General features: G+C 39.4%; 2 protein-coding genes across 3 annotated transcripts; both read left to right on the forward strand.

Moving 5' to 3' along the window:
* Positions 1-4,241: 4,241 nt before the first annotated feature.
* On the forward strand, positions 4,242-30,708 carry macf1b (microtubule actin crosslinking factor 1b). Its single transcript, XM_041793278.1, has 38 exons — positions 4,242-4,910; positions 5,072-5,128; positions 5,238-5,408; positions 7,455-7,621; positions 7,698-7,857; positions 7,952-8,036; positions 8,335-8,579; positions 10,730-10,849; positions 10,968-11,075; positions 11,166-11,384; positions 11,716-11,919; positions 13,805-14,036; positions 14,123-14,349; positions 14,435-14,557; positions 14,638-14,739; positions 16,543-16,644; positions 16,806-16,970; positions 17,158-17,313; positions 17,704-17,901; positions 19,170-19,298; positions 19,402-19,572; positions 19,660-19,815; positions 19,893-20,099; positions 20,183-20,302; positions 20,387-20,556; positions 20,652-20,811; positions 23,929-24,123; positions 24,427-24,552; positions 25,020-25,163; positions 25,305-25,493; positions 27,226-27,340; positions 27,467-27,633; positions 27,742-27,904; positions 28,009-28,163; positions 28,264-28,338; positions 28,468-28,585; positions 29,849-29,989; positions 30,695-30,708. The coding sequence occupies exons 1-38, from the start codon at positions 4,242-4,244 to the stop codon at positions 30,706-30,708; spliced, it is 6,225 nt and encodes a 2,074-aa protein (XP_041649212.1).
* A 9,329-nt stretch (positions 30,709-40,037) lies between these two features.
* zgc:91890 (solute carrier family 52, riboflavin transporter, member 3-B) lies at positions 40,038-52,995 on the forward strand. 2 transcript variants are annotated; one of them, XM_041792791.1, is made up of 4 exons: positions 40,038-40,144; positions 48,615-49,693; positions 49,835-49,958; positions 52,242-52,995. In XM_041792791.1, the coding sequence occupies exons 2-4, from the start codon at positions 48,669-48,671 to the stop codon at positions 52,452-52,454; spliced, it is 1,362 nt and encodes a 453-aa protein (XP_041648725.1). In that variant the 5' UTR covers positions 40,038-40,144; positions 48,615-48,668; the 3' UTR covers positions 52,455-52,995. The 2 variants fall into 2 exon arrangements, with proteins under 2 accessions (XP_041648725.1, XP_041648724.1); XM_041792790.1 differs by lacking the exon at positions 40,038-40,144 and adding an exon at positions 44,497-44,640.
* Positions 52,996-72,089: the final 19,094 nt, after the last annotated feature.

Here is a 72,089-nt window from a genome sequence, read left to right on the forward strand (position 1 = left end):
GAGGCTGAGGCTTTGTCTGGGCACTGCTCTCTGATCAGTCCGTGTGCTCCCCTGTGGATCTCTTGACTGCATCATCTGCTCAGCAGAGACATCCATGATGTTGGTAATTACTCGCCAAGTGCACATGGAGGCATCAAACTAGGTCATTACTAGAAACTTGTTTAGTTAAGGGCTATGATGACTACTTTTGAACTTTGGAGCCATGATGATTAATTTTGATTTACTTCAAATATGGTGAAAACATTGACAGTAGCACAGCTTGAGCTCTCTTGGCTGCAGACTTTCTTTGTGTCTAACCTCAGGCTTGATAAAAGAGCTGCATATTCAGCATAAATCTCTCTGCCAGCAGCATGACTGTAACATGTGACTGAAGCCCAACATCCATCTCTTCTGTCCACTCCAGCCAAAAAATGATTCCTTAGTTTATCCAAGAGACAACATCCCAATTGCCCCCTTGTCGACCCATATTGCCCCCCAACAGCTCTTTAGTCACCAAGCATGACCTGAGCTGACCTGTATAAATCTGAATGGAGCGGCCCAGCTCCGCCTCAGAGGGAGGACCCTGCCTCAACTGGGACCCTCTGTGTGATCTCCTGATGGGCTCACCTCAGCTCCTCTAGACCAAGATAATTACATTCACCTTTAACCCTTCTGTCAAAGCAATGAGGGCACTGAGCTGTGGGGAAGCGGGCTGGCTGACACAGTTTGAAATTGTCACTGCCAATCAGAGTCTTTCAGTAATGTCCTAAGGTCTATGCCAACAAGATGTTTGGGAGAACCCCACCAGCTCCACAGGGTGAGCATTTAAGTCTGCTATAGCCATAAACACCACTTAAGTCTGCACCCTAAGGTGCTTTGTAGATTCCTTTATGTTTACTTCACCCTCCCCCCGACTTCCGCCATGCCACCCTGCTTTCCAACCCCCTCCTCTTATTGTCACCCAAGAGAAACGAGGCGATGTCTGCATTTTTATGGCTGTCATATTTGATCAGATCCTTAGCGGGTTTCCCAGGACTGGTCCAGGCTCAGTCAGAGGAAAAGTTGGCCTTTTGCCACCGCTGCTCCATGCCAGGCTCAACAGTGGGATCCTCGACAAGCCTGTCACATTGATTTCTTAGCCCGGAATATTTCAGTTGTTGATGTGAGATAGATGGGGAGCATGTGTGTATGTGGTAACAAGGAAGACAAAGGGACAGGCACTATCCAGGCCAAGCATCTCTGTTGTAGTTCTCAGTGGTTGATCAGTGCCAGGAAAAGGGTGATGTTGGCATCAATTTAGCAAGTGAAGAATGTGAGAAACTGGTTGCATTTTGGCAGTGGAAAGCAAGGCTTGATAACCTTCAAGCAAAGAAGTTGAGATTTAACACTAGAACCGCCATTGGGGAAAATTTGGCTGTTTTTTATTGTGTCTTACTTGGTATTAATAAACACCTGGAACCACAATGTGGGTAAAATTCACCCCATCAGAAAGCATTGATGTTTTCCTCAGTTTTATTTCACCCCAGTAGATAAACAAGAGACATTACCATAGAAGCAACAGTGCTACATCACTTCCTGTTCCCCAGAGTGACCATGACCCCATTTGGGTGAAAACAAGCCCATGTTTGAATGTTGGCAGATAGCAAGACAATGCTAGCAATGTGATTTAATGCTACTGAATAATTCAGTCATACTTAACTACACATTTCCTTATCCTCAATTGACAAACAAGTATAAAAGAAGAGCTCTGTGACTTTGGGATGAAACTATAGAGGATTATTGTAGTCAAATATGGGACTGTTTTTCTACTGGCTTTAGGCCCAGCAGGACTGTAGTCTGCCTGCCTGTTATTGTTCACACATTCACTAACATATTAATGGCATTTAAAAAGTTAAGAATAATGCCATTTAGCAAGGCTGAAATACATACATAAGATGTGTGATGTTGCTTTAGGACATCTACGGTCATAAGAAGAGGTCAAATATGTACATACATATGTTTACACCTAAAACTTTTGTTTTATGATTTAAAGATGCTAATCTTGATGCTGAGAGTTCATATTTTGTGCATATCTCACTTTCTATTGGATTTGCACTCTCAATCCATCAAATCTTAAGGTTTCATTTTTTAAGCTTTTAAATCACAAATGACACAATCTGTCCCATTTACTACCGATCCTTCTGAGGGAATATTTTTACCTGGCGAGGGACAAGGCTGGCATCATCTGGGCAAAATACCCAGATGGATTGGATCTATTGTTATACCATATAAATAGAAATCAACAGTGTGGTTCTGGAAGAAAAAGTCCTATTGATTATCTCCATAGCAGATTCTTTGGAGAAGTATCCAAGCTAGACATACCTCGAGCTACCAGAGTGTAAAATGATGATAAAAGCTCCCGTAGAACACAAAAGCTCTTTCAACATCAACCTATTTCAAAAGAAAACAATCTGCCCAATACTAATACATACCTACAATTCTAAACTGTAGTGACATCTCTAATAGATAGGCTCACCAGTAACCACTGAAACATAGTTCAAGAGTGTGGTTCCAGAAGTACAAATCCCATTCATTATCCCCATCAATCATAAACAAATTTATCTGTATCTGAGTTAGACTTATTTGTGATCTAAGCCAAAAATACTACAAAATCTACAGTCCTCAAGTGTTACAGTGTCATCTCTGACTGGTGGGGTCATGGAAATGTCTGCTGAGCCTTTGAACTAAGGGCACATTCACACCAGAGCTGTTTAGTCCACTTTAAACGAACTCTGGTCCATTTTCCCGGTTAGTCCAGTTCATCTGGAGTGCTGTGAAAGCTCACAAGAATTCTGTTGCAGACCAAACAAGGGGACTCTGGTCCGCCTGAAAACAGAGGGTCTCGGGCCACTTCCAAACGAACCCTGGTGCGGTTCATTGGAGGTGTGAAAGCAAAGCGGACCAACTTGTGAACCAAAGACAGGAAGTCGCATAAAGCATAATGATAAAAGGATTAATATGTGATTTAATACACTCAAATACATGTTGGTACCTCGCTTGGCGTCTGTGTATCCATGGCAACACGTCGTAGTCCGTGCTTATTTATTCGTCTCGTGTAAAGAACAACATGTTGGATAGCTCACCGTCTCACTGACTGCTCCTTATGCCCCAGTGCAAGAGCAGAAATCCCAAGACAGTGTAAATTCTGTGTTTTTTTCATTGTTTATGTGAAATAAAAGACAGGCAGAAGGAGTTTTGTCTTCTTCTAAGCCTTCTGTTCTTCTTAGTCACTGTTTGTTCGTGGCGACAGCACCCCTAGCGGCCAGAGGTTGTAGGTGTTCAGACGGTTTGGTCCGCTTGACCAAGAGAGCAGTGTGAATGCGAACCAAATCAAAGGAAAGTGCAACAGTGTTGCCATTTCTGTTCCAAAACGGACCGAGTCCCCCAGACTATCAGGTGTGAAAATGACCTAAGACTGTTGACTGTTAATGACGACAATGAATGCCACCAACATACGAAGCAATAAATGTTCAAATTACGATATATTACAACACTGTCATTTCGAATGTAAACATTACAATAAACACAAGGGCAGGGAAGAGGTACATCTATGGTTTGAAAGCTGGTAAAACTAGAATTAACAACAAATTACATGAATCACAATGGATTGTGGGATATGCAGTTCCTTTATCTTAAAAAATATGCACACAGTCTTGTACTGTTGCCTTTTTCTTGGTTTTGTAACATGGATTTCAAATCAAATGTTCTGTAGTATTCAGGTAGCTGGTTATCTTGGTCAATGCTTTACAGTGGGTTTTGCTAAATGTCTATGGGAGATTTGAATTTTGGGGGGAATTTTACTTCCAGAACCAGTTGCTGAAAAAGATGGGGGCCTCATTGCCTGCTCAATTGAGCTCTATTGCTGCACTATGTAATCAGGAGTCAAAGATCATCCTTCAACATGGATACCACAGGCAGAAAAGACCTTTGTTATTGTGAATTGTTGATAGATTTGCTAAAGGATTTGAATGAAGAAGAGCTCAAATTGTACGTAAACTTTACCTGCAGGCCTTTTTAGGAAGAGATTTCTGGTGGTTCTAGCGCTATATAAAAGAAGAGCAATGCATTATAATAAACTGATGTACAGAATGAATGAATGAATGTTCAGAGCATGTTTACTCAGAGCCCCTTGTCTTATTTTAGGTAGCTGAAGGATCGTCTGCATGCATGGCCGAGGGGCCTCCCCTCACCTGTTACCTCACTAGCCTCTGGGCTGAAGGATTATGGGTAACCTCATCAGCCGGCCCAGCTGCCTGGGCCAGAAGTCCAAACATGTGAGGTCGGACGAGGCCTTCCTGAAGGAGTGCTACCAGCGAAGAAGAGAGTGGCAGCCCCAGGAACAAAATGGAGAGACCAAACCTGAAGTTGTTGTTAAAGACGATGCGAAGGAGGATGCAGTCAAGGATGCGATCAAAGACGCAGATCTGGAGTGCGACAAGGAGATGGAGGAAATTGATCTTAAACGAGAGCAGGGGACTTACACTCCCATTTCGGACAAACCCCTCCGGAGTTCTCCTGCCTCTACCATCAGGAGTACAAGCACTCTGGAAAATGCATGGCACAGCAGCCCTTCTCCAATAAAAACATCCAGAAATGGGACCCTTACCAGGAGAACAGTTCCTCCAGAGTTTGCCAGATCCCCCCTGGCTCATCTGGACAAGAGTGCAGCAGAGAGGAGGGCCAGCTTCCAGAGACGGGACTCCAGAGAAGGAAGCCCCTGGTCCTGGAAGACCCTGTCATCACGGGAGGTTACAGAGGTGACGGAGGTGACGGAGACCATCGTAACCGAGATTGTGGAAGTAACCGAATATCCATCTGGAGATAAAGGAGGGGACCCCATAGTCACCAGGACTGTTAGAGTCCTGAATGGTGTCGCTGAGGAACTCGCTGAGGTTTATAAAATCACCAAATTTCAGACACATCTAATCTCATCACTTCATTCTTTTCCTTTCTTTTCTGATCCTGAACTTCTTACATTTCTTTTGTTTCATACCTATGGAAATGTTGTGGGTCTTTAAAGACAAAGATTAACTGATCCGTCTTTCTTTTGCAGCTCCAAAGTGATGGACACTCAAGCTCAGACCAAGAGTCCAGCCTTGATAGATGGAAGGTATGTTTTTTAACCCCTTTTCTCCTTGCAGTCAGCCCAGTTTCACCTGCAGCACAGCCTTTCCATTCATCCATGCTTCAGCTAACTCTTTGCAATGGTCTCTCTCAAGGGACCGAGATCTGCCTTGGCACTAAAAGATGCATCGACAGATTCAGAGACATTCCTCCAGAACCTGGAAGCTTTGCTTACATGGGTCAGCGAGATCGAAGAGCTCACAGCGAACCAGAAACCTCCATCTTCAGAGGTCAAAGTGGTGAAAGCTCAGCTGCAAGAACAAAAGGTTTGTTATCTCTGGCATCACATCACCTCATTCCTTGATCCAAAAGAGTGCTAACCTAGGGGGATACACTTGAATGGTTCACCTATAGAAAAGCGCGCTGCAGGTCCTGGAAAATATTCAATTGCTTCTTTTATGCTTTAAATTCAGCTCTATTCTGTTGTAGATGGGTGGCGTTCAAAGCTACAATGAGCTTCAGTGAGTCTTTGTGAATGTTTCCTGGGGGTACGGAAAAAGGGAACCATCTCACCTTTCAGCTGTAATCACACCCATTGTGAGTTCTTCTGAATGAGGCGAAACTGGCCTAACTCTCGACAATGTGAGCTTGTTACACGAGACAGTGCTCATCCTCAGTGACAGAATTGAGGAAAAACAAGCATAGGGCTTTGATAAATGTTGTTCTAACTTCAAGACATTAATCTTAAACACAAGGTAAACTATTGCAGTAGGAGTTAGGATGATTTTTTCCAACAGTGTAATTTGCCTGTTGCCTTCATTAATAGTTCAGACAATGACAGATGGGAAATGTAGGGAGGAAAGAGGGAGCAGACATGCATAAATGGGCTGGGTAAGGAAGTAGAGCTTTTGGCAAATGCACTGGGGAATTTGTCATTGCACACAGACACCTGCTCAACCAACTGAGTTACTGGAACTTTAATGGACATGTCTTTGATATATATAATGGAGGTGACTGTGGATCAGTGGGTAGAGTTGGTTGTCTTTCAGTCCGAAGGTTTGATCTGCAGCTCCTGCAGCCACACATATAGGGTATGTGTATCCTTGGAAAAGACACGTTACCCCAAATTGCTCCTGCTGCTTCATCATGTGACATGTGTATGAATAGCATTAACTCATACTAATGGCAATACAGAAACCTTTGCTAGCAGTTGTCAAATAACTCAAAATGCACTATACAAGTCTTTTTTCCACTGTTTAAGTCCATGGAGCAAAATGTGCTTGTTGTTAGCAGTGGTAAGCATAGTTATATAGTCTCATTGCAAGAAAGTTCAAGGTTCAAATCCTTGTCGGACCATGTCTTACTAAGTTGAGTATGCATGCTCTCCTAGTGCAAGGGTTTGTTCTTTGCAGATCTTCTGGCTTCCCTCCACAGACCAGAGACTTTTTCTTAACTGCCTGCAGGTTTCAGTGTGAGAATCAGGGTTTTTTTTTCTTTTTTTTGGTTTAGTTCCAAATAGCACACTTCTGTTAGTATACTTTCCCACAGTAAACTTCAGTGTGACAGGGTAGAGTTGTTCTAAATTGTGCACTGATGTTGTGCACTTAAAGGAGGAGGAAAACACTGTTAAACTGCCTTTTTTTCATCTTCTACTTCTCTTCTAAAGGTTCAGCTATCCAGTTTTCCACAGCTAACACTGGCTGCAAATTTTTGGAAATATGTTCAATTTGTCAAGAATTTGACCAGACTTCTCATACTTGAGAATGGTCTACAGTTAAAACAGTAATACACTGCATCACACAGATGCACACCACAAAGTTAATACTAGATTAAAAAAAAAAATGAGCCACCATTGCTAGTAGCACATTAGCTTGTGGTTGCTGATGTTAGTTAGAATGCTAGCAGTACCAAATCATCACAGATCCACCACAACCAATATGTTTTCTGCTGAAGCGTCCATCATTTCACATTCATTGTTGAGTGTGCCGTGAACGGTTATGAGTGCACCAGAAGTACACAGCATTTATGCATTCTTCTCAATGTGACTCACTTTGCACACTTGCACTCAAAATATTAAGTATTTTGTATGGAATATGCAGTTTTGATCAGACCTTATCTGAGTGTGACTGACTGGCGATCAGTCCAAGGTGTACCACACCTTCAGTCTAACAACACCAGGGGTCAGATCCAGCCCCCATGCCACCCAGAAGCAGTAAGCAGTATAGATAGTGGATGGACTATAGGGTATCTAAAAGTGTAACAAAACTTGTCATCAGCACCGTTTCCCAAAGATTAAGTGTTAAATATGGACTCTTCTACACATAACAAACCTTTTGAACTTTTCAAAATATGACAAATCTGTTCTTTTCCAGCTGCTGCAGCGCCTCCTCACAGACCGAAGGCGCAGTATGGACTGTATGATGTTGGAAGGCCCTCGTCTGGTGGAGGCCCACCCAGGAGAGGAGGGGGAGCAGGCTGAGGTCAAGCTCTCTGCTCTCAAACAGAAGTGGGAGGCCTTACAACTGCAGGCAGAGCAAAGGTCAGATACTCTAACTGGCAATGCAACACCTTCATTAGAAATCTTACTGAACAATTTCTGTGTGTCTTGTTTGTAGGAGAGCCCGTCTGGAGCTCATTCTGCCCAGGGCCCAGCTCTTCCAGGAAGGAGTCGACAGCTTGCAACAGTGGCTCATATCTGTGGAGCAGACTCTGGCTGAATTAAGAAACGCAGAGAGAGTGATGCTGCATCTCTCAGAAGCAACAGATAGGGCCAAGGTTAAAATATACCATGCATGGTTGCATGAATGAGCGTGCCCATCGCTGTTTTAAGAGGGAAATAACATTTTGAATTATTTTTGTCTTCTTTCAGGCTGTTGTTGAAGAGATTCAAGTGAAAACAGCTGAGCTAGGGAAAATACAGAAGGCAGCCAATGATCTCATTGAAGCCATTTCAGGTAAGATAGACACTAATGGTTGTTGTGTGGTCATTGAAGATTAGAAAAATATATTGTAACTATCAACCAGTATATCAGTAGAAAATAAATCTCCAACATTGCCTTTGACCCCTCTCTAAAATGATACATTTAGAATAGCATGCAGGAGTCAACAAGAACTGTTCCAATAACAAAAAATGGTAATCATAATGTTTGCATAACATAGCCTCATTCACTCTTACTACTGCCATGATTTGCAAAATTTAAAACTTCACCCTTTTACTGACATGGCCAGTGTTTATGATGTGTTTTAATTCAGAGGAGGAAGCCCAACAAGTTCAGGAGAAGATGGATGCTCTGCGTATTCGTTGCTCTGTGCTTAGTCTTAGCAGTCTGGACATCCTGCAGAGGCTGGAGCAGGCTCTGGAGGCCTCCAGCCGCTGCACCTCCAGCCAGGAGGACCTCCACCTGTGGCTGGGCCGCATTGAGAGGGAGCTTCTGGGGGCAGCAGGAGCACAGACACATGCTGGAGATTCAGTGCTTTGTGCAGCTGAGAGGCAGAGGGTAGGTGCTAAAATACAATGAACATATCACACGCTTTAGCAGGGTTACCAACAGTTGGCAGGAAAAATTGACAACTACTGGCAGTACATCTAGATAGAAAACAAAACAGAGAAAAGACTTCCCAAAGAACTATACAGACTAACTGAAGAAATAGCTGAACTGTTTTTTGTATCTCATCATCATGTATCTAAATATACCATAGTTCAACACTGCGACTGAGTAGGTAGCAGAGACAAAGCAAAACCTTGTAAGAGGTTGTTGATATCAGCTGAACAACAAAACAATAACTTAAAACTGCCTCTATTATTGATATTATCAGATAAAAAAAAAAAAAACTAAGGCAAATTTTTGTGTTAGGGTTGTTTGTGAGCTTTAGCCTCAGCTTTATTTTCAGTTAATACTATTTATTTGCTTTGACAGCAAAATATGTAGCTCTTAGCTTGCGGCTAAATCTATTAAGGAAATTTACAGTCTGATAAAGCTGCGATTCTTATTACAATCACAATTAGTCTTATACAGCCGTTTAACTTTTAGACCTCTGCTTAACAAGTGCCTGTGAACATAAAACCACATAATGCATACCCATCATACAAAAATAATTATTGAAAGCTTTAATCTGTTTATAACTGAGTTATAGGGTTGGCAAGCAAAATTTGGTTCCATGGGCTGGTTTTCACTGTTTATCAAAGCCTTGAAATCAGTAATATTTAAGCTTGCTTATATTTCTATGCCTTACTACGTTGGACTTTTGTGCACCGAGGTACAAGCTAGGTTTCATTACAGTTTTTTGCATTTAAAAGCATTATTTCTTAAATTTCGACTAAGTACAATTGCACTTTGAATGTTTTTCCATTGTAGGAAGTTTTGGGTATGAGCCTCGTGATTCTCATAAAATCTCATCTTGTGTGACTCTGTTGCAAGGAAGCTAGACGTTTAAAACCTGTTGCATGTTGGTACTGTTTTGATTGCATCTACAGTGGTTGTTTTGATAATTTTGAGCAAAAGATGAAGGCAACAGATGATAGTTCAGAGACAAAGTCCGTATGTATGACAAAAGCCACATTAAAGAGTATAAGTATGATGTTAAGAAAAGCCTCGTCTCCTCTTCTGTCAACATGTGTGATACCGTACGTTATGTCCTGTGACTTGTAAATGTGGAACAAATGTTTCCATTGCACTCTTGCAATATATTTCTATACCGAAATGTCTGAAAAACCACCTCATGAGAGCGTAAAAACTTTTAAGCGATATCTGGTATTGGGTTTTTCAAAATTCTGGTGTTTCCATTACCAGTCTTTTATTGGGCTATTTAGATTTTGAGCATTTCTAAGGGTAATGGAAGCACAGCTAGTGTCATGTAATAGAAAAGGCCTTCCCTAAACTGTTGTCACAAAGTTGGAAGCATAGCATTGTCCAAAATGTCTTGGTCTGCCAAAGAATTGAGATTGCCTATCACTGGAGAAAAGGCACCCAAAACAAATCCTGAAAAGCGCACATACCATTATCCCTCCTCCACCAAACCTCACAGTTGGAACAACGCAGTCAGGCAGGTGAGATTCTCACGGCATCCGCCAAACCCAGACTCACCCATCGGTCTGCCAAATGGAGAAGCGTGATTTGTCACTCCATAGAACACATTTTCACTTCTCCCCAGTCCAGAGTCAGTGCTTTACACCACTCCATCTGACGTTTGGCATTGGACTTGGTGATGTGATGCTTGCATGTAGCTGTCCACCCATAGAAACCCATGCCATGACGCTCCTGCCGCATAGTTTTTGTGCTTACATTAATGCCAGTGGGAGTTCAGAACTGCTCAGCTATTGAATCAGCAGAGCGACTTTTACCTTAGCAGTTGTTGACCCTGCTCTGTGATTTTGCACGGTCTTTTACTGGTTGAGTTGATGTTATTCCTAAACACTTCCACTTTCTAATTGGTGGCATCCATCACAGTACTATGCTTGAAGTCACTGAGCTCTTCAGAATGACCGTTTTTGGGAACAGGTCTGATTGAAACACCTGAATTCAATAATTAACAGGTGTGGCCAAGTGCTTTTGTCAATAGAGTGTATGTGACTGTGCTTTCACAGCAGTGTTATGCTTTCTGCTATGCTTCTATGATGCTATGATGACATATGGTATTCTCTCATCAGTTGGAGCAGGCTGTGGTGAAGGAGATGGCTTGGTTCAGAGATACAGCGCTGAGTCTTGAGAAGCTGAAAACCATCAACCTGAATCCAGAGTTCATTGCAGAACAGCTCTATGAGCAGAAGGTCAGGAATGTTACAAGACTAAAAAAAATACACATTCTCTTTTTATATCAAAAATGCCTTTTGTAAAAGAGAAAGAAAACTTCATATAAGGAATTAAAATGATGTGTCATCTCCTTAGATTTTGGCTGTGGAGATTCTCCAACATAGGTTCAACATCGAGAAGATGGCAAAGATTAGTGAAATCTTACTGACGTACAGCGATGAAGGAGAAACAGGAGATTTACGGGTAATTCACTGTGTGCAACCATTTTCTAAATACTGTAAATAATTCATCTTTGAATTACATCATTATTCTACTGTCATCTTCCTCCTGCAGACACCAATAGAGGCCTTACAAGAACAATGCAACACCACCTCAGCCACCAATTCCCATGTGGTCCTGCAGCTTGAGCACGCTCAGTCGCTGCTTCTCCAGTTCTCAGAGGGCTTTGCTGAAGTTTCACCCTGGCTTGAAGAAACTCAATCCCTAATTGGCCAGCTTTCCCTGAGTACAATTAGCTATGAAGCATTTCGGGAACAACAAGACCTCTTACAGGTAGGAGAAACCTGCTTCTCCACATTAGAGTACAAGCTTTTCTATTTTTTATCACTCTTCTTTTGTCCAGTTCAACAAAGAGGTCCTTTTATAACTCACAGTAAGCCACTATTCCTCAGGGAAAATGAGGTGTTTTGTTCAAGTACAGATCCTAAATTGTTACAGACTTCCTGACAGAGTTACTTTTTCCACCAGTGAACTCAAATGGTACATAAGTTTGTCATTTCATCATAGAGAATAGAATGATCTTTATCCATTCAAGTGATTCAACTGATTGGAATGGGTGTTCTCTAAATGTTTAACATCTTTCTTTTATCTCTCATATGCTCAGGGTTTGAGAGAGTCCATAGCAGAACACAGACCCTTGATTGCACGCTTATGCTCTTTAGCAAAACGTTTGTCGGAACTAAACCCCACTCAGGGAGATGAGTTCTGTCGAAAAGCTTCAGAGGCTGAGGAGCAACACAGAACCATCAGAGACCGGGTCAGGGAGACGGCTAATCTGCTCGAGGAGTCTTTGCCTCGATTCACACAGGTAAGAACGCTTGTAAAGGCAGAAATTGCATTAAAGGCCTACATTTTTCTCTCAACCTAATATCTTTTTAACATCATTTCAAATTTTATATCATTATAAATATTTATCCTTACACAAGACCAAAACCAAGAACAAAGATTTGAAATAAAGAAAGACAGAAAATATAACAAATGTTGGAAGTCAGAAATTGGATGTCAAAGCATCACCATAGTATGATATGCATGATTCCATATATGTGCCAAAACAGACCATTAACAAGATCCAGTCATTTTCTTTCGCCATATACTGGCTGAATTGTCTCTATGCTCCTTCATGAGGTCAGTTACATTTTCCAAGCATCTGTTCACATGCAAATATTGCAATAATTTTTTTCCTTACACATTTTAAGTGTCAAGGTTTTTGGCTCTTTCAGAAATCATAGACTTCAGCCAAGCACATGCTATCAAGCCCATTGTTAATGCTCTAAATCACTGGTTCTCAACTGGTGGTTCAGGACCCAACAGGGGGTCACTGAGCTGTTGAAAAAATGTGACAAAAAGTCTATGAAGCATTCACATTAGGGGCCCCAGGCTGGGTCCAAGTACATACTGACTATAGGTGGTCTTTGGCACTGTTAATGTGGACTCTGGCGATTCTGGAGATGGTAATACAACTGGGCCCATTATCATGTCTGTCATTAAGAAAATCCATCTTGCAGCCCTCCAATCTACAGTGTTTGCACCAGACCCAAAAACACTTTGGACCAATCAGCGCCATTTGAGAATGAAGCAGTAGCTACAGTCAGGGTTAAGTTGTAGTAGAAGCCAATGCTATGTGGTAGTTAGCTCAGATGTAGCTATAGTTTAGCAGCAGTTTTATCAGAACTGAACCACATTTCTTGATATAAAAAAGAACAAAGAGCCAGACTCAGTGCTCCACTGGGAGGAATTTTTGGTCCTGGTATCTTTTGGTGAAAACTGGCCCTCTTTTCTAGTTGAACATGACGTAGACACACTGTTTATTGTTGCCCTTTAATAGGTCAAGCAGATCAACACTCCAAACTACTAGAAAGCTACATAGTCCATAATAAATGTGACCAACAGAAAGTTTAACTGGTCACCTTCTGAGAAAAGCCCTGCCCTTCCCAAACACATTTTATGGGAGCTTTTCCAGATGAATGTGAATAAATCCATGCAATGGATTTATGGAACAGCCTGTCTGGTGTGTCAGGTTAACCGGGCCCCAGTTCAGGAGAGAAGTCGCTGCAGCTATATGACATTATTATAACAACAAAACCAGTTCAACACTTTGTTGACTCAGATACCCTCAGGATGTAGTCAACAATTGATCTGTTTTGACTTACCTTACTTTCTTCTTGGTGGATTTGTGAACCAGTTACATGCATACCATCACCTGCTGTATCAGACTATGCCCCTTTATTAGTATACAAGGCATGGAGCAATGTTACTTACGTGACAGCAGACCAGCAGCCTATTGAGGAGGTTGGAGCAGTTGCACCAGGGTACAGTGTGAAACAATCTAACAGCCTAATGTGGAAGCAGCCAACAGCTGCAGGATTTGAACTCAGTTGTCTCCTTTCTTGGGTTAATATAGCTGATTTTTCCCAGATAATGTGGTAGATCTGAGAGAAATTACCACAATTTCTATGCTATCTTGGGAAAATTGAGTAAAATAAAATGCATGCTTCTGTAACAACATGTTTTTCAAACCAATGCTGTGAATTAATATATTCTTAGTGTAGGCACAACAGTTTTTTTCCCAAGGAGGTTAAGCTGTGGTGATTTGGCCATTCGACATTCAGGCCAATCCACCATAGGTTCTGAAAAATGTTTTCCATAATGGAAGCGTTCAGCATTTCTAACTACGTCTTTTCTTGAACCTGTAGCTGAATGAGAGGATGACCCTAATCAGAGAGAGTCTTGACCGCCTGCGTAGTCGCATACAGACTCCCAGCTCCCTTCAAGGCCTCACCCCAAGGATCCAGGAGCAGCTGCAGGACAACAAGCACACTCTGGCTGAGCTATGCAAGCTGGAGCTTGGCCTTGGCAGTATCAAGACACATGCGGACGAGCTGCTAGCTAACACCCAAGCAGCTGGGGATGGATCTGTCGGCACAGGTATGCTCATTTGTTTGTATAAAGAAAAATTACCTGGAGGGAAATGGACAGTATAAAGAAAAATTCCTTTGTTCCTGGAATTTTAGCAATCCAGGAGCGAGTGTCCAGCCTGTCCCAGCTCTGGGATGAGACCCACACTCAGGCCCAGGAGAGGGAAAGCTGGCTGCTCAAACTTTTGGATCTGGCTGTGAAGTTTTGGAGTGATGTTAGCGATGTCACAGCAGCTCTCAATGACGCTCAGCAGGCAGTTCTGGATCTGAACGCTAGTCGGACTGACTCTGAAACGATCCGGCAGAGCCTCGAAACCATGCAGGTTTGTTTAGAAGTCTTAAAGGAATCACACATAAGGTTTTTACATTACTGAAACCAAACATGTTTGTGTCCTTTCCTACTAACAGACTCTCAGGGAGGATATTGACAGTTTACAAGGAGATCTGGACACTCTTGGTGTTTTGGGAATGGATCTGATGTCAGCCTGTGGGGATACAGATAAACCGGATGTCACAAAAAGCCTAGATGAAGTAAGAAATGAACTTTAATTAGATAAACTGCAAGCCATTTTATTGCTTCCTCTAACATTGAACTTTTTTGTGTTTTACAGCTCTATTGCACGTGGAACAACTTGAGCAAACTGTGGAATGAATGTCACAAAAAGTTGGAGGAGTCCCTGCAGATGGCGCTGCATTATCAGGACACTATGCAGGTATGTGCCTTTATACACGGCTTCAAATACCTTTAATGTGAAACATCAGCACAGCACTAATACAGATTTATGTACAATGAACGTATCGCTGTATTTTAGAAGTCCAACTGTGCCTTTGTACATAGTATACTTGGACTCTGTAGTCGTGTATTTACAGATATTTATTGGTCATTATCATAGCTATTTCAAACATGGCCTGTTGGCTGCTACTGTCTGACTCAAGCAGTGTCGTGGCCTCCTGCCAAAACCTGAGCAAGTCTTTGATTCTGTTTTAGAAGAGTCCAGACTCTTACTCCCTGCAGCTTTATTCATGCATGACTGAAGGACAGTGTGGGCTCCTTCCAAAGGCAAATGAGTTTAATGGATCAAACTGTGTGAGACAGTACTAAAGCAAACTATGTGAAATAAATCCAACTGCATTCATTAACAGTGATACATGCAAGACTGTTTAAAACAAAAAGTTTAAAACTTGAGTGATTGTGGTTCTGGGCCCTCTTTCCTGTTATTTAAAACTATTCTCTCATTATTTTTTTTATTGTATTTAAACTTTATTTAACCAGGTTAGACCCACTGATGTTACCTAGGCCTTCTGACATTTTTTAGAGGACACACCAATCACAGATCTGGAGGTGAAGTGTTGTCCTGCCTAGCAACAGCAAAGATGGAAACCCTGTTAGAGAGAAATGTGGGTCTCCTCCATTTAACCCTTTACACACCAACACAAATTGAAAAGGCATGTTGTAAGGGCTTTTATTTTCTCATTTTGTTTGGTTGTTTGCTGTCACATTATAAAATGACAAAATAAAATTTGAACTTTTTTTCAAATATTAATTTTGAGTTGCTTAGGCCCTCTAAAAGTGCCTTGTGGGAGCTGATGGTTTCTGAATGGAGTATCTATCTATTGAGCTTTATCAGAGTTTCTATGGCTGCTTAAAATCCTTGAAAATGCTGGAATTTTAATGTTGTGTTTTCAAGGTCTAAAAAGTGCTTTTGCTTGGTATAGAGTGCATTAAATTGTAATTATACAACTCTAATGATAAAAAATAGCCACGTGACTTCACAATCTGCTAATAAGAGAGAGAAATGAAATATGTCAGATGGTCTTTTACATAAAATAATGGATAAAATAATGTTGGGGAAAAAACAATTTCTTTTTAAAAGAATATTAGGCACTAATGGTGTAATGTTGGGCCATGAGTACTGGTGAAGTGCAGGGTAGACACAGTGTATAGAGTATTTTATGCTTATTTTATAGTCTCTGTAGGGTATACCTGCTTCTAAATCCACTCTTCAGCGATGCTAAAAGCAACAATAATGATCTGAGTACACTAGTACATCCCTAACACTGCTGAGGAATCTGGAATACTTAACTCAAAATGTGTAGTTGTCTCAACCTTCACTTCTTTAGTCTTCACTTCTCCAGGCACCACTAAATCAATGGGTACTGGTCATCATTTTGGGTCATCATTCACATTTCATGAAAAATGTACAGAAAACGGTGATATATTTTTGAGAATTTTTTTTAATGACTTAGTCACTTTTGTCTTTAAATAGTCGACCTATAGGAACCGATTATGACACAGAAGTTTAGCTGTTCAAAGCCTCACATCATTTCTACATGTTAGGAGGTGAAGTAGTATTTTTACGTTTGTGTGCAGATCTGTTTAAAGAGAATTCACCACTGGTGTGATTAGCTGGAAAAGCTTGAAAATGTACCTTGAAAGTGCTTAAATGTGCTTAAATTTGACCTTGTAAAAGAAGTTAAAACCTGTTTTATGTTAATTTTGTTTTGTATTAATTCAGGGTCTCTTTGAGTGGTTGAAGTCAGCTGAGCTGAGGTCCACCGAGGAGTTCATGGTCGGTCCTGACCTGGTGTCAGTCAAAGAGCAGCTGTGTGATCTCAAGGTGAGTTCACTGAACACTGAAAAATACAGATTATAACAGCAGTGATTTTTACTTAATCTCAGTTACACATGGTCTATATTGATTTTGAAATTACAATAGCTTTTTTTTTTTGAAGAGTATAATCTTCAAAAAATATTATATCGTATTTTGATTCCTTTTAGGAATTTAAGCGTGAACTCTACCAGAAGAAAATAGAGATTGAGAGTCAGAACCATCGCTTTGTGTGCCGTCTGTCTCCGGGCTCAGAGCGTCCAGGCTCAGTCTCTCCTCTGTGTGACTTCAGACAGCGCTGGGACAGTTTGGAGTCAGAGACCGTCAACAGACAGGTAGAAACAGCAGATCAATCATGCCATCATGGCCTAATTTACTATGTGAATGTATTTTCTAAAAATATAATTAAATAAGAACCATGTAGAAATAACACTATAATATTATAAGAGCTATACTAAAAATAATGTAGAAATAGTCTTACTATGAAAATAAAGTCATTTTTTCCTCTCCCTGTCCTATTAGCATCAGCTGGAGTGTGCCCTGCTGGGTCTGGGTCAGTTTCAAAACACACTGGACGAGCTACACACCTGGCTGTCCAGGACCGCAGAACAGCTGCAGGGCAGCCAGCCAATCAGCATCGACCTGCAGGCCTGTGAAATAGAGCTGGCTAAACACAAGGTAAGTGTAGGCCCAAATGTGATGATATATAGCAAATTAAATGTTAATAGTCCCTTCATTAGACTGCTGCACTGTTTCAGGGTCTCAGCCTTATCATGTCTCTCAAAGACCTGTGAATGTTTCTGCCTGATAGCACTGAGCTCTTGGCCTTGAATGAGTTACTTCTGCCATTTAAAGCTTACAACATTGTGTCTAAAGGGCCTGTGCCTTGTGTTTTATTTCTGATAAAACTTTAGCAATGGTATAGATTCATCTGCCAGCAGAAGATAGATCTGTCTCACCTGCCAGATACACCTAAAACATATAAATCATCTTACACCTCCACCAAATTTTGGACAAAAAATTTTAGCTCAGAAAGATCTAACCTTAAATGCCTCTTCCTTCTTTAAGGTGCTTCGTAACGATGTTATGTCCCACGTTCGCACAATGGAGTCACTGAACAAGGCAGGCAGGGGGCTGCTGGAGGTCGGGTCTGGAGACAGCCCACATGGTCTACAATCTCATCTGGAGCAGCTCAACGAGAGCTGGGAGTTTGTCCGCTGTGAGACCGAACGCAGGCAACTGGAGTTGGAGAACAGACTGAGTCAGGTGAAGAGAGAAAAGCAGATTTGTTATTTATCATTTCAAAATTGTCATAAAATTGACAGGAATATAAGTGCACATGTAAAATGTACTATTGCACAACATTAGGATGTTTTTCCAGTCATAATAGATTTTTTTTTTATCTTCTCTGTAATTTGGCGCCCTCTTGTGGTGATTGTGGCAGTAGCTATGAAAGCATGTAAAGAAAAGAAAAATCATTCAGTTATTAATTTACACTTACTACCATTATTTAAATTTGACAGCATGGCTGTGTACATGGACAGCATGCAGGACACATTCCTGCCTTTCTTGTGCCTACAAGGAAAGCCTCAGGCAGAGAGAAAAGCAGCAGTAAACCCAAAGCAAAGCAGGCATCAGTGACTACAGAATGACACTGATTAAGTTAGAAGCAGAATAAAGGAGGGGCTGGGGTGGAGGAGGGTTGCAAAACACGGCTTGCAGAAGAAGCAGCAAAGTGTAGCAGGCTTAAGCAACCTAGACGTGGCAGCATGAGTGCCTTTAACCAATACTGTGCTTGTAGCATATTAGTTGGCTGTCTGCTGATGAAGGTTTGCATGAGATCAGCTGATCTTAGTTGTATGGTAGTGCTTGACCCCTTTGGCCTGACTGAACTAATGTTATATAATCAGTTTTTCCTATTGACAAATTGAGTTTAGTTTAGTTTATTTATCGAGGAAGAGTGGGCAATAACATTGATCACTTGGTGAGCCACTAATTTCCTTCCATAGTCCCTCAGAGAACAGAAAACGTACATAAACTCACATGTGGCAAGGATAAGGCACCTTATAAGACAAATGAGCTACTAATGCCTTTGATTTCTCAAGTATGAGCTTGTGTGTGCCATTTATCTGCTTACAGAATCCCCCAAAAAGCTGCTTGCATTATGACAAACTGACTCATAGGCAACACTATTAACCGCCCTCATTTAAGCAGTGATGGCTTCTTATACAGCTGAAACTGTTCCCTAACCTTGCAATGCAGACTCCATAGGCATCATCAGGCAGTCCTATCTTGCAAAGCTTCAGTCTGAAATATTTGTGCCCACTTTGAGAAAGAATGGACCAACAGGTGTCGTTTGAGGAGAAAGAGGCAGTACATGCTGGGTTTTACTGTTGTACTGTAAGCTACTAGCTCAAATGAAGCAGTTTTGTCACAACTGGACATTTCTTTGGTCTGAACTAGGCTTTTATAATACACTGTTTGTTGGAAATTGTGTGGCTTATATTCATTCTGCATTTCTTTTTTATCTAAAGGTACAAGATGTCACAATGGAGATTCAGGATCTTCTGCAGTGGCTGGAGAACACAGACCTGAGACTGTCGTCCACTAAAACCATATGGAGTATGCCCGACTCTGCTGCTGAAAGGCTCAATGCACATTTGGTAAAAGGACACAAGTTTTGATCCTCATAAGGAGATCAGCTATGCATAAAGAATCTGTTTACTATCCAAACATATTTCACCTTCATTTTTCTTACCCATAAAGGAGTTGTGTACTGAGATGGAGTCTAAGCTGCACGCCTACACGGACGTGAAGAATGCCATCCACAGGATGCTAGAGAGCAGCGATGTTGTGCGGGGATCGAGCACCGAACACAGTCTGTCTATTCTTGAACAGAAATGGGCCTCTGTTTACAGCAAAGTCCAGGAGCGAAAGGTTATTTAACCCTTTATAGTCATGCCTCGTTTTGTTGTTTACCATACTTCTGGGCATGATTAAATCTCTGCTGTGCTGTTCCCTCAGGCGAAACTTTCAGAAGGACTGAGTCTGGCTAAGGAGTTCCACAGTAACGTGCAGGAACTTCTCACTAAAATGAGCAAATGTGAAGAGTCTATTGGCCTTCTTCCTGCTCCCAGCTTTGTCCTGGATAAAGTTTGTGCTCAGCTGCAGGACCACAGAGTACGTCTCTCTTCTTTTAATGATCGATACATTTAGAGTTTAGTCTTTGGTTTTAAGAGACACTTTCTTTTGCACAGACACTGGTGAACGAGGTGAACACCTATGGGGAGAGGAAGAGCACGGTGGAGAACATGGCCTGCAGACTGACAGAGCTGAGCAGGAAGGAGGACTGTGACGTCATCCATAACCTGATCATGACGGTTCAGGATCGATACAAAAAGCTACAGCAGCGTGCTTCAGAAAGAGGCAGGATGCTGGAGGAGGTGAAAAAGAACGCCAAACAGGTATCATTTTTCTTAATTTAGACACTAAGTTGTGATTTACATGAATTTTAGTGTAACATCTGTGTTTATTCCTTCTGTTTCAGTTTAATGAGTCGTGGCGCCTGTTAGTGGACTGGATGACGGAGGTAGAGCAGACATTAGACACACATAAAGAGATTGCTGTGTCCCACGAGGAGATTAAACAACAACTGACAGAGCAAAAGGTGCAGTAGCCACTGAAAGGAGCTCAGCTTGGTTGTATACAGTTTTTGTAATTGCAGTTACTGACTCACTGATTTGGTAATCAGGAGTTCCAGAAGCTGCTGAGGTCCAAGAGGCCGATGTATGAAGCTACATCCAAGAGTGGACGCAGTCTCCACGAGCGAGCTCAAACCAGCCATGACAGACAGCACCTGGAGAATCTGCTGGCTGAGCTCAAAGACACGTGGGACACCATCAGTGGGAAGTCTATGGAGAGGTAAGCTCTAAGTTACAGCTGATGAGGGCTGACGGAAAGTTTTGAGAAATATAGCAATTTCTAAAATGCATTCACTTCTTGTTTCTTTCTCTTAGACAACACAAGCTGGAGGAAGCTCTGCTGTTCTCAGGCCGATTCACCGACGCTCTGCAGGCTCTGAATGATTGGCTGTACAGAGCAGAGCCACAACTGGCTGAGGATGTTCCTGTGGGCGGGGACAAAGACATGGTGCACAATCTCATAGACAAACACAAGGTACAACACCTATCTGTCTTTGTGGCCTCAATTTTTCCACAAACTTATTATAAGAATAATTAAAGAAAACCACAATCAAAAAAGGTCCAGAGGTAACACTTTATGATAACTATTATACACCAGGAAAGTCTTGGTTAATACTTAAATAATTACCTGTAAGGCATTTTTAATCGTTTATATCTGCCTGAGACCTAAGCTTTGGTTTGAAATGCATTTAATAGTTTCTTCTTCTTATATGGGATCAGTAAAACCAGAAACGTTTTGAAGCTTAGCCTTGTCAGGAAGTAGTTTCTACCAAAGGTGATGTCCTCTCCTGGAGGACCTGTTTCTGGAGAAAATACAGCAGTTGATGGTTTCAGACAGATGTTTAACTGTGTGTTGGCCAGTTGGTCAGTTGTTGGTGGTTGTCAGTCAGTAAGAAATGGTGCTGAGAGAGGGATGGAGGAGTTTTGATGATGGATCACAAGGACCTCTAAAGGCCAAGCATCCATAAGGAACATTTACACTAAAATTTCATGAATTTCTTAATAAATGTTCCTTACAAAATACGCACAAATCCCCTAAAACTTCTAAGAAATGGCCAAAAATCTCTGGGAAAATTTTTAAAGATATATTTTAATACATGTCCCATAAAACAGTGGTTCTTAACTGGTGGGTTGGGATCCAAAAGTGGGTCGCGAAATGTGTGCCAGAGAAAAAATGTGGCAAAAAGTCTACAAACAAGCAAACATACCTGAATTCTATAGGTTTACCTATGATGATGAGTAAATTTCAATGTTTGTCTCAATATTTTGACTTATGTATCTCCTCTTTTTTGGATAACAAGCAGGGTTTTCCAAGATAGGGATTAAATGAAATCACCACATTTCCATGCTGTCTCAGGAAAATGGGGTAAAATTAAAAGCATGCATGCATTTCCTTCTGTAATGATGTTCTTTTAAAATGTGTTTATTTTGGCTCTCTGATTAATCATGTTTTGTTCCATTTAGGGTCCAAACTGCCAAATTCTTAATAGATAAATCTGAGAGGTTGTAAATTTTCAAAAATGTGGGTGGCAATTTCTCACAAGATGGTGCTTGTGGTGGGTGCAGATGTCTGACCAGTTCAGAACCATTGCCATAAAAAGTACCTCACAATTTCTTCTAATATTCCCCAAATGTTTCAGTAAAACTTTATTTTAAAGCCTGATCATTCAAATAAAAATGCTCCTGATAATTTGTATGTAATTTCCTGAAAGATTTCAAGCAAATTCCCACTAAAATTTCTATTAAAATTCCCCCAAATTTTGAAATCCATTCCCCAAAACTCAATCAAAATGACAGAAAATACCCCTCAACATAAAAAAAGTCCCTGAAATATCTGTGGAAATTCCTCCATCTGCCTTGTACAAAGAAATTTAAAATAGATTCCCCAAATCTCTCTGAAATTGTCTGAAAATTTTCAGACAAATTCCTTCAAACATCCAAACAATTTTACTGTATTCTCACGAAAATGCCCAGAAAAATCCAATGCACATTCCCTCGAAAGCCTCAAGTAAAACTCTAAAATTAAAAACTTAAAAACTCTAGATAAAAAATCTATGCAATATCACCACTGCAGGATTTTAGAAAAGCATCATCTGCTTAGCTTTGAGAATTTTAAACTGTTTTCTAATTTGTGTCCTGTTTTTAAGATTTTAAATGGCTTGGCTCCTCCCCCATTGCGTCAATTTGTTAATCGTCGTTCTGAGCAGTCCATAAAATCCACCAGAATATCTTCGATTAGAGATTGTTCTGTGCCTTTCCGTCGCACTGCTTTTGGTCAGTCAGCTTTCTCTGTAAAAGCCACGACTCAGTGGAACGCTCTCCCTGACAGCATTAAGAACTGTGATTCTGTCCGAAGCTTCAAGAACAAACTCAAAAATCTACTGAAAGACTCTCAACTCTGTAAACACTGATTCTATAACATAATTTTAAATATGGCTGTGTGAATGTTTTTGTGTGTATGTGAGTGTATGCCTGTGGGGGTGATCTGACTCTGCAGCTTGAGCTAATGTTTTATTGTCATTTCTCTGTGAAGTTTTATAACTGATGTTTTAATTGTGACCTGCCAAGGGACTGCAGATGTAAATTAGCTTTATGCTAACTCTGGTACAATGCATCAAATGGAAACATTTATGTTTTTTATTGTACATGGTCCCTTTACAAATAAACAAACAAATAAATAAATAAAAATATGCAAACATATCCTCCAAATCTCAATGAAAATCTTTAAAATTTAGTAAATACCACAAAATACACACAGAAAGTCCCTAAAATTTACACGAAAATTCCTGAAGATTTCCGATTTAATTCTCCCAACATCCGAAGCAAATCACTTAAACTTTGGACAATTATCTAAAAAATTCTATCGGCAGAAATCACTCCTATGATGTAGGAAAGCAAACATATAATGTGGTCATATGTATTTACAGGTCTCAGGAGGATATTTCTCTGATAAGCACAGTTTTAGTGCTTTATTGAAGCATTGGTAAAGGATTAGTAGATACTTGACTGGTCATCTTTAAAGCATCATTGTTAATGAATTTAACTCTTAAGCACATTTATAAATACTCTACTGCTGTCAAATTTATTGCTCTATGATGTGTTTAGTTATTCAGTTATTTCCATTCAGCAAATGATGACTTCACATTTATAAATCAGCTGTTATATTAGCTGTTGTGTAATTGTGAGTTGTTTTATCTGATTAGGATGAAAGTTTAAACCCTAACCAAAATTAAATTACTAATCCTTCATGGGTGCATCAGTCAAGAATGTTTAACTGGGTTTATAAATACAAATACTGGTACTGATGATCAGTTAAGTCTTTATTAATGCTTGATAAATAATTCATAAATGCTTAATAGTGTACTATAAAAATCAGTTGTTACCTGTTCATGCAGATTTTTGTGTGATTTTGTGTTTTAAACTTTTTAAAAGCCTAGTGGTTATTGTAATGGAATTTTCAGATATTGTTTAACTGATTTAATAATTTAACATTGTTAACTAGTTATTATTCATTGGTATTTGGTTGATTTATGAATCACTGTGTAATCATAAAGTCAAAAAGCTATTTCATTTCTCTTTTTTTTTCTCCCAGGCTTTCCAAAAGGAGCTGGGGAAGCGAGCTGGCTGCATTAGGACCCTGAAGCGCTCCGTTAGAGATCTGACCAGGAGCAGCACAGCTGATGCTCACTGGCTGCAGGAGCAGATGGATGAGCTGGAGGGCCGCTGGGAGGCGGTGTGCAAACTGTCGGTCAGCAAGCAGGACAGACTGGAGGCTGCACTTCAGCAGGTATAATATGGCAATTCTTTAAAAGGGAAGCAGGAGTCATCATGCTATAAACTGTGCTTACAGTGTCTTTAAAATTCACTGTTCTCCAAGAAAAAAAATAAGAATAACTGCAAAATATGATAAACCAAAAGTGTCCCTATAGAAGAAATATAGTGGGGTGTTCATTAGCACACATATTTATGGTTTTATCATGTGTCATTATTTATTAACCGCTGACTGGCAGACACCTAATAACTACAAAGATCTAAATCATCCACCCACCACTTCTGTGGTCTTATGAAAATCTGTCTTTGTTCTGGTCAGGCTGAAAAGTTTGACGGCCTCGTCCACTCTTTCATGGAGCGTCTGACTGAGGCAGAGAGGATACTCAAGTACGGGGTCATACCAGAGGATGAGGACGCCTTACTCACCTTCCGCAAACAACATGAGGTCAGTACTATGTGATTTCTTGTCACACCCAAGGGGGACATACATATATTTACCCAATCTTTGTAGCTTTAAGGGAGGTCAAAGGTCAGGGACAGCAACAAAACAAGTTAGTATTGATAAGGGCCGGCGTTGGCTGAATGATAGAAAACAAGGTAGTAAACTGTTGCAACTGCTTATGCTTGAACCCATCAACCCTTTTGAAGGACAAATGATCTGATATTTATATAGAACCTCTTTAGACTGTTTAGGGGCTTTTTGCTTTTATTGACTGAGCAGCTAAAGAGACACAGGAAGTAATGGGAGAGAGAGTTAGGGAAAACTTGCATCAAAGCATGCTGGGATGGGGAATTGAACAGTATGTTGAGGTCTCTAGCCCCTGTAAGTGGGTATCTGTTCTACAGACTGAGCTAAACCAGCACTCAGAATATCATTTAAAGGCTGAATAAATTTGATTTCTGCTCCTCCAGGACTCGATGAGTGCCCTGCAGGCTCACGCAGTGGACTTACAGAATATCCAGTGTCTCGGTGAGCAGATCCTGTCCTCCTGTCATCCTGACTCCATCATCACATTAAAATCCTGGATCAGTGTCACAAAGACCCGCTATGAGGAGGTGAGTACCCATGTGACCAAGGTATTTTAATAAAAATATGTAATTTAAGTTGTCATCTGATTGGAGGTTGAAATTTTTAGGCCATCTGTGAAAACGCTGTTGTAGAGAACCTTAATGTAACTTCCCTGTTTTCTGAGTCAGGTTCAGACCTGGGCTCAGCAGCAGAGCCAGAAGATTCAGACCAGCTTGGCAGCCCTGGAGGCAGAGAGAGAGGAGATCCAGAGGCTGCTGGACTGGATCTCATCAGCAGAGGAATCCCTCTCCCTCAGAGACCAGGAGCCTCTGCCAGAGACCATGGAGCAGAATCAAGAGCTGATCGAGCAGCATGCAGTAAGATTTTCCTTTGTTCTCTGAGCTGAACACAGCAATAGTGGAGCCAGGGGGGGTGGGGGGGCAGGCCAGCCCACGGATTTGGCTGGGCCTCAGACAAACCTGGTGAATAGGCTCTCCCCAGTTGTGATTTATTGATGATCAGTGCCTGTGTGTTTGATCAGTAGCACTGGTGCTAGCCAGCCCAGCTCACAGTTACTTTGGAGCTGAAAAGTCTGCCAAACTATTATTAAGTCTGATGTTGAAGTTATTTATGTGTGCCACATTTCAAACACTTTTTCAGCCCATTTTTGCTAGTCATAATTTGCCACTTGTCATAAGTTTTGCACAATTTTTACCAATTTAACTTTTCTACCCTTTTTTTGCCACTTGTAACCTCTTTTCACCACTACTTCCTGCCATTTTTGCCAATTTTAACCCAATTTTCCATCTTTGAACCAATTTCAGCCCCTTTAATTCTATTTCTGTTTATTTTTGCCACTTTTTGAACCATTTCCTCCTCTTTTATTCCCATTTTTCCTCTTTTATCCCCTCTTTTATCACTTTCCGCCTTCTGTTGCTGTTATCTACCAATTTTTGCCAATATTAACCCCTTTTCATGACTACTGTTATATTTTGCTGATTTAACACATTTCACTCTTCATCAAACTAATTTTATTGTGACTTGTCACCCCTTTTCACTAATTTTTCTGCTGTTTGCCAAATTTTTACCAAATTTTGCCCCTGTTACCCCATATTTTGCCTCCGTCTACCTTCTGTTGCCTCTCTTAACCCATTTTACTACTTTTTCTGTCTGTTTTTACACTTTTTATTTGAAGAAGGCTTTATAATACTGCATTAATGAACAAATAATTTTTTGTTTTGATAAAAGTGGTTGTTATTTAGGTTAGAAATAAAATATTGTGATCACAGGTTAACTTTAACATGGAACATGGTTTCGCTGACCTCCATGGGCCCCCATGTGGCTGAGCCCCAGAAAGCTCTCCCCCTTTTCACCCCTTATGGGCGAGCTTGCCAGGGTATGGCCTATAGACCTGAATTTTAAATCCTATATCTGTTAGGTTATTTGTAAAACTTAAACACAATACCATCCACGTCCAGTCTAGATTTCTAAGAGCTTGTTAACATACTATGATTTCAAATGTACCTAAAACTGCTCAAACCTCATGGCGTCAGCAGTAGATATGTTGCTGGAACTGGAACTTTGATTGAATAATGCCAGTTGGTGCTATTATACTTCTTCCTTATCCAAGGAATGTTATGTTACTTTAAAGAAAGATACATTAGACAGTGTCTGCTGTTTTTAAGAGGCAAGAACAAAAATGATTAGGCTTCAGCGTACAACATAACAGAAAATTTAAAAAAAAAAAGGAGTAACCCAGGTACTAAAAAATAACAAAAAAAAAAAAAAGTAAAAATGAGGAAGGAAATACTTTAAAAAGTCTTTATTGTAAAGGCCAAGACGTTTTAAAAAAGTCAACATGTTTCGACCAGATCAGTCTTTGACATAACAGGCCTGAATTCTGAATATATTAAAATATTTAATAATCGCAAGTCTGGCGCTCATAATTCAGGAAAATGCTGCATGAATTTCCAGTGCCCCTCTTTGTCATGCAGTAAACATTTGCACGGTCAAGTACAAGAAAAACAGGTCAAAAAACATGGTTGAAAATTGTTTCATAACAAATAATGTTTAAGGATGCAACTGTGCCATCATTCATTATTTCTGCAGGTTTTCATGGAGGAGCTGAATAAGAAGTTTCCAGAGGTTGAACAAGCAACAAAGTCCTGCAAACACAAAAGCATTCCTAAACACCAAGTTTCCCCCAGCAAGCGACCACTCACAAGTAAGCCACAACCCTATCAATGCATGCAGATGAGGGCATTATTCTAATATAATGCTGCTAAAGATGCTGCTCATGATGTGTGAAGTGGAATCTATAAAGTCAGCATGTTGCTGTTTCTTGATCCAGAGAGAAGAAGTGCTTTGAAGATGCAGCCTGTTGTACCCATCCCCCTTGAGCACCTTGACCCCCAGACCCCAGAGCTCAGTCAGCTGGTCAGTCAGTGGCAGAAACTTTGGCTCCTGGCCGGGGCGAGGCAAACACGTCTGGAGCAACACCAGCAAATGCTCAAAGAGGTTATTGTGTTTTCAAAATGTACAAATGTTCAAACAGTGTGGTTGAAAAGTTCTGCATTTCAGTGTTATAACCAATACATTTGTTATGATTTTTGTTTTTTTGGACAGATGGAAGAATTTGCAAACTTTGACTTCAACATTTGGCGGAAGCGGTACATACAGTGGATCAGTCATTTAAAATCGAGGATCCTGGATGTGTTCCGCAGCATCGATCGAGACCAGGACGGACGGATCAGTCAGAAGGAGTTTGTCGATTATGTTCTTGCTTCTAGTGAGTTCAACCAGTCATGTTCCAGTCTAGGGTTTGAAAGGCATTCTATGCACTGCATATGTATTAAAGTTAACACTGTTTTGAATTCCTCTTGTTTTCGCTAGAATTCCCCACCAACTCTTTGGAGATGAACGCAGTAGCAAACATCTTCGACATGAACAGTGACGGTTTCATCGACTACTATGAGTTTGTGAGTGCCCTTCACCCCAGCAGAGATCCGTACAGGAAAACTCTGGATGCAGATCAAATCAACGAGGAGGTAAGAAGAGTACCGGCAGAAGATAGTACATACAAATGCCCCATATTGTTTATTAAGTTTATTTATTGAAAAAATTACTGAAACGTTGTTCCCTCTGCAGGTGAGTCGGCAGGTTTCTCAGTGTAACTGTCCCAAGAGGTTTCAGGTGGAACAGATAAGTGCCAATAGATACAGGGTGAGTCATTCTATAGACTTTGATGCAAATTTATCATTTTCCCCCTGATTTTTAACAGCTTCAGTGCAAGTGAAATGTTTTACACGCCCTTACCTTCAGTCTTACGGTCTGTCTTCTATGCTTTTGTAGTTCGGAGACTCACAGCAGTTGCGGATGGTCCGTATCCTCCGCAGCACATTGATGGTCAGAGTTGGAGGAGGCTGGACGGCTCTTGATGAGTTTTTGGTAAAGAATGATCCCTGCAGAGGTCAGTAATAGTCCCCAAATAATTTTTTTTGCAAGATATTAAGTAATTTGACATTTCCTTATAAAATCACTTCACTTGTAAAGAACAGTCATTGCATTCAGTTTAATTCCCTTTTACATAAGTGTTTATAATGTAGAGTATTGATTTGATATAATATTTTATAACTGAGCATGCATGCATATATGAGGATGATCTAACAAGTAAGTTATTGTGTTTACATGATTACATTAACCCAATAACAGGGAAACATCTGGTAATGAATTCAATCTGATTTGGTGCATTCACATGCACATAAATAATCCTTTTTCTTTCAACACTGTGTTAAATTCAGATTTCTTTCCACAACTACATGTCTCAAACTTCTTGTTGTTTTCAAAACTCTGATGGTGGTAGTATTGCATTGTGGGCCAACTAAAAAAAAAAAAAAAAACATGATGAGGAAGTGGAAGTTTTGATAACATCAAAAAAATGTTTTTAACTTGGCATTGACATTAGCCTTTTTTTTTTTAGAAGGAAAAGTTTTACAAACTTCCTGTTTTTTTTTTTTTTGTTTTTTTTTTTTGCAATATAGTGTTGACATTAGTCAGGACTGTGCATCGGATGTCATTATACTGGAGCTGGATGTGCAAAACATTCCTAATAGTGCTCTCCTTCATCCTATTGCCTCTATGACCCAGAAACTACAACAAGCTTCAAATCAGTGCCAGTTCAGTTCTTCTTTCCTCCTGTGCTTGCTAGTCTCAGTAATTTCCAGCACCAGTGAATCTGTCCCATGCTTTTTGAAACCCCCACTTTGGGTATATACAAAGACCCTTTCTTTAGTGTTCCACTATTTTTATGTCTTCCTACCATCTAGGAGATTGAGGATACTCATATTCTTCATTTCACGGGTACAAAATTTGTTAAACTAACCAAAAAGGTTCTTCCCAACATTGCTGCTTGCCACATTTGCTATTCCTTCCACTTCTAGTTGCTTACTTCAGTCATGCACAGATATGACGGAATGAAAAAACAGGTTTCACTGTCTACATGCACTGAATAAGAATATTGGTCAAAAATCTAGGTGTGTGAATCAGATTTTTTATAATGTGATAATTTGATAAAGGATAGTGAATTATGCTGTTTACATGACTACGTCTGTGATCCTGTGCAACTCCAGATATCAGATAATAATCGGTTTGTTTGTGTGCATGTAAAAACACTCACTGTGGTGCATTTAACCCAATGTACAGTATCCTGTTAAATTTCCCTGTTCTCTGACAGTGAAAGGCAGGACTAACCTGAAGATTAAGGAGAAGTATCTGTCCCCTGTTGGAGGCTCCACTAAAGGTCTGACTGTCAGCAGGTCAAACTCTAGCCTTAGCCTCTACAGCAGTGCCTCGGCCCCCACCAGCCCCATGACACGTAAGGTAAGGTTGATGCTGCAGCTGGTGTTCATTTTATCTTGGCGCTAAATGAAGTACTAAACACTGCATCAACACTGCAATATGATTATTGCATTTGTAGTAACTGCTATGCTCTTGAAACTTTTTGAGAATATATGCAGCTCCAATCAGCATTTGTGCTTTGTTTGCACATTTTTAATTTACAGGTAAGCAAGTCATCCAGTTCCAATCTTCTGACTTTAAGATTTTTTGTTTATTTTTCAAATGCAGAAACTTTTCAAGACTAAAACCAGAGTGCCATTAAAACCCATTAAGTTTTCTTTTATATGTTGTGAAGAGACTTAAAGCAACAACTTATAATGTTTTACCCTCAAAATAGTAGTTACAAATTGGATCTAATGGAACAAAACCTTTTAACAGGGAGAATGACAGTCATGTCATTTCCATAAAACCACAGAGCTACTCTGTTACACAAAGTGCATACACTTTAACACCACTGGTCCACACACCAGCCTGGCTGAGGCTAAGAGACGAAAGAAGATTGTGATAGATGAGGTGAGACAGAAAACACATAAGAGAAAGAGATAGCAGGATGCCATATAGGGAAGTTACACTAATAAACTTTCAGTAGGCACAAAAGTACACCAAAACTAATTTAAACATATGGTAGCTTTTTCAGACTTTTTGTTCTTACTCTTATTCATCTAACATGTTGTTGCTTCAGGCGTTACTCCGTAGAAGTTTCTCAGGTGACCGCTGCATCCGTCCCCGGAGCTCCATCGCTGCTTTGGGCTCTGATCTACAGTTTGTCACAACAGGGGAGGACAATTCTCCTTCACCATCAGGTTAGAAGAAAATTATCATCTTCACTTGTAAAATTGTCTTTTTAATGCTTCCCATCAACCCCATCATTACTGTCTCCATCCTTGTAATCCCTCTAGAAGAAGCTGAGAGGTTACCCACATGATTACCTCTGCCCCTGAGCACCATGTGTAAGCTGCAGCGCTGAACCCAAACACAGCCTCGGGGCCCTGAAACAGAATGATAAGAAGAAGCAACGAGATAAAGGGGCCAAAAAGATTTCTCTCACATGTGAGGAGAAGAATGACAGAGACGTCCAGTGAAGGTCACCAGAAGTGATGCTGGAGGGTCTTTGCCTTTGAAATGTCTGTGTACAGATGAAGTCCTCTCTGTGTGGACAAAGGAGAGGCTATAAAAGACAAGATACAAGACAAGATTTCCTTTTTTTTGTCTCCTGTCGCATTTCATACAGAAGTATCACATTGCCTAGAGAGTAGGAACTGAGAGGTCTGCATGGATGCTTATTGCATGAGAGCCGGGCCTTGCTTGAATCAAACATTGTTTTCAGCTTTTTATTTTTATCTGGTTGTAAAGAAAAAGTCAGATGGTACTGAAACCTGAGAATACTGCTAATAGGTAGTGATGTGGGAAAACTGAAGATATTTGTACATTGTATGTGAAGGTTAAGTGCGGTCTGACCTCCCAAGTATCGTCCAAAAAAACAAACATACCAAATCTACAAGTATGTGAAGGTTACGATTTTCTGTCCTTCAGCTTTGTGATATTTTTTTGTTTTTATTTCAGTCCATAAAGTTGACATTGTTGGCAGGGCCACACTATTTTTTATCTTTTTTTTTTTTTGCCTCCAAATTTTCCATATTTTAATGTTTATTTTTATTGTTCCTCTTCATGAGTATGTTTTAAACACTGGAGATTAATAAACAATGCACTGAAGATTAACAGCGTTAATAGTGGGGTTTCCATCCACCAGTTCTCCTGAGCATTTTTGATTTGTGCAAAAAAAAATACCGCAAATTCCAAGAAACACTTGAATTATAGCAAAAATCTTTGCTTGAAGGATGCAGAAAAGTTTGTGGTAAGATAAAACAAAGATAATTGCCATCAGTAAGGTAAAATGAACCTTTATTAAAAGTGCATTTAATTTCATACAGTGATGATGAAAGAGCAAACAACAACCAGCTGATTAATCACATCACAGCATATCTTCTTGGCCCATTTTTACATAAAAATCATAAAACTATGTGGATAGAACGTTCCCATTGACAGCCACTATGCTGCAAGGCTCTCTGAGCCTGTAATAATCACAGAAGAAACTTTCACAGAAATCACTGGAGGCTAATGCTACTGCTATAGCCAAGTACCCGACTTCAAAAATCCCAGATTATCCCTTTAAAAGGTCAATTTTGCCCACATGGCAGTTATAGGTAGGGATGCACATAATTAGCCCATTGAACAGTTAAATTTTGATTTCTTGGTCAGCTTTACCATCATTATAATTTGTTAAATCTTGTTCCTAAAATGGGCTGCACGGTGGCACAGGGGTTAGTGCTGTTGCACAGCAAGAACGTTCCTTGCTCGCTTCCTGGTCAGGGCCTTTCTTTGCAGGGTTTGCATATTCTCCCTGCTCTCTCTGCACAAGCTGGTTAGGTTAACTGGTGACTCTAAATTGGCCGTAGGTGTGAGCATGAGCATTCCTGGTTGATTGTCTCTGCATGTCAGCCCTGTGGTTGACTGCTGACCAGTCCAGGTGGTACCCTGTCTCTTGCCCAATGACAGCTGGAATATACTCCAGCCTTATCAACCTGGGATAAGAGATGTAGAAAATAGATGGATGGATAATTCTTAATATTTTTTATCATTCCGGGCTGATCAAACACCGCAGACGCATTCTACTGGTAGCCCCTGTTGCTGTCTTTAAAGACTTCTGCCACACAGCCAAAATGCTCTTTCACCTGATGTAAACAACGGTGAGCTGATAGCATCAATAGCATCTTGTAGGAGCAATGTGGATTGGCATTATTTGAATCTAGGAAATTGGGATAAAGTTGTGCATTGTTTGTGACAGGTCAGCTCACATATAAGCAAAATATTGAGTCATAATATTCAGCACAGGAATGTGGATGTTAGCCCGAGAAGAGGATCCAAGGCTAGCACCTCTACCACTGCTGGCATTAGCCGTACTCTTTAAAACAAACAACAAGTTTGTCTACCGTTGGGTGTGACATTGTTTTAAAGAACTTTTACTTGTCTTTAGGCTAGTAGGAAAATAAAATGATAAGTTGCAATAAGTATTTGTGAAATTGTTTATCTAAACGCTGGTTTTAGGTATAAGTGGCTATTTTTAAAATCTGGATTTATGTGAAGAATTTTAGCAACAGCAGGTGCTACACAGCACTCTTTTAAGGAGAGTCAAAGACTGACAGACTGTTATCAACCATTGTCTGTTAAGTAAGACAAAACTGAAGAACAGCCTTGGGTAAAACAGCAGTTACTAGAACTCCTCCAAGAGCACATATGTCTGGATCAATGGTTTTCAACTTTTTTTTTGCCCAAGAAACACCTAAGATCAAGCCAAAATCTCAAGGCACACAAAATAGCATCTTTAAAATAAATTTTTCAATACCCAACACTCTTTCTGATGTAATAATGCATGGTTGTAAAAATTCCCTTGCAAACCAAGACTTGTTTTGGTGCACAGCAGTGTGCCTTGCCATGCCATTGGAGAACCACTGGTCCAGATAAAGTTGCACATGACTCTCCATTCCCATGTATAAAATCCTTCCTGGTGTTGTTTATCTCCTACAAGATATTGGCCTTGGACCATAATGCAATGCACTGTCCACTCACATAAGAATAGTGGGTGGAAACAAGCATTAATTGGCTTTTTCTTTTAACCAAATTTATGAAATGTTTTTGAAATTTTGTGGTACATTTTGATGGAAACCCCACTATTGTAGATTTGTAGAGATTATTTTCTCAGGATTGTTGTTTTACCTGTGGATGTACGTATCTCTGTGGAACATTACTGTGAAAATGTAGGTGTTTTTGTCTTTGTCATAACATTGTATTTCCTGGGAATTCTTGTTTAGCACATCCTTTTTTTCATGAAAATGCACTTTTCTATGTCCAACTACTGTAGATAGAGCGTTTTACCAAGTGTGGGATTGGGCGGTTGTCACACAAAAGAATAAGAAAAGAGAAAACACTCACAAGAATGCACTGGAGGTGAAATGTTTTGTTAAAAGTTTTGACTTTCCATGAAATCTGCCTTTAAGTTTTATTTCTCCCCACCAGCCACTTTAACCAAAAGCAGTATGTTTTGAATTTATTTCATTCTGGGCATTTATTTTTCTCTGACCTCCTGTCCATTCAGAAAACTGCTCTTACTTTCATATCCTACTGTTAAATTTATATAAAGAAGCATTTACATGTCTTTTTAGCAAGTTTTCCTCATTTAAGATACCAATATGCATCCTTTCAGCAAAAAATACTGATTTTCCTTGAGAGAAGCGCGTACAGCTCCTCCTTCAGTCTGCTGTACAGGCTTTAGTGTTGCCTGGCTTCTCTGGTTTTATTGTAAACTTGTCAATGATAAACTTTATGTATAGTTACTGTTTTGTATATGAACATTTGTACTAGAGCCAGAGAGTGGGGACAGTAGCTTTTATGTAACAAGTTGCATATGGTCTATGCAGTTGTCAAAGATTTTTAAAAATCTAAAATGTTTTTACATGACAGATTATCTTTTCTTGTTCTCTGTTTGTTGCCATCAAAAAGGTTTGACTTTTTTTTTGCTAAAGTGTAAAAATACAGTGGTCAGATTTCACCTCTCTTGCTATGCACCCTGATCTTCCTGTACTGTAAATGTTTCTATACCCAGCACTCTTTCTGATGTCTAATTTAGGAAGCTGTAGACAAATGTCACTAATCATTTTTGTCCACTTGTATATCAATAAATGAAGCAGTTTTGTAATAAAATACAAATATTTGACCAAATATGTAAGTATAAGTTAATTTTTCTACAATGCTGCATTAATGTTCTATTTGCCTAAAATTAAGGACAGACGGTACATAATTATTAAAAAAAAAAAAAAAAAGAAGCCAGACTTCCAAGCGAGCATGCCACATTCAGGTCCATCCTGTGGCCTTTTCCCACATCATTCCACACTCTATCTGATTTTCTACCCTAATCACTGCCTTATTTAGTCCACAGAAGGAAAATTAGAACCCCCAAAAGCCATTTTTTTTAATGCCAATTGTATATTGGTCCTTTCTGAAACAAGTTGTGGAAACAAAATTAACATCATTGTCATAGTGTTCAATAGCCTCTTTCACATCCATGTTGTCATTTGATTCTATTGAAAATCAGCTTTTAAGGCTAACAAGTCAGGTCAGAGGTAAGAGAACTCATTCTCAGCACGATTATAGCCTGACCAATGGTTGTAGTGTTTCAGGACCCCTCAGCCCTGTATATCCATTGTTTAATCTCATGTGTTGTGTCATAGTGAACGACAAGAGCATGTCTGACACACCTCACAACCTCCCAGCAGAGAGTCTATCATGTCTGATTTTTGTCCCCCCTCTGTGATTTGTACTGCGACTTTTATTGATAAGAGCACAAAGTGCTCTGCACGCACAGCAGTCACTAATGTGAACAAACCAAATGGCCAAGCAAAAAAAAGATGGATGAAGTTGGCACTATGAGATGGAACTTTAAGGTAGAGAAAAGTTTGACAAGCTCTTCAAACAGCACCCCTGCTATTATGATGTGTCATAGAGGGAATACTTCAACAGACAGAAAAAAAGAGAAATGTGGGTGAGAAATGGCGCACACTCTTCAGGAACTGCTGTTATCATTAGCATTAAGCTAGTGTATCATCAACGCTTGGATCCCAAAGGTGCTCGATGGGGTTGTGCGGGCCAGTCAAGTTCTGACTTGTCAAACCATGTCTTTATAGTCCTTGCTTTGTGCACTGGGGCACAGTCATGTTGGATAGAAAAGGGCCTTCCCCAAACTGTTGCCACAAAGTTGGAAGCATAGCATTGTCCAGAATGTCTTGGTTTGCAAAAGCATTGTTTGCCTTCACTGGTGATAAGGGGCCCACACCAAACCCTGAAAAACAGCCCCATACCATTATCTCTCCTCCACAAAACTTCACAGTTGGCAAAATGTAGTCAGGCAGGCAGAGTCTCTCACCATCCACCAAACCCAGACTCGTCCATCTGTGCTTTTTACACCTCTCCATTTGGTGCTTAGCATTGGACTTGGTGATGTGAGGCTTGCATGCAGCAGCTTGGCCATGGAAACCCACTCCATGAAGCCCTGATGACACAGTTTTTGTGCTTACATGAATTCCAGTGGAAGTTCAGAACTCTTCAGCTACACACTAAAAACTCCTGTGTTAAAAACAACCCAAACTGGGTTGTTTTTAACCCAACCTCAGGGTAAAAAGTGACCAGCACTTTCCCGTGTTAATCTAACCAGTAAAAATGTGTTATTCATTTAACCCAGAATAATGGGTTGAATAGTCAACCTAATAGTTGGGTATATTAACTACAGTTCTGGGTTATTTAACACAGAATGTTGGGTTGACAGGTTGGGATGGGGGAAGTCTGCTTCTTCTGGTTGCTTTCCTAGTTTTATTTTATGGTGAGCAGTGATGAAAAATGGCTCACAAACAAGGATAAGACTTTGACAAAATCTTGCACAGAAAGCCTGAGCCACTCTTATTTATTCTCAACTACAGTTGCAGTCACATACAGACACAGTGGTCTGCAACATTGACCCCCTCACTCATGGTGTCACACTTCAAAAAACACTTCTCACTAAAAACATGAACTAATAAAGTAAACATGCATAATTTTATAATGTTCATGTTCATTGCAAAATTGTAATTATACATGTTTAGTCTATTAGTTGATGTTTTTAGTGAGAAGTGTTTTTTTGAAGTGTGATAGCATGAGTGAGGGGGTCAATATTGCAGACCACCCTGTCTGTATGTGACTGTAACTGTGGTTCAGAATAAATGATGGCTGCTCACACTTCCTGTGCAAGGGCTTGTCAAAGTCACTCAACTTGTCTGGGAGCCATTCCTTATCACTGCTTGCCACAATATAAAACTATAAAAGCACCTAGAAAACGCAGACTTCTACCATTAACCTTTTCACCCAATTGTGAAGAGTCCTTTAACAACATTTCTGGACCCAGATGATGATCCAGTTCAGCTATTCACTCCCTCCCTGGTGGGATGGAGACACAGTAAGACAAAATATTGGCTTCACCACGTGTAGAAGTCATAATGCACACATTGCCTGCTGGTGTCAACAGATGCACTGGCAGTCTCACCCATGGTTTTTGGAAAATTTTGAGCAACAGGGTGTTAACCCAGAGTATGGGTTACTCTGATATGTTAAGCCAGAAATATGATTAACTCAAGCAACCCTAAAATTGGAATTACCCTTTCAACCAGAAAATGGGTTCATTTCTGAAAATTAATACAGAAATACAACCCAACCCTTGCAACCCAGAAACTGTGTTGATTAAATAACAGAATTTTTTGAGTGTATGGAATCCACAGAGTGTTGGCGACTTTTATGCACCATGTGTCTTAGCAGCTCTTGACCCTTCTGTGGTTTTATGTGGTTTTCAGCTTGGTGGCTGAGTTGCTGTTGTTCCTAAACGCTTCCAGTTTCTAATATCACTAACAGTTGACTGTGGAATATCCATAAGCATGAAATTTCAAAAACTGTCTTATTCAAAAAGTGACATCCATCAGTACCACACAAGTGACTGAGGTCTTCAGAATGATCCACTTTGTATCACAAATGTCTGCAAATGGAGACTGCATGGTGAGGTGTTTGATATTACACAGGGGTCTGATTGAAACACCTGAATTAATTATATAACACGTTCGGCCAAATACATCTGTCCATATATTGTATATTTTGCAATGATGCACCAAAAGACTAGGCTAAAAGTGTGCCACAGGTCACCATAAGAACAAAATGAGGATAAAGGTCAGTTGTTCTCAGAGTGTGTTTGGTATCATATTAAATGATCAGTTCTGGATGGCTGAGGCTTCCTCTGTGAATACGGAGATCAGGTTCCCCTCCTGTTGATTTAAACAAGTGAATCTTTGAGTCTCAATCCTGCTGAACATGCTGTACTAAAAACACAGACATATTTATTCAAACACAGAGCAGTGAAGTTCTGAGAAAGAAAGCAGATTATTGTACTTCTACACAAACATTCACCATGACTGCAGGTCACTGGATCACCCAGTATTGAGGTTTTATCTAAAACAATACTGTCCTGTGACTGGACATCAGAGTCTTTCTCTCACAGATTATGTAATTTTTGAGTAAAGAGGTCACACCTGCAGATATCCACTTGAAAAGGTGAAAGGCAAACATTCTATGATGGCTAAGATCCTTTTACAGTGATGTGATGGTTATGTAGTAAGTCAAAAATGGTTTAAGCACTAAGAAGATGGCATAGTATGAATGACTGCAGTTTGACTCAGTACCCCATAATGACAGAGCAGAAATATAATTTTAGAAATTTCTAGGGAATCTACAAAAACATCTGCTGCACTGAAGGTTCCCAAGAGCATAGTGGCCTCCATTGTTCTCAAATGGTAAAAGTTTGGCACAACCATTACTCTTCTAAGAGCTGGGTTACGCAATCAGCGGAGAAGGGCGTTAGTAAGAGAGGTGACCTAGAACCTGATGACCACTCTGACTGAACTCCAGAGATCCCGTGTGGAGATGCGACGAAGTTCCAGAAGGACAACCATCACTACACCAATCTGGGCTTATGGCACAGTGGCTAGACTGAAGCCTCACCTCAGTGCAAAATGTTCACCTGGAGTTTGCAAAAAAGCACCTGAAAGATTCTCAGGTTGTGAGAAACAAGATTCTCTGGTCTGATGAAACTCAGACTGGACTGTCTGGCCTCAGCTCCGAAAGTTATGTCTGGCGGAAACAAGACAACGCTTATCACCTGCCCAATAGCATCCCAAGAGTGAAGTATGGTGGTGGCAGCATCATGCTGTGGGGGTGTTTCTCAGCAGCAGGGACTGGGAGACTAGTCAGAGTTGTGGGAAAGCTGAATGGAGCAAAGTAGAGAGATATCCTCAATGAAAACCTGTTCTGCAGTGCTCAGGACCCCAGACTGGGTTGAAGGTTTATTTTCCAACATGACAATGACCCAAAGATAACCCAGGCGTGGCTTAGGGACAACTCTGTGAATGTTTCAGAGTGACCCAGCCAGAGCCCTTACATGAATCCTATCAAATATCTCTGGTGAGACCAGAGATATTTGATATTTGTCCCCATCCAACCTGACTGAGTTTGAGAGGATTTGCAAAGAAGAATGGCAGAAAATGCCTCAGTCCTGGTGTGCAAAGCTTGATGCATCGTATTTAAAGGGACTCAAGGCTGTATTGCTGCCAAAGCAGTAGTAGGTGTTGAATAAAGGGTCTGAATTATGCCATTGTTTTTTTCTTTTAAACAGGAAAAAAGTGTCTCAGGACTTCAAGACAATTGAGTTAAGTTTAAGATAAATCTTTTTGGAGAAGAACAAAAAGTTGAACATTTTTTGCTAAAAACAGCCCATGTTAAAAAAAATGTGCTTTGTCACGTAACAGTCGCCTGAATGCTTCAAAGCTCAAAGCATTTTTATTCACTGAATTAAGAGTAATTTGCTTGAATGTCATGAGCCTAAAAAGAGACGTTGTTCTTCATGGAGGGAACATGTAGTTCTAGTCAGACTGTGAGACAGAAGTGGGTGCAAGGGCACTCGAATAAAATACCGTGTGTCTCCACAGGGGTCATTCATTTGACTGGAATTTGTGCTCAACAAAAGCCAGACTGACCTCGACCAAACACCCACCCAGAGAGCACCAAAGCTGTCCAAAGTCATCTTCTGGTTGGCTAAGCTGCCATAGCAGAAGCCCACTAAAAGAGGAGAACAGTGGTTTTAATGCTTTATCCTCATCTGATTTTATCTGATGGCTTATCTACCAACATTCACCAACATTTCCAAAGCTACCCTTCTTTCACCCATTGTCTATCCTTTCTTTCCTCCCTCTGTCCTCATTCGCCTTCCAGCACCCACCCCTGCTGCTGAGGACTTTAGTTTCCCAAACTGGACCCCTGGCTCAGCCCTCTGTTGTCACATGACACAGATTGAAACACCCGCAGTAGTAAAGTACAAGCACTGCTCTCAATGTGAGTGCATAAGACAGAAACATCAGAGGGCCGCTGTGCTGTTACGTATCTCAGCACTCAGACATCACTGCGCTTGTGTAACTTCACAGGATACAGCTTTGTTTTCTATTCCTACGGACAGGTAAGCCTATGGGGTATCTTGTCTTGGACTGATGAATGGATTTGATTTGTCATGTAATTTTGAATGAAGTTCACGGTGCTTTATAAAAACGTGTTTCATAGATGTACAAGTTTAGAGTTTCTGAAACACATAGTAAAAAATTAAATTATGCAAAAGGTTATTTTTAGCTTGTCCTTACTATCGGCATATAACCAGAATCAACTAGATTAGGTATTAGCAGGATATTCAGTATAGATTTTTGTGTAACACATAGTGTAGCATATGTGTACATGTTATAAATTGCAGCACAAAAGTGGGAAAATGACAGTTTTCATGGCACTAGTAAATATTTATGAGTTCTTAAGCAGTATTAAAATAAATAAATGCTGTTAAGATTCATTGCGCTGTTGTGGTCTTTGTTGGTGCTTCGGTCCTCTGACATTCTTAGCCTTGTCCTTGCAGATTTACTTTATTTGCAGTTGAAAACCTTGAAAAAGTACTGCTTTGACTGTCTGTGGACTGTTGTATCACAGGTCTGGTTTAACAGGTTCATTACTATTGAATTAAATTAGGACATTTACAATAAAACTAAGATTGACTTGTAAGACCCTATAACAGGAGTGTTCAATCTTTTCTCTAGTAAAGGTCACATACCAAAACACATAAAGATGACTGAGCTACTTTGATATACCTCACCTTCAGTGTATTAAGGTTAGTAAAACCAAGACTGATAGACTGACGAATAGAAAATCATTAATGGTTTTGGAGTGGCTAGTCAGCAGGGGTGGAAACAAACTAATTACCTTTTACTCAAATTACTGTAATGTCAAATTTTTGGGGGGTGGTTATACATTTTTAGTATATTTTGAAGTCAGTAATTTTACTTTTACTTAAGTATGTTTTCACCTTTACTTAAGTATGATACTCTTGTACTACAGCTGTTGTCCAAAAAAACTGGAGTGTTAATCTCAGGGTTAAACATTTCTGAGTTGATTTTAACTCCTAATGTGTAATTCAATCTCCATTCTGAGTGAACTGGTCTCCAGTCTTGCAGTTATTTGACAGTCTTGATCCCCCAGTATTGGTTGAACTCTTTAGAGCTCGATCTGAGCTCTGGCCACTGTGATTTCAAATCCAGGGGGGGTGTGTAATAATAATAATGTATTTTATTTATAGGCGCCTTTCAAAGCACTCAAGGTCACCTTACAAGAAAAAGTTAAAACATGAAAAGCAAATTAGTCTATGAAATATACAAAAGTTACACAAGTTAGTAATAAGTTAAAACAATGAATGAAACTGTGTAGGTTGGCTTTAAAGAAATCAGTCAAACAGAAATTATGCCAGTTTGAAAAGATGGGTTTTGAGACAGGATTTAAAAATGGAGAGAGAGTTAATATTATTGTGAGGGTAGTTTCCCATCATGCCCTTGGGCAGAGTGTTAAGATGTGTTTTGGATGTTGCCTACTGTACAGTGATCTCTGGGGTTCTTTTATTCATGTTGTAGTAGACTGTTATTGTTTATGGTGTGAGACACATTTGCACCATGAGTGAAGTTATCCACTAAGTTAGAGTTCCTGTCTGTGACTTTAGGTGTTCCTAAAGAATGCACAATGTGTATTCTTCACCAGTATGCATTGTCTTGCTATGAGGCTGACTAGTTTGTTTAACTATATGTAGTGTGGACCACCATAGACCATTTTAAAAGGGTAAAATTGATCTGTATTTAAGTTTAATTAACACTAAATTTTGTGTTTATTTTACTGTATTATAGAGGTGTGACTTTACCTGGACAGCCTGATTGAAGATCTGTTCTCTCATTGTTCTGACCAAAAAAGAACAATGATATTTCACAGTACAACTCCTTAGTATTTACTCTGTACTTAAAGTAAAATTGAAATACTTTTGACTTTTACTTGAGTAGATTTATAGAGCAGTATTTTTAGTTTTGCTTAAGTAACTTTTAACCAGAGTAACTGTGCTTTTACTTGAGTACAACAGCTTCTACTTTTTCCACCTCTGCTAGTCAGACTGCGGGACAATCACCATTGCCAATCAGAATATAATACAATTACCACTGCTACCATTGGATCTGAACTTGTCTGATTGATGCTGGCAGCTCATGATGATAGTAGAATATTCTTGATAAATCAGACCTTGAAATTGAGCAGATAGCCTGAGCAAATGAATGCATTGTGTGCTGTAATTTGCTGCCATAATTCTTTTGTCTTTATTCATCAGGGCATTATGAGTCAATACATTGGTATTGTTTTGGCTGTCGGTATGTTTACTATTAACGTTCTCATGTCAAAGCATGCCAGCAAATTCTTCAATAATACAGAATCAACACAGCAGCATTGTCTTGTGTCCAGAGCATGTGAGTGGAGCGGAGCGGGAGCTAGCGGGGAGTGCGAGCGGAAGGATTTTGGCCAGAGCACGGAGCGGTTTTTTTCAAAAAAGGTGGACCGGCACCTTGTCTTGCGCTCCATTCCACTCCAATTTCGTTCCGGTACCGCTCACACCATGCGTCTGAAGCATGTCTCACCCAGAATGCATCTGCAAGAATTTGTATCCGTGAAGCATCCCGTGTTGGTTTTCACTGCCCCTGCAGAGAGACAGCGACATCCAGCACGTCAGAATGGGCTTTCCGCCGGAATAATCCGAGAAAACTTGAGATGCCTGCACAGTGTTGATATACTAATATTAACACCATCGTCATTTTTTTAAAACATCAGTATTTCCCAGTGTCTGAAACCGAGAAGATGGTAATGGTAATGCACTTCCGTGTTTTCGTTGAGTGAGCGGTGGGTGATTGGAGTGGAGCGGGTAGAAACATGAGTGAGCGGTGGAGCGATAACGAGCGGAGCGGCGTGAATCCTCTCTGAGCGGACAAGCAGGCGCAAGGAACAGCTCTGTGAGCGAGGAGCGGGAAATCTCATCGCTCCACTCCGCTCACATGCTCTGCTTGTGTCAAAACTACAAAGTTTAAGACAGCTAAGCACAAGCTTTATATTCAAAGTAGGGCTATATTTGATTTTATTTTTTAGTATTTGCTGAAAGCCAGTTAAAATGGACCATGGGCAGCAGTTTGCCATAGTTTGGACATTCCTGTCCTAAATAAAAGGTTCTGCAAATTTAGGTAAGTTTACCTTTTTCGGGGGATTTATACAAATTTTTAAGCATTTGCCAGAAATATATCTAAAAGTTATTTAAATGATTCCTTGTTTTAAATTAAATTAAAAAAAGTAAAAAAACAAAAAAACAAAAACATAATTTAGTGATATCAGCCAAACATTGCACGCAGTGATGACTAGTATGCTAGATGCAGGAACAACCATATCCGGCATCCTAGTGGTCATTTTTGGGTCCTCTCTGACACCCATGCAATCATGGGTTTGGAAAATAACAGCTTTCTGTGGTGGTAGGAGATAACATAACAGAAGTAATGGTACTTTTGTTACTTCCTCGGAGAGAATATGGAAGGAGGTGCTTCAAATATGCACTAGAAGCCTTGTAAAAAATTTGGAATCATCACTCACTACTACCTGTTGGAGGAGTGCTGAGTCTTGAAATCCAAAAACGGCTCCTGGGGGAACTTTTGTGGATTTTGGGTAAATACCTTAAGCCATGGGAGAAACTCTTGAGAATACTGCTTCCATAATTAAACCCATTTACCTTTTATAACTGTGTCAGATGTGACTTATTGAAAGGGAGGAAAGTTCATCTGTTCTGTCAACATTATTAAGGGTAGCTTTAACAAACAACATACTGTACATTGAGTCGTTTCATTTAAGCTGATTTGAATCAGGAAGTATAAACTGCAATGTCATGTGGGTGGTGTCTGAACTGAACTTGATGAACTGGATTTCTTAGTTGGGTAATTCTATTCACCACACCTATGATGCTTGCGAAATCAAACCAACAGGAAACGACTGGCTTATGCTAAAGAAAAACTGGCACTGTTAGAGCCTTAGACTCGGCTGGATGATAGAAATAAAATGAGGCACAAAGAGAAAAGATGAGAAGTCAGAGTGGTGTATCCAGTATGAAGTGATAACTCCACTGAGTGTGTAACCAACCTTCTGCCTCACAGAGCAGCATGTTGGTTTAAAGGAGCTCAGAGCACAAGATCGTACACTGGTTGGGGGAGGAAAGGGCCGGAGGAGGAGCTACCCCTCTGAGCCCTCCTCTTTAACTCACTTCCTCCTATCTCTGAGCCCCCGGCAGACTGTGAGCACATGGCTGTCTGGTTTTGAAACCGGCCTCCAATAGGAGGGTGTTTGTAGTGTCATGGTGGTGCGGAGCATGTGCGCCTGTGCAGTCCCTCCCACGTCAAGTGCAGCAGGGACACGGAAGCAGAGCGTGAGAGAGTGTGGAGGAGAAAAGGTGGGAGGGAAGCCATACACACACATTAACGCGGCTGATGTAACCAAAAAAACTGAGATCACGATGGAGTGAGGGGTTTTTGAATGAATAGAGGGAAGAGGAGTCAGTTTCTTCACGGCTATGTTCTGAACAAGGTAAGATGATGACCTAGCACAGACAGGGAAAGGTATGTAGGCCATATTATTGGATTTGGTAATCCTTGAACCTCAAGGGTCAAGTCTTCATTTGTTTGATCCACATGTGGAGGAGATGGAGAGAAACCATGTTAGAGTTTAAACATTATTAAGGGAACAGGAAGTTAAAACAGATAAACTCAATGGAAACTTCACAGTTTCTCAATATCACTTGAACACACTTCTTTCATTCTTAATCCACACAGAGAGTCTTTTTTACATAGATTCTTTGTCCCCTTCAATGTCATGTTCCCTTCAAGAGGAGTTTTCTCTACGTGAATAGCTGTGGGCTGTTTGTTTTACTATGTGTTTATAGTACGTGAAGCTCAGCTGTGATGTAGTTTAATACAAAGCTTCACAAACTCTTCCCTCCCCTTAAATTGTGTCTGTTTATGTCACGGCCACATGGTGCTTTTTATGGCACAAGTGTGTCAGTGAGGGAAAGGTCAGGTATCCCGTGCCAAATAGTGCACGAGAGAGGGAAAGAATAAAAGGTTAAGTGAGGGGAGACTGTGAAGGTCATCTTCAGTCACATGGAAGTTTGCTTTTGTACCCAGGAAGAGATATTTGACACTGCTCTGCTGTGCTAAACTGATCAGGCAAAAACATCAGCATAGAGACGTTTGTTTTTGTTCTGTTAAGCCATCCAACAATGGATGGATTTCTAGTGAAACAGAATTTCATGGATCCTCAGACTTAGTTGTACAATCTGATTGGTCCTTTGACATAGCATATCAAGTGTAGTGTCTTATTATAGTTTCATCTATGATTTGTTCTTGGACTAAATAATTGTTCAAGAAAATTCCAGACAAAATAATACATTAGCATCTTCATAGCCTGAACTTTGTGATGCATAAAAAGTGTTAGCATGCTAAAATGCTAATCTAACACTGTATTCAGTGAGAATATAAATGATTAAACACCTTTCTTTCTAAAATGTCACAACATTGTTTGCTTATTTATTTTAGATACAAGATTGCTGGATGAGTGTAAGTTCTAAGAAATACAGTACTAGTTTACCTAGTGTGTTACCTAAACAAATCTGCTCTGTTCATGACTCTATGTATGTAGCCAATCAGTAGCCTTTTAAGGTGACATTCAAATACTTGCATGCTAACGTGGTGACTTTATAAGGCAGTGGTTCCCAAACTTTTCCTGTAGGGCCCCTCACTGGCAGGTGAAACTATGCTCAGGCCTCCCATTCCTCTACCCCTCATATCAACATGTAAAAATATGTAAATATATAACAAACACTGTCAGTCACAATATTTGTGAGCAAATTCCTTGTTTTTTGGTAAGAATTTACTACAAAATCCAACCTCAAAATTGTGTGGCAACAACAGCAATCCCCTAAATGTACAATTAAGACAAACAGTTCTGTGAAGATCAAAACTTATTACCATCTTGTAGATTTATACCCCCGATCCTTCATCATTTCAATGACTATCGTGGGCCTATTTGGTACTAGGGATGCGCGGTTAATCAGTGAAACAGTTAAATTCGTTTATCAAATTAGCCGGCACAGGATTTACTAGTCGGTTAAACTAATTACCAATCATTTTCCATGAACACGGGCTTGAAATCCCGGTCTTTACTGCTCCTTTAAACTGTAATGAACCTCCCGCCACCCGAGGTCGCTGTAGCTTCAGTTACTGGCCACTGCCTTTCTGTCTGACCCTTCACCAGATGTAAATATGAGAAGCTCAGTGGTGGCTTAGCGGTTAGCGTGTAGCAGGAACACCGCGGTGCGACCGTTTTTTAAGAGTAGTAAATGGAAATAAAGTGGTATGTAGCCTGTCGAGGGTATAACTACTCAACCGAAGTGAAAAGAGGCCACGCATCAAAGCGCGATATTACTCTGCAAAGAGGAACGAAGTCTGGTGGCACTAGCTGCTAACATCCCACCTGCTGACACAATGACCCTGTGAGGAATTTGACTGTTTTTTAGCGGTTTTCTGCTTTTTAGACAAGTCGGTTAAACAAAGTTTAAATGAGCGTTTAGCCAAACAGCAAAATAGATGCTCAGGAACATCCTGATTTGGTACTTCAGATCTTCTTAAATCTTGGGACACAGTTAAATTACAATGCCCAGCTTTTTTTTTTTTGTTTTGTTTTTTTTTTTTTTTGCCTTGATTGAGGCAGCATTAGAAAAAAACTATCTTACACAGGTAGGATGTTACAAAAAAGTAGGGTGTTGTCAGGACCCTCCTGCCCAGAAGTGGGTTCTCTTTTTCCCTCCAATCCAAAATATAGATGTCTTGGATTTAACTGGCACTGCATTGTTGATTCTGAGGTTGTGTTGTAGTGATGGGAAGTTCGGCTCTTTTCAGAGAGCCGGCTCTTTCGACTCCCGAACAGCTCTTTATTTAGGATCTTTTGTAGCCCTATATTTTACCTTAGCTTCGCAAAAAAATAGTGGTTAGTGTGTTGAAAACCCTTTTGCATTCATTGTTTTTATGAAAAGCCTTGTAATTGCCTAATTTTGTGCATTTATTCTGTTACAAAACAATTCTTAGGTTTAGCATTTAAATTCCACTGGTTGGGGTTAGATTTAATGCCGAGCAGATGTAGAAGTGTGTTTGCACATGCGCAGTACAGTTCCGGGACGGATCGGGTAGCGACACCTCCCTCTCTGTTTTCACATAATAGTATAATCCTTTATCCTCACATGTGATTGTCCGCATGGCCGCCATACTGACCAATCAAAACAAAGTTCTGACCAGAGCTGGGGCTGAGCACTGTGAGAGCTAAGCAGCGAAAGGCAAAAAAACTGGGAGCCGGCTCTCACTTTATGCGAGCCGGCTCGTCTGATTCACTACAAAGCATGGGCTCTCAGAGCCGCAGCTTTAGCACATGACCCATCACTATTGTGTTGCTTAGACTTGTCTTTCCACGCCCCCAGGGTACAGCCTCTCAGAGCTGCCATCAGCTTTCCAATCAAAACAGCAAAATTAGAAATTGTTTGATACTTTGGTTTCTATGATGCCCTGACAGTTCCGCTAACTTACTATTGCTGGTATGCTTGTAGACTGTTTCCTGTGTTTAACCATTGCACATTACAAAAAAAACCTCAAATCTAAAATGTAAAAAATAATTTTAGCATTTTTAGGTTACTTTGAAGAACATAATTCTCTTCCTCTCTTTGTTGTTTCTCCAAAACATAAATAAGACTGTCAACTTTTCAAACCAAGTCACATATATAGGTTGTTTTTACTGCAAGAACTTTCCCCAGGAGCCTGGAATCTGTTGAGGAGCTCAAACAGGAACCTGGAAACAGGAAAAACTATACCTCTTGAAAAGCCTCTGCTCAGGATGTAGTACTTTCAAAATAGCTTAATGTTTCTGATGGGTAATAAGGCCAGTGACTCTGCCAGAAACTCTCAGATTACCACCCAGATCTTGAGCATTAGTAATGGTTGACAAAGACTCAAATTTTTTTCCCGCTCCAGTGAGTCTGAGAACTGAAGAAGCCTTTCAGAGGAGTGATGAAACATCTACCGGTACCTTAACCAAGTCCAGCAGCCCCATTTGGATCAAGTTTCGGATAACCACAACCTAGATGACCTATAGAGAGACTGTGCCCATCTTCTGACCTACACGCTTTATTAGAATACTTTCAAAAAAGTGTATTCATACAAAAAAATAATTGGTAGCTTGGTCTTCAATAGTAAACGATCACAAAATCGTAATGATTTTATTCAGTCTTCTTGAAACCTTGCGATGTCAGGGTGTCCAGTTTACGTGACCTTTGCTGTGACTTTAGACCCTGTTGGAAATGCACCCTGTATCATATCGTAGACATTTCTTACCCAGGCTTATATTCAGACTGTGATCAAACATTAAACTAAAAACTTTAGATTGTGGTAAAGTTCCTTAAGTTTCAAATTAGACAAATTAGACTAATAAATCTGATCTTTGTTGTGTCTGTCTTTCAGATTGTCTAGATCTACATTTCCTGAATCACCTCATTCCATCATTATCACTGCATTATGTCTCTGCTGACTCACGTGCTGGCCTGCCTATTTGGTATGGGCTCCTGGGTAGCTATCAACGGGATGTGGGTGGAGCTGCCTCTGGTTGTACCAGAGATCCCAGAGGGCTGGTATCTGCCATCCTACCTCACAGTCCTAATCCAGATGGCAAATATAGGTCCTCTCTTCATCACACTAATGCACCGCTTCCGCCCAGGAGCACTAGATGAGCGGCCGGTCATCTACTTCATTGTGGGGTTGGGGATCATTGCTACATTCCTGCTGGCCTTCTTTTGGAGGCACACAGTGACAATCGGGGGTTCTTTGCACAGTGTACCCCTGCTGGTGTTGAGCTTCCTCCTCTCTTTGGTGGACTGCACTTCCTCTGTTACCTTTCTGCCTTTCATGATGAGGCTACGTCCTCAGTACCTCACTACGTACTTCGCAGGTGAAGGCCTCAGTGGTCTGGTTCCTGCACTGGTGGCTCTTATTCAAGGTGTTGGGGTAGTTCACTGTAAGAATGCCACCTTGACTGATGCTGCCAACAGCACAGCTAACAATGCAACCATGAGTGGAGAGCTTCTAGCCATCTACCAGCCAGCTAAATTCTCCGCTCAGGTCTTCTTCGTGTTCCTCAGTGCCATGATGGTGGTGTGCCTGGTGGCCTTCCTGCTGCTAAACTATCATCCAGCCGTGGCACGAGAAAGGAAGAATGACCTGTACTACAGTGGTGATATGGCTCCTGGAAAGAGGGAACAGGGTCTGTCTCTGCACGCTCAGACACCAGAGCAGAAGCCCATGATCAGCCCCTTGGACAGGAGGGAGCCCAGGAGCTCTTTCGGTAGGGGGACATACAGCAGTATTGAGGTGGTGTTCATCTTTGTCGTACTGGCCTGGGTCAATGCTCTGACCAATGCAGTGCTGCCCTCAGTCCAGTCCTACTCCTGTCTGCCTTATGGGAACAAGGCCTACCATCTGGCTGCCACCATGGCAGCAGTTGCAAACCCAGTGGCCTGCTTCATCGCCATGTTTATGCCGATCAGGTAAGAATAAACCATCTCTTTCCTTTAAAATGCCTGAAAAAGACTTCATTTAAACAACCACAGAAGGAAATATTTAATAGTAACGTTTAGGTTTTTCATGTGGGAGGAAAGGCTAAACTGTCTGTTTGGTGTCTGTTTCAGGTCTCTCTACTTCATGGGTTTCTTGACCATGTTTGGGACTGGATTCGGTGCCTACATCATGGCCATGGCTGCTCTTAGTCCCTGCCCTCTGCTGGTCCACAGTGCCTCTGGAACCGCAGTCATAGTGAGCATGTTTATTCTTATGAAGTTATTGGACAAATACAGTGGATCATTTAGAGCAGTGGTTCTGTCTGCTATGATGTCCTCATAATTATAGATGTGGATGTATTTAAAAAAACATGATTAGAGGCATAATAAAACACAGGATATAAGGGCCACCCAAAAAGCAATTAAAGAATCTGTTAATTTTGAGAAAAAGAAGTCGCAATATTTGAGAAAAACAATCAAACTTTTTAAGAGTATAAAGTCGTGTATTTACAAGCACCCAAACTCAGAATTTCAGGGTTTAAAAAGTCACACATTTTGGCTTTATAAACTCAAAAATTGAAGGTTTTTAAAGTCATCCATTTCTGACACTGTAAAGTTAAGAATATTGTGAGAAACTAAACTGAAACAATGGTTGAATAGTCCCAGTTTACAGAAATGTCTCTTCAGAAGAGAATTATAATTTGATTATCCTGTGCTAAAATCACAAGTTCCTCACTGAATGGTCCCAGTAAGAAGAATTATTTGATTAGGCCCTTAACTGCAGGCTCTTGGAAACATGGTGTGTTAGCACTGATTTAAAGGCAGTTTATTCTGAATACCACAGGGAAGATGAAGGACTCATGATCCACACTAGAATAATAGAGTGGTGCAGTAATCGGTCCTAAAATGCAGATGTGAGCTAGCATTTTAGCATTCACAATTCCCTTGTCTGGACGTCTAGAGGGCTGTAGCATTTGTCGCGGTGACTGAGCCCGCCCCTCACTTGGTGATGATGTTGAATTGAGTCGACTGTGTTGTTCAAAATAGCATGACATTCACTTTATACTTCAATTATATTTACAAACCAAATATGATGCTTATGTTATTGATTTATGAAGACTATCTTTATGGACAAAATGTGTTTCATAAAGTTCCATAAACTTTTATTGGGCATAGATCATATTTTCAGCAATGATCGAAACCCAGCTGAAAAATCCCACTGGCTTTCTACCAAGGGAACTCGTGCAACACTAACTTTTGGGTTTTGCCTACAAAACCACGTCATCACTGCACCACTCTACTATAAAGAGCCATCAAATTATCATAGTGCCTTTTTATTTCTCTTATGTTTAAGAGAATAGTGTGACTGGAAAGTTTAAAAACCTAGTTATATCAACTATACCCTGTCTGAGACAATTAAGCCAAACCATTTGAGTTTTTTTTTTTTTTTTTTTTAAACAAAGGCTCACTTCACATAAATAAGAAAAATTACTTTGGAAAAAGAACTTTAGATGCAGACAAATATATTAGCTCCCCTATGAAATTTCTTTTTTTTAAATGTATTATCCAAGTGCTGTTTAACAGAGCAAGGCTTTTTTTCCCCAACTAGGCTCTTCCAAACATCCTACTTTTGATTTGGATGCTTCTGTTGTTCTACTTTGCACACAGAAACAAAATATTTCACAAAAAAAAACAAATAAATAAATAAAAATTACAATGGTCTAAATTATTAGCCCCCTTAAGAACTGACCTTTCTGTTGAGCCATAGCACAAACCAATGTTGTGCAATGATGTGCTTTAATTTTATAATGGGATAGCTGACCTACTCTGTTTAACCGCACTTGGGAAAGACAGAGAAAATATATGTCATCCTCTTCTGTACAAGTACGTTGATCCTTTCATCACAGGTTTTTATGAGTAGGTTTGTTTTTTCAGTGTTTTAACACTGAAAAAATATGTATTGGCTAAAATAAGTTTGGAAAATGAACATGTTGGATACTGGCAAAAGGTGAAAATCATGCATCCCCAGCTTGAAGCTTTCAGATGTTTTCCCCCGCAATGAGATTCATTTTGGGTTTACTTCCCATCATTCTGTGACCTCATGAATCTGTTTTTATTGGTTTGTGTTTTTGTTGTCAGAAGTTTGAGGGTACGAAAACACTTGATGAAAGTGAGTGAAGAAAAAAAATGCAAAATTGATGGTTTTACATGAAAATAATGAGACAATGAAGCTCCATAACAACATTTTAGAAAACAAAACTATTGGTTAGATCTTCTCTGATCACACTCAATGAACGGCATCAATGCGGTAAAATGCAGCAGCTTATTCTAACAGCTGGTCCAGCACTTCAACCTTTGAAGACAAACTCACGACTAAACAGTTTTCTGATTGGAAGCAAATTTCCTTTCTCTCTCTCTCTCTCTCTGATCATGCTAAAAGCTTTTGCGCTCTATTAATGTTGTGTTGACATCAGGAAGCTGTGTATGTTAACTGTATGACAGGAATGAGTTTCACATGATTATGTCTTCTGTGTTGCAGGTGCTGGCCTGGATCCTGTTTGTCCTGTCTCTGTCATACGTGAAGGTCATCATCGGGGTGATTCTGAGGGATGAGGGCCACAGCGCCCTCGTCTGGTGTGGTGCAGTGGTGCAATTGGGATCCATGGTTGGAGCATTGTCCATGTTCCCATTGGTCAGTGTCTATGGACTTTTCAAGTCAGGTGATGCTTGCAACACCAAGTGTCCGATGTAATAAATATGTGTTTAAGTTACAGACTGTGTAAACACTGTTGTACAATACTGAAACATAACTGCTCTTCTCTCAGTAGCACTGAACTCGTTACAATCATGAGCTTTATTCCTTCTTTTTTATACTGCTATGATCTCAGAGCTGCTTCTCTACAATCTCTGATGTTGAACAGATTTAACTTACCAGAGCCAGATGGCAGAGTTGTGATGAATGTAGTGTATTTATTTACTTTTGGGGTAGAGTCTCAAAGACACCTGACTGTGTCAGACTGCACTAGACTATTTTGTTGTTGAGTAGAGTAGACTTCCCTTACAATTCAGAGGTCAAAGCCAGTTTACTTGAACTGTTAGCACAATGTGAAAGTATTACTGAGTGATGTTGCTTTTATAAGAACCTGTTGGTACTTTCGGCTTTAAAATGTGCCTTAACGTGAGACACTGAAAAAGTTTTTGTTGTTTTTTTTTTAAATTACATTATTGTTGTTTGCCTTGTAATAGTTATTTTAGTGAAGCAACTGTCAAATAAAACCAAATAAAACAACTGTTTAAACCTTTCTGAGTGTTTGCATTATACTGAGAATAACTTTATTTGTCTGTCTAATTATTGGGATCCCCATGAGTCTTTTCATAATAAATGATATACACTGTAATGTGCTGTAGTGGATATAATATCCCTAGAGATGATGTCGAGGTAGTTTAGGAAAAATTTAAGCAGATCTGGGTGCAGGCAGTCATGAGATGGTTCATACTAAAAAGAGTATAAACCATTAACTTTAACTGGTCTTAAACAAAGTGTTTTACATTGGTTGAAATTAAGACTCTTGTATAACTTCCAGATTTTGCATCTCATTTTTTGCTGCCTGGTAGAAAACCGAAACCCAAAGATCAAGGTATACACTCATTGGCCACCTTATTAGGTACACCTTGCTTGTACTGGGTTGGATCCTCAGTAAGTCATATTGACCACCCCTAAATGCATAAAGTTGCTGCCATGTGATTATGAATAATTATGATAAATGTGATTTATAAAGCACTTTGAATCAAAGTGCTGTACATACAAATCCAAAGAACTGATAAAAAAAACACTTAACAATTTAAACATTTCAGAAAACAAATCAAAAGGACATCAGAGAAGCAAACAATTTAGGACTCATATATCACCCTCCGAAAATAATGGCCTAAGTCAGTTTTTTTTTTATATATATATATATATATGTGTGTATACACACATATATATATATATATATACATATATACACATATATACATATATACATATATATATATATATAGAGAGAGAGAGAGAGAGAGAGAGAGTGCTTAACAAATTTATTAGACCACCCTAACCCTAACCAAAGTAAGGTTTATGCTACAGCTGCCCTAAATTAACAGCATTGGTAATTATCAAAATCATTTTTTTATGTTTCTGCAATGGTTAATACACCAATATGTAGAAGCTCTTTAACCCAAATGATATTTTTAATGTTAGAATATAATTATTGTTGTTATCCATGAATTTTCAAATTTACTGATTTACAAAAAAAAAACTGAAAAAATAGTAAAGCACATTAATATTTCTTGATTAATATGTCATTTATTTACTTGCATTCCTGAACAGAAAAATGAGTTTTAGTGGTTGAATGTTATGCTTGATTAATTTCTGACTTCTCGGAGAAGCTCAGGGTGATCACCCTGTGTTTAAAGTATTTAAACACTCCTGTACAGTAGGTGGCATTATCCACCTTTAATGTTGGTTTGCAATCTTTAATTAATTGAGAGAAGAAAATCTGCCTAATTTTTGGCAGTTTTTCTGATGACCAAGCTCACCTGAATGCACCATCTAGATTCATAATGGACTGTACCAAGTGAGACTTTCAGATGGGGGGAGTTGCAGTGTTTTAAAAGTTGTTTGCAACTTTCAAACCGAATATATTAAGACTTCATCTCTGTTTAAAAAGGGACTTAAACATTTATGTAACGTTTCTGAGTGATCTGAATCAAAAGTTTTTTGTTTTCATCTTCTCTTGGTGCCAGAGGTAATGAATGAACACCCCTGTTTGCAGACCAGAGTTTGATGGGGAAGTATTTAAAAACCTCATGTCTGAGACATGTTTAGATGAAGCAACTTCTAGAAGATAATCACTGGGTGTGTTTAAATGATGGGAGAGGGACAAGAGTAGATGTTCACACAGGAAATAGTTCTGCACTGGATTTGACACTGCTATTGAGGGATTTAGCAGGCTCATGTGAGTGGGAACTATGGGAAGACACGACTGTGGGTAGTGATCACATTACAATACTTTGTTATATGACAATAGATAGGGAGGTGGAGAAGGAGGAATGAGAGGCAAGGTGGATTTGCTGTGAAGCAAAATGGGATAAATTTAAGTATTTGTGTGAAAGGGAGGATGGAAAAATAGATTTAAACCAAGATACTGAGGAAACTGATAAAAACCTAAAGGATGTTATTTTAAAAGCAGCAGAGTCAACAATTCCTAGGAGCAAAGGAAAACTGAATAAGAATCCAGTCCCATGGTGGTCAGAAGAATGTAGTGCAGCTGTTAAAGAAAGAAATAAAGCTTATAAAACTTTAAAGACATAATTTTGAGAAATTGAGTATAAAAGAATGCAAGCAAAGGTAAGGAAAGTTGTTAAAGAAGCTAAGAAAAAAGATGGAGAGACTTCTGAAATATGACAGTTAGAACAACTCCTGTAGGTGACATATGGGGAATGATCAGGAAGATGAAGGGGGTCAGAAGAGAGAGGAAATACCCGGTATTAAAAAGTGGAAAGGAGACAGCAATCACAAACGAGGATAAAGCCGAACTAATGGTTAAAACTTTTAAAGAAATTAACACTTCTAATAATTTGACAGAGGAAGGAGGACAAGGGAGAGAGAAAACAAGACAAGAATTCATTGGGTTTTTAAGCAGACAGGAAATTTCAGGTAGTGTGATGGATGCCCTCTTCAATATCCAAGAAATGAGGAGAGCTATAGCTAAATCTGGGAAAACATCTCCAGGAAAGGACCAGATATGCTATATAATGTTAACACATTTAGGAATTAAGACAGAAACTAAACTATTAGAAATGTATAATAAGGTGTGGGAGGAAGGAAGACTACCTAGCAGTTGGAAGGAAGCAATTGTAAAACCAGGGAAGGACCGCACTTACCTAACAAGCTATAGACCTATTGCTCTGACTTCACATGTTGGAAAAATCATTGAAAAAAAATGATAACAGAGACTAACATTTTACTTAGAAACAAGAGGTTTACTTTCCCCTTACCAGAGTGGATTTAGGAAAGGGAGAGGAACAATGGATTCAGTTGTATGCCTGGAAATTGAAATACGAAAAGCCCAGATTAGTAAGGAAAGTGTCATGGTTGTGTTTTTTGATGTTGAAAAAGCCTACGACATGGTTTGGAAAGAGGGGTTACTGATTATTAAACTTTATAAAATGGGAGTAACAGGAAGAATGTTTAAATGGATTAAAAACTTTTTGTTTAATAGAAGTATCCAAGTAAAGATGGGTACAGCCTTATCCACAAAGCAGGTGGTAGATAATGGAACCCCACAGGGCAGTGTTATCAGTCCGTTGTTATTTTCAATTATGATTAATGATGTTTTTTCTAATGTAGATGCTGACATTGGTCAGTCTTTATTTGCTGATGACGGGGCACTTTGGAAGAGAGGGAAAAATTATTAGTTGGTTCAAGATAAGATGCAAAAGGCAGTAGGGGTTGTTGAAAAATGGTCATATTCATGGGGATTTAGATTTTCAGTAGAAAAAACTAAAACAGTTGTTTTTACTAGAAATAAAGAAAAAGGGAAAACTATACAGATGTACGGTCAGAGAATAGAACAAGTCCACACTTTTTGGTTTCTAGGAATATTGTTTGATTCAAAGTTGACGTGGAACGATCACATAAATAAAATAGAGAAAAAATGTAAAATAGTGTTAAATATAATGAGATGTCTGACAGGATCAGAGTGGGGAGCTAGTCGAAGTGCTTTGAAAAATATTTATGTTGCCCTTATAAGATCAGTGGTAGATTATGGCTGTTTAGTATACAGAGGAGCAGCTAAAACTCTGTTGAAAAGAATAGAGGTAATACAAAATCAAGCACTAAGATTATGTTGTGGTGCCCTTAAGGACTTCTCCAGCTAATGCTGTTCAGGTGGAGATGGGAGAGATGCCAGTTAACCTTAGACATAAACAGTTAATGATGACATACTGGGCAAATCTTCGGGGGCATAAAATAGAAAGTCAAACAGTGAAAGCTCTCCAACCATGCTGGGAGAGTGGGAAACCAAGAATGTACTGTTTTGTGTGGGAGGCAAGCAAAATGGCTCAAGAAATGGGGATACAGGGAAAAACATACAGCAACACAGTACCTTATCCAGTAACTCCATTCTGGTTATTTCCCCCTGTTCACATTGATCTATATATTCAAGATAAAATGCATAGCAGTAAAGGAAATGGAAATTGGGCAGATATAGTAGAAAACAGACTAAAAATAATACACAGACCTCACACACCTTTTTATACAGATGGTTCTAAGAACACAAAGAATGGGCACACTGGTTTTGCATTTGTCATACCAAAGTTAAACATAAATGTTAGGGAGAGAACACCAGATCATTTATCAGTTTATACAGTTGAGATGTTGGCAATAGTAAGAGCATTACACTGGACAGAACAGAACAAAAAGAAACAGGTTATAGTGTGTTCATACTCTCTCAGCAGTGATATCCTTACAGTCCATGTCATCCCAAAGCAGACCAGATATATTATATGAAATATATGAAACGCTATTCAGATTGCACAAATTACAGTTAGACATCAGGTTCATGTGGGTACCAGCGCACCGGGGAATTGAGGGAAATGAAATGGCTGATCATCTAGCCAAACAGGCCCTTAGACAAGACAAAATTATGAATGTAGATTTTAGTACATCAGAAAAAAAGCTTTGGTTAAAAGTAAAATCATGAGTGAATGGCAAAAGCTGTGGGATGAAGGACAGAAAGGACGTCATTTGCGTAATATTCAAGGGAAAGTGGGAGGTATGAAAACATTAGGAGGAAACAGAAGAGAACAGATAATAATAGGTAGACTAAGGATTGGACATGTAGGATTAAATAAAACATTGAATTTAAAACAGGTATGTGTGAGTGTGGGGTGGAAGAAGAGAGTGTTGAACATGCAATCTGTAACTGTGAGAGGCACAAAACTAGCGGGGAAAAGCTGAAGAAAGACCTTAGGAGACGTGGAGTGCAGATGTTCACATTTAAAAATATATTAAATAATGAGAGAAATATATCTAAAGCTTTGTTTGAGTTTTTAAAAGAAACTGGATTAGTCAAGAGAACATATATATATTTTATTTCTTCAAACCTCCTTAGTTAATCACGATGTATTTTGTACCTAGAACAAGGGGCTCTGGTTCACACTCCAGCATAGTAGGTGGCGGTAATGCACCTTAACGATGGTTGCCACCCGCCATTAAACTAGCAGAAGAAGAAGAAGAAGAAGAAGAAGAAGAAGAAGAAGAAGAATGTTTAGATGAAAGGCCTCAGGAACTGCTTCTATGGTGGAGATGTGACCATGCTTTGGTGAGTTTGAGTTGTTTGTCATGGATGGCTTTTTAACATTTTTTTTCACTGCCAACTTAGAGCTGAAAAGTATTTCCTGTACTTATATTTTTCCATTTTAAATCTACGAATCTTATACCCTAACCCAAACCCAAACTTTTAAACTGTTGGAAGCTCCTTTGAACCCTATCCATTATTGATAATGTTAGAATGTTTTCCCTCCAAAACATGGAACATGGGTTAAATACTTCCTGGGTCACTTCTAACCACCTATTTGTTGTTTCATTTGCCTCGTCTCAACCTGGAATTAGAAGGGCTTTTTTCCCCACATCTTTGGACAACACAACCTCTCCCAGTAAGTTGATTTTTAAGATTTAAACAATAAGTTGTAGTAAATGTATGATTAATGTTGACTGATTACATACTGGAAGTTTAGACCCTGTTTTTTATGCATGTCTCCTGGCTTTGGTGCGCATCTGGCTTTACTCTCTAAAACAGTGTATTTATTAATCATAGTTTCAGTCATCTACTTCAGTTGAACATTAGTTCAATGGCATTCTTAACTTGTTCTGCCTCATTTGTCTTAATCTCTGCAAGTGCTGACTGACTTTGCAATGCTTTGAACTGAACTGGTAGTTTAACTTCTTCTCTTGTTTTGCCAGGTTGAGATGGCTCCTAGTCTAAACATGTATGGACAACACTAGATTGATTTATCTTGATTTATCTCTCTTGCCTCTTATTATTTGCATTGTTGCAATTGCATTATTTTGACTAACATAACATTTTGTTTATTTCATTTTAATTTTGTCTTCATGTATTTTTCATGAAGTTGGGGATGACATTCTAGTGAACTGCTTAATCAATCTAGTTTTTGCCAGGTGTGGCTTGTATGCATTTTTGTGCTTCATTGCACCTCATGTGAGCCGGGTGTGGCTTTCTTTTCAGACTGATGGAAGGCATTTGGGCCGATGCCCTAAGTCAGTTGGAAAGTTGCCAGTCTTGCATTTTATATGAGGTTTTCCCAATGTGCCTGTGTTTTTTTCTTGTCATTGCTTCTCAAAGTTTTTTAAAGTCCCAGTGATTTTGTTTGAGAAATGTTGTTTTCTTGGGTTGCCCGTGAATGGCTTTAAGTCATTATTTCTAATATATTTGTTTCTCTTTTGATGTTTTGCAGAGTAGATACTTGGGAAGACGTCTGGCTCTGAGGTTAAAGAGGAATGAAGAAAATGGTACAGTATGTTCTATTTCATCATATGTTTACTTTTCAATTTAAGATGTGGCTGTGTTATTGTAACTTTAGACCGTATAGGGACATCAGCTTCACAGACAGTGAGTAAAATATGATAACCCTCTGACCTGTTTGGTGTATCTTATTTATGCTTGTGTTACAGGTTTATGGACAAAAGTGGTGGATGTCCATGGACTGTAATGCTGAGAACCTGGGTGACAAGCTCTCAGTAACCTGGCTATCATTTAAATTTTCTAACTGTTTTGTTAACTATATATTTATTGGACAAAATCTGAAACATTAACAACCAAAAACAAAGAAATATGTAATTTACCGAAAATGTTGTTTTCTGAACTTGATGTGGGATCCCTCTGTTTTTTTTTAAACATATTTTGCATTGCATATGTTATAACTATGTAGCAAATTACATTTTTTGTTTCTCTTACACCCACAGTTTTATGCAGAGTAACTGTTTTTACAGGGTCCTGGTAAAAAGGTTGAAGTGGGGTGAAAATTTTTTTAAATGTCTTGTAACATTGGTCTTGAATTGGTTGCTGTTATTCCTGATGTTGCAGAGAAGATTTTATCCATTCATCTGCATTTTGTATTCTTGTTTAAGCATGGTAATTTGTTTAATTTTGTTGACAGTGTTGAACATTTTGACCAGTGCTTTATGTTTTCTGTTGAAGGTTAAGAGGCATTTGGTCCATTTTGGATTGCCTTTTATGTTTTAGGGAAATTTAACTGGAGGGGTGGTTGTCTAGTAAGTCTGACAGGCAGTACCTTGGCCAAGTGCTCTCTGTCAATCTGAAAGAGGCCACTAAAACACTAAAATGCAATGCAATCTAAAAAGCTCTTGTCAAAAATGTAAAACACCAATACTATTAAGGACGCTGGCTGTGTAATTAATTGTTTGATCTGTTTGTGTGCCCTTTTGATTTGAGTATACATTGTTTTTACTGTTTTTTTAATAAAACAACTGTAGAGTTCACACTCAAACCCCAACAAATCATCAGCCATGTGCATTCTAATCTAAACTTACTCTCAATGTCATAGAAACAAAAGAAACTTTAAAAACTGCACCATGTAAACACTAAGGAATATGAAAATCTCTCAAAATTGAAAACAAATAACATCAGTGTGAAAGTTCCTTTTCAGACAAGTTGGCCAAACAAAGAACAAAGAGCTTTTTGAACCTTAATATTAAAAGCTACAAATAACAGGACAAGGCGCCTATACAAAGAAAGGTCTAAAACACAGAATTGTGAAAAAGCTGTTTCTAACTCAGAACACACAGGGGTTTACTTATCTTGTTCTCAATCTAAAATACAAATAAAACATTTGGCAAAGCAAGGACAAATGCTTTGATTAAAACCAAGTATTTCATTCTATGTATTGATGTATTGTATGTAAGTATTGTATGGTACATTATGGTTGAATATTGTATTCTGTAGCCAAATGTGTGTATTGTTAACTCCATTCATTTTATTTGCTAAAATTTGCTACATTGATTAAGTTATTTGTAAATTCTTCACTGAAGAAAAAGAAGAAAATGGTATCATACACTGATTATTTGTCAGTCAGTACAACTAAATGTTTATTGTCAATAAACAGATTGATGCCTCAGCAATATTAATGTATCAATTTGTTAAATTGCAGGACTGATGACCTGTGCAGCTGTGCTGAACCACCTATGAAACGGGTAAGTACTTTAAAAAAAACTTGAGTTGGAACGGTCTGCTTTGATCAGTGCTTTATTGTGTGTGGGTTTTTCATTTTAAACCAAGCAGCTTTTGTTAGTACCTATGAAGTAAAACCCCAGACATCAAGTTACTGGGCTTATGACACTTTATAGACCTTGATCAAGTTATTATAGCTCATTAATACTTATCCTGTCAGTCCCCATTCACCGAGGGACATGAAAACACAAACATGTTTTTGAGTAAATAAATTGAACATTGCACCAGCACCACTAATACAACAATCTGTTTAATTTTTAAATAGCAGGCCGGCCTGAATGATCAACGAAAGGAGGAGGATTCTTGACACCACTACAGAAATGGGGAGTGCTGTTTTCTTTTAAATTTCTTATCAAAACACCCTTGTAGTATTTTTGTTGGTGTTTGACATAGTGCTAGGGTTAGTTGATTATCTAGCCTGACAGGGACCATCTGGGCCCCATGATCTCAGTCAGTCTAGGTATGCATCTTTAGTTTAACTTTTGCACTTTATTATTTATTATGAGAAATTTTTTGGTGTCTTTTGTGTTACACCACCTCCTGTGAGTTGAGCATGGCTGTCTGTTTAGGCTGACTGGGACCATCTGGGCCCCATGATCTCAGTCAGGCTAAAAGCAGCCTGACTTGTACTACTGAGGTTAGTTGCGCGTTTAGTTAGAGTTTATTGTCGGTGCTTGTAAAAACCTAAACTTAATTGTAATAATGTACATGATCTTGTTCGCCTACTGTTTAAGAGCACTTCTTGTATTCTTATGCCGAGGTGGAGACAAGGTGGAGGGTCCTGGTCTGATGGTTGAAGAATCAAGTCAATGGTATAGGATCTTTTAGTAGACACCTTATTAATGCGAGGAAAGACTTCCCTGATGAAACAAGAGTAACCAATGAAACACACAGACATGTAACAAAGTTTATCTTTTAATTGTAAACCCCAGCAGAGACACTCAGGTATACAATGCCATTTCAAAATCAGAAACCTCTATATCCAACCAAAAGCATAAAAACAGAATTAAAATGATCTATACTCAAGGGAAAAAAATTAAAAAGGGACAAAATTCACTTTGTTTACCTACAAATTTAAAAAACATGACGAACCACTTATCAAAAGAAACTGTAATGACAGAAATTTGCAAAACTGCTTAGCTCTTTAATATTTATGTGATGACCCCAAATCAAATGGACAGTTATGCTGCTGCTTTTTCTCCTGTTCCATTCATATCCTTATGGAGAGCTGTGTTTGTGAGCACTTGAGTGGGCATGTCTGTTAGTTGTCTTAGACAGGTGCTTGCCCTGTTCACCTGTTCTACAGCAGCTGATCTGTGTGCAGCCTCCAAACCTGGCTAGCCAATGAGTTAAGAGAGTGCTCATCAAATGAAAAGTTAACAAGTCTGTGCTCTGTGGTTGTAGATTTTTCAATTGTAACAACTGTTTTGAGGCACTTGTAAGATTGGGCCAGTGTTATTGTGTAAACACAGGAGATCAGGGGTATTTTATTATTTTTATTTTTTCATTTCAACAGCACTAGATGGCCCTTTCATTTTGCCTCGTTTGTTATTGTTTTACTTTTTTAAATAAATTACTTGAAGTCACAATTTTCATCTGGTGTTTGTGTTGCTCTCTTTATCTCTTAAATGAGCTTGATCAAAACTGTTAAAGTACTCCTCTCTATCCGAAAAACAAATTATCAACTCCAGGAATGCCAAGGAGCACTCAAAAAAATTTGAAACTAAAATAAATATGAAGTTAATCAGGAGTTTTAAAACAAATTGAAAACAATCAGAGTAATGCTTCTAACAAACTTAAATGCTGAAATGGCACCGTCATACAATGACGTACTCCCTTATTTTTTTCCTTTATATGTTAAAACTGTGTAATACATGATACCACAATCTTAGTTGCATATTTTATTGAAAAAAAAAACAAACATAAAAGCTGCTACAATTGGCCTTAAACATCTGTAAGAAATGGGGTGTTATGTGGTTGGGTTAACAAAATTTCTGCTTATATTTAAATGTGTAAATAATAGGTTGATGCCAGTACATGACAAAGAGTTGAAATTATACATATTGCACTGCATGCATTGACATTAAATGTGAATGTCCACATGAAAATGTATAATGTTTTATCATTAAGCTGAGCTACAGTATACATCACTTCACTGATAACAGTTCTCTGGAATTCAAATTACTGTGTCCTGCTTGAAAGAACATTTATATCATAATAGGCTTAATGTCCTTTAGCTGGTGACAATCAGTGAAAAATTAATATTTTTCTGCTAGTTTGTGGTCCACAATGTCACAATAAGAGCTTCAATGCGAATGTGCCTCTGATGGAGAAAAGAGAGTTTGGCAGCTTATGGTAAAAACCCACAATTAAAGTTAACACATTTGATGTGAATTATGAGAACTTAAACTACTGTGTAATGTTAATGTCATGTCATTTTTTTTGTGAAGAAATTGATCACAAACAAATGATGAAAAAATAATTTAAAAAAATTCAGGACAAATGACAGAAAATGACAAAAAAAGACAAAAACATGACAAAAAAATGATGAAAAAATGAAAAAAATTGTCTATGAAAATGATGAAAAAAACACTGATGAAAAAATGACAAAAAATGCTCAAAAAGTGAAAATAAAGACAAAAGAAGATAAAACAAAAGGATATGTAATCAATGAAAGTTGACTAAAATTAACGAAAGAAAGAAAGTTAAAATGATTTTAAGAATGATGAAAAAGGTGATGGAAAAAATGACGAAACACCCAGAAAATTATAAAGAAAGCACAAAAAATATTAAAAACCATCTTTAAAAAAAATGACAAAACAAAGACTGATCCCTAATAGAAAAGCGACCCATAAAAGAATAAACATGATGAAAAAATTATTTTATAAAGTGAGAAAAAAGAATATCCGACTAGCGTGGCGAAGGATCAAATTGTCCGACATGCCTGCCGGGGCATCTGTTAATGAAACATGTCAATGTTGGACAGATATTGGGGAGTTAAGGTCAAAGCCAGAGCATGATAGGTTAAAAAAAAAAGAAAAAAGAAAAAAAAAAAGGAAAAAGATTGGAATTGCTATTTTTGATAAGGTGTAATTGCATCTTACTGTGGGGCCGCTACATTAAAACAATGAAATTAACATTGACATTTGCAGAGATGCAGATGCCGATCATACATGTGAAATTTGAACGCAATCCGATGTTTCATATGAGAGTAACACTTACTTCCTGTGTCATGGTGAAGGATCAAAATGGCTGCAATGGCCACTGGGGCATCTGTAAATGAGTCATGTCAGTGTTAGGACAGATACTGATGAGTTTAGGTGAAAATCAGACTGGGTATGATAGGTTTAAAACGGTGAACAAAATACAGAAATCCCCCATTTTCTGTTGAGGCGAAGGATCAAAACGGCCACAATGGCCACTGTGTCATCCAGGAATGAAACATGTCCATGTTGGGACAGATATTGAGGACTTCAGGTCAAAATCCGAGCATGATAGGTTCAACACACTAAGACAAATGCAGAAATGACTCATTTGCATCACTTCCTGTTGGCAGCAGGGGGCGCCATGATGAGGTGTTTTCTTGTGGGCGTGGTCAGTGTGAGCCTGTTGTGTTGCCATAACAATATGAAGACCATATAATGATCTCCACCAAAGTTACATCAGTTTTCAATGTATAATTGTCCAAAAAATTACCTTATTTTGAAATTGGGGCAGAACTGGTGGACATCCTGTTGAGATTTTGGCATGGGTCCAAGAGGCTTTTTTGTAGGTCTGATGATGATTCATATGCAGTCTGAAAATCATAGGCCTAGGATGAAAGGTGTACGAGGGCTGAATTTTTTTTGTGGCAACCCGTAAATCACACATCAAAAATCAATGGAGTAAATGTTCACCTGGCAGAAGGGGGCGCTGTGACAAAGTGCTGATATTGATGTATGGTTGTATTCAGGACCAATGTGTGATTTTCCATGTGAAGTGTGGTGATGACCTAAACACTAAAAAGTTTTAAGGCCTTATTGTGTAAATTTTACTGTAAAAAACACACTAAAAATACCATAAAATTGGGCCCTTATTATGGCCCTGCCTCCTGACAAAAATACGCACTTAGCACAACGGTAGCTCCCCAGGTAGTGTAATTTACGCAAAAAATTTCGGAGTCCATAAGATGAAAGTCCTCGGGTGAGGTCCTTCAAATTCGAAATGTGTGCTTGTCTGAAAACGCCAAAATTTGACCAAAAATGGTTTGTATTTCGGTTCCTGTGTGTTTAAGAGGATGGTCATAATGTAATTTTCTGTTTGTCTCATCTTAATACATATGTGTACCAATTTTCATGCATGTACTGTAGGTGTTACCCATGGGTGTATCTCATGTTCTGGGCCCCTGTGGGGTCCCTGTGCAACAGATTTGCATGGTTCCACCAGAATACGAAAATTTCCCTCGGGGGATAATTTTGGGTGAAGTTTGGTGAGTTTTTGAGCATGTTAAAGGCCCCAAATTAGCGATTGTTTGGACAAAAAAAAGAATAAAAATATCAGCTACAGTTTCAAGAGGGTCCTTGCACCGAGGTTGGTGCTCGGGCCCTAATAAAATATTCAGGGGTGAGTACTTTTTCTAGGGTCTGTATGTATGCAAGACAATAATTGAATTGAATTTTGAAATATGTACGTAAAAGACTGCAAAAATGTTCATACAAATAACAACAACATTAGTCTTTCAAAAAATAGTCAACACAGTGCAATACAAAATTTCAAAAACGTTGATTTTGTTTAAATATCTGAACAGGAGTGAAACGTAGTGCATATTTATCTAATCCCACCCCTTCTCTATAATTTATTATTCAGAACAAACCAACTGCCTTACAGATTTAAATGTCAGAAATAGGTATTTCCCTAACATGCAATTATGTAGTCATAATTCTCAGTCATTACAATCTCAAACAATTTAAAATAGTACATTTATATAAATTATAAGAGAAGTAATGTGAACGTATGTAACAAAAAATACTGTCTTAAATGCATTGATGTAGTTAAACATACATGGTCCTTGGCCATCCTCAAAACTAACACTAGGTGTCACTGTTTGATTAAAAGATGTGTGCAGAGAACTGAGTCACTCTGCAAACCTGGGCAGCAGTCAGGCTTTAGCATTCAAGCACTGCAACAGATTTATGCACACAGAAGGCTGCAGAAGTTGCATTTTTACCCTAAAGTTTCACTTCTGATTACAAAACTGATCTTTACAATGGGGTAGGTGGGTGTTATGCTCTTATGCGCAGGACAGTGGAGAGACTGGGAAAGGTGCCTTAGTTGAGGTGTGGAATTTTGGCCACCCACTTCAAGGACAACATCTTGTGTACTGAGTGCACATGGATTTAACCACTAGGCTGCTGATGCCCCGATCATGACTTATTCCAAACTTCACACCCAAATCAGTTCAACATTTTTGAACTAACTTGTCAGAATTTTTTTCTGATTGCTCAGCTGTGGTTAAGGTGAAGGAGTGATGCACGTCTCTGGAGTATTTTCCCAGGTCATCAGTCTTGTCTGCCTCACATCCTCCTCACACTAAATCAGAGTTTGTCTTATACATGTTGGTGTATTTATGTGTGTATGTGTTCATCCTTCCCTTATTCAACAGGGACAAATAAGAATGAGGAACTCGTGTCCAGTCAGAGGCTGATTCAGATCCCAGTGGTTCCTCAAAGAACATCTGGGACGATCATCTCCTGATGTCTCATACTTCACCTATTCTCCTTATCGCTTCCCGTAGTTTTTATGACTTATGGTGTGTTGAGTTTAAAAGCTGCAGACCTATTTGGAAGGATTATCAGACTCAAGGTTGGGAACATTATTAAAATGTCCTTATGGAATTGTGTCATAAATAAACTTTCGAACTTGTCCTTTAAATGAAGAGAAGGAATACAAACGCCTAATGTTGGATGATGGTGGCAGGATGACTCTAGTAACGAAATCAGAGAAAGGAAGGGACTGGAGATTTCCTTATCTTTGTGTCTGCTTCTCTCTTTTCCTCCATCTGTCCGACTATTTTGATATCTCCTTTTCCCCAGGCTCCTTGTCTTCCTCGATTCATGCGTATGGCAGACTTTGTGACCGTAATTTCAATTTAAAACACATGAGGGGAAATCCTAGCCTGTGCTGCTCTTTTAATGGGCCGTCATGGGATTGGAGTATGCAGAGAATGATTGAATTTTGTGAGAAGGCCAGGAACGATCAAGTCTCGCCTTCCGTTATGCAATCGACCATTCCCCTCTCAGAACGCGACGTCTGGTAAAACCTTGAGGAGCAGGAGGGGGGCTCAGGGCTGGAAAGCTCGACGTCTAGACCAAAAGGGAGAAAAATATTTTTTCTTCTAAATGACTCACGACTATATAAAAAGAGAAACTGGGCTATCGTATAAAATCGGAGCCAAATGAGAGGTGATCGGCCACATCAAACGCAGATATGGTGAATCGGTCTGCTTTTAATGGTTGTAAATGAGTCTTTTTACACTGTAATGCATGACATCCTATATTTCCTCACAGACAGAAACATATGGATCCTATCTAAAGCCTGCCATACTGTTTTATTTATAGGATTGTGTCATGTCTGTTTTTTCCCTCGAGTATCTCCACCTGCTCGGCCCACTTTGACAATGTCAAGATAAGAACTTCCTCCAGTCTGCTTACTCCGATGCTCTGAAATCACCACTTTCTGCAAACTTTTTCGCACCCGCTGCGTTTGATTACACCACCGTGATATATCGTTTCAATGAAGCAACAGAGACTACCTTTCCCGTTATGTCCATTATATTCAAATGGCCCGGGCCCTTTTGTTTTTTTTTTTCGTCTTCACAACAAGACATAAAGTAATCAAAAGTTAAAAGCAAACACTCAAGGAGGCACTTAGCAAAAAAGAAAAGCTTTTATGATAAAACATTCATATACAGTGCAGGAGACAGGTAATCTTTGAGGATGATAGGGTTGTCTTGTGGTCAGTTTCAGTATAGTATGGCTTGGGGAGCCTTGTAGATGAACACTCCTAATAACATCCCCGCCCACCCATCATCCAACAGACTATCCAGGCAAAACAACCGATACCTGAGTGTATTTCTTCAGTGGTGTGAAGTAGACCTTAAAGAGCTGTTGGAGGCTGCAGTAAAGTAGGGTTCATTACCTTGACATACTGATGACAGCTCAGACGGGCACACACTCACACATAAATATGAAGTTAAAGCGGCATAATTTGATACCTGTGCACCTTTTTCTATACATGAAAAGTCTTTAAAATCCTCTGGGTTGCAGTCAGACTGTTCTGGAGCTCTTAAATGCAGCATCAATAGCTGTTTTTCTTTTATCTTCTCTTTGAAATTCGTTTTTGAAAGCATCCAAATCAATATGTGATAAACAGGATGTGGGTGTAGAGGAATCTGAAAAGTGAAAGTTTGGTGGGAAAAGGCTGGAAGAACAACACAGTGCTTTGGAAAATGCACCTTGACATCATTTAAGAACACTGATATATGGTGGCATACAGGCAGCAGCTAACTGTGCTCGACACATAAACTGAGGGGAAAATGATAGAATGACTCTAATATAAAGGCTTGTTTTGTCACTGGACAACCATTTTCAGGTCTGTCCAGAGATGTTTGATAGGGTTCAAGTCAGGGCTTTGGCTGGGCCCCTTGAGAACATTCAAAGATGGCTGTGTCCTTCGGGTCATCGTCATATTGGAAGGTGAACCTTTCGACCCAGTCTGGGGTCCTGAGTGCTGGAACAGGTTTTAAGTAAGAATATCTGTGTACTTTGCTCCATTCAGCATGCCCTCAACCTTGACCAGTCTCCCAGTCCCTGCTGCTGAGAAACACCCCCCCAGCATGATGCTGCCACCACAATGCTTCACTGTTGGGGTGGTATTGGGCAGTTGCTGAGCGGTGCCTGGTTTTCTCCCGACATACAGTAACTTTAAGAACTGATGCCAAACAGTTTAATCTTGGTTTCATCACACACAATCTGAGAGTAACCTCGCAAAGAAGATGGATTCGCCCATTTCCGTGTTTCTCACTGGCAAATTCATCCTGCAAAGCTCCGCACCTGAACAGATAGGGCCCTTTAAGAGAGTAACAGGACTAATCATTTGAGGAGTTGTGACATAAGCAAGCAGCAACAAGAGGCCGGTGCAATTATGGCCGAAGAGATTTGCGTAGATGCTGCTACTGATATGTCTACACTCGCCATGGTTCGCGTTATGCAGTTCTCTATGGAGTTTACTCCTCGGTAGCGCCACACACCTTCTACGTCACGTTTTTTTTTTGCTCTTTTTGCTCCCTCTCCCAAACATTGTCTATGGGAGGTTTTCCAAATGCATGTGTGAAACACATCCATAACCATTTTTTTAATGAATTTGCAAAATTTTCTAAAATGTGTTTTCACTTTGTCATTGTGGGGTACTGGGTGTAGATTAATTAGAGGAGAATGATTTTACTGTAAGCATCAGGCTGCAACATGAAATTGAAATAAGAGAAGGGGTCTGAATACTTTCTGTATCTATATGTTACCATTCCATTATGCCGTCATCTGCAGCTGTTTGTCTTTCTCTAGGGACAGATTAACTTAATGTGTGATCAAATGAAGGCACACTAATCATATATTTTGTTTTGCAGCGTTGAATTGGCCTGTTGTTGTTGGACTTCCATGGGTCCACCAGATCTTTGCAGGGCCCCTGTAGCTGTAACTTGTTTCAACAGTGTGTAACTGCACATGTATGTTAAAGGTTGTGGTAATAGCATGATTTTTAAAAATAATTTCACCCCAAACCATAACTGAAGCTCTAGAAGGGGTTGATGACTCTGCAATGTAATTACCCAAGGAAAATCAAAAGTGTTTAATAAAAATTGTCTGGTAGATGAAGTGCTATTGATGCTAGGCTAAGCTAACTCACTGGCTACAGTATCCAGTATTTTATTTTTTAAAAGTGTACCAATCTCTTTAGAGTGAAGCAAATACTGGCTTCACTTTTATGAGATCCAAAAGTTAAAGCAGTGCATGAAGATAGACCACAGTCAGGTTAGTTTCTAGTAGTTTAGTACATTTAAGCCAGATGCTAATTGCCAACTTTAAGCAAACTTTAACTAATATTAGGCTGCTGAATGCTAAGTTTAGCAACAATTCTAAACTCCACTGAGGAGTCTAACTAGTTGTGAAACAGACGTATTAATACTGATGAGGCTCTGATATAAAACAACTCAATTAAAAAGTTTTTATTTATTTTTGTTTCATTTTTAATGCTAGTTTTTACCCCAAGGTAGTCTAGCCTATTGATCAACATTATGCTGTAGTGATGCACCAATTGTGAGAGTCAGGCCTGATGCTGATAAGTATGTTTTTTTTTTTTTATCAACTGTTCTTAGCTGCTTTATTTTTGCTTGTTAACTTCCTTTTAACTACTGCTAATACGCTAATATTATTCTAATTGTTGAACAACAGTATAATTCTATTCTGCAGCACAGCCTTTTTATTATAAACTATATCTTATTTAAAATATTGTGATAACTATTACAAAAAAATTTCCCATTTCTCCAAATTCAATTTTTTGTAAGATGCTGGAATAACTCCCTGCCCTACCTCAAGGTATAATTCTCAGTAAAATGCGATTACATCACCCAGCCCTACCCTAAAGTCTACGTTTCATTGGATGCATGTATTTCTCTTCAAAGATTAGCATCTCTGCCTTGTTGCAGCTCTGCTTGTTTCTCCTCATATCCAGTCTCTGGTGGTGTGCATGCCAATCAGTTGTGCATCATCCTCATCTAAATAGCGGTCCTTTGTACTGGGACCTACTAAGGTAGTGATGCAGAAAAGCAGATCAGAATCTATTTGTTTGAATCTTTTGCTCTACTAAAGTAGTTTGTCTTTTCTTGACACCAAGATCAGCAGCTAAAAGTCTTTTCAGGGCTTTTACTGAGAGAATCATGTCAGCAGCTGATGCATCCAATGCTTTGACTTCTCTCATCAGCTGCATTCAACTGAAAGTGAGGTGTGATAAAGTTTTCAAACTAATTCCTGTGCAATTAGAGTTGCTGGGAGATCGTAGTCAGAGGTGAAGCTTTAGCCAGAGTGTGTTTGTGTTCAAATCATGTCAAAGGTAATATTTTATTCCACCTGGTTGAGACGTCTTTCTGCCGTTTTTTGAGTCCATTCCTGACTGAACCTGCACAGCCTGTTTAAGTAGGCAAGGGGAGAATGTTTAAAGTGTCCCACTATTTTTTGTCTCATTTCAACCACATCCAAGATTGCAAACCCAGCAGCCATCTGGAGGATGTCCTGCTTGCAGAAAAAATTTGTCAGACCACTTGTCATACTGTATCTTTGCCTCGACTGTCACAACAGCATGCACTTCAGATTTGTCTGTTTTCCATGTTGGACATAGATCAGCTACTGCCATCTGATAGGTGCAGGCAACAGTAAAGATGGGCCAATGAGGGCTCACAAAGCAACCATTGGCCGATGCATCTACTGATGCATAGGTGCATCACTATTATGCTGCAAAAACAGCCTTTGTTTGCATTTTCCACTGCAATAATTCATAGTGGGATGATGCATTTGACTGTTAAAAGAATATTTATTTTGTGAGAAGACATGACTTACATTTGCACAGGATAAAATCAATAAAGAGGTCAGATGTGCCATTCATAAAGCTATACAAAGATCAACACAACCAGCTAGGCATATAGTGGAGATTTACAGTAATTTACAAGAGAAAGAAGTCTTTATCACCAAACCAAAAATGTGCCAGATTGTCCAGTCATTTCTTAAGTAATCTGAGAAATAAAACCTGCCCCTGACCTGGTTGTTGCTTCAGTGAGCTACAAATATTTCTCTAATTTTAAAATCAACTTTAACAAACCACATGGAATTTGTGGTTCGACGTGTGCGATTACACTACTTCATTCTGTTTTGTGAAATCATAATGAACCCGTCTGTAGAGGAGAAATGACTAAAGTAGCAAACTCTCACTCCTTCATGTCGGGAAGTCAGTTTGCATGGGTTTACACGGGGTCAGATTAAGGTCATCCTGGGCAT

This window comes from Cheilinus undulatus, linkage group 8 (assembly GCF_018320785.1).
Source record: "Cheilinus undulatus linkage group 8, ASM1832078v1, whole genome shotgun sequence".
Classification (NCBI taxonomy): Eukaryota; Metazoa; Chordata; class Actinopteri; order Labriformes; family Labridae; genus Cheilinus; species Cheilinus undulatus.

Bases quoted from the DNA above. Each gene is read 5' to 3' on its own strand.
- macf1b (XM_041793278.1), top strand. From the start codon at position 4,242: ATGGGTAACCTCATCAGCCGGCCCAGCTGCCTGGGCCAGAAGTCCAAA. The intron at 7,622-7,697 runs GTCAGATACTCT...TCTTGTTTGTAG, and splicing joins CAACTGCAGGCAGAGCAAAG to GAGAGCCCGTCTGGAGCTCA. The intron at 11,076-11,165 runs GTAATTCACTGT...TTCCTCCTGCAG, and splicing joins GAGAAACAGGAGATTTACGG to ACACCAATAGAGGCCTTACA.
- zgc:91890 (XM_041792791.1), top strand. From the start codon at position 48,669: ATGTCTCTGCTGACTCACGTGCTGGCCTGCCTATTTGGTATGGGCTCC. The intron at 49,694-49,834 runs GTAAGAATAAAC...TGTCTGTTTCAG, and splicing joins GCCATGTTTATGCCGATCAG to GTCTCTCTACTTCATGGGTT. The intron at 49,959-52,241 runs GTGAGCATGTTT...TCTGTGTTGCAG, and splicing joins CCTCTGGAACCGCAGTCATA to GTGCTGGCCTGGATCCTGTT.